The following is a 69,658-nucleotide window of genomic DNA, read 5'->3' as shown; positions in this document are numbered from 1 at the left end:
TTAGCTTCGACGCGCTGAGAAAACCAAAACCCAAATTGTCTAGTAATTTTTCACATCTAAATAGGAGGCACCATCAAAACATATTTTGCTAGCCATTTAGTGTAGTATTATTGAGGTGGATGTCACTCATTTAAGTGGAGTAACGTTCACCTTCTGAGCTGCCCACTAATGAACGCCTTGCATTTATTATAAGAGTAAAATTTAATCATTTAATTAATATTCTAAAAAATTTTAAAATTTAGAGATGCATTAGATTAGATAGTGTTACATATTGAACCTAATTTTCCTACTCAAGGATGCCAGAATCATGCACATGTATTCCGTGGAATTGTATATATATATATATATATATACAATTGATCCACCAATTTATTTTCTCTAGCTCGGATCATTTGGTCACCATATTCACAGAAAGACAAAATGTCCAAAGTTGGAGACAGAAAGAGTTTGATTTATTTGGTCAAAATAAGTGAATCTTTTGCAGAATTTGAACCGTGTTTCACGAACAAGACAGAGGGGGAAGAAGATTAGGGGATGGTTAAAAATGATGTCTTTAATTATCTTACCCACAAATATAGATATGGCCAAACTCTCATGACTTGGATCGACTGCTTATGCACGTAGCTAACCAAATATTGATCGATGCCATTGGAGAATCAAAAGGAAGACTTCAAATTGAAGATTCCAATGCCATTGGAAATATATATATATTTGTTTGTTTATGTTACAAAATCAATGAAAATTGGAGCTCAAATATAACAGTAGCATGCATAAGAAGACAAAACACGAAAATTAATGGCCTATATATTATTAAATTACTATTTACCCCAAAAGCTTAAGCTATTGGAAGAAATTAAATTTTTGAGATAAATGGTAATTTAACATGGTATCAAACCTTAACTCCGTCAATTCACCTTCCATTTAAATTAAATATTTTACGTGTTGGGCCTCACTTATTAAGAAGGGAGTTAGAGCCCATACGTGAGAATGAGTGTTAAAGTAATGATTAAGTGATTAAATGTATCTCTTCCTATAAGCTTAAGCTTTTGGAATAAATGGTAATTTAACATATATAACAGCCACATCATGCCTTTGAGAACCTCCATAACCTTTGAGAGAAAATTAATGGCACACTTAAAGGTTGTGGTTGTGCGTCATTTTTATGTTTCTCTTGCCTGTAATGTTTGAATCTCGCCTTGTTAATCAAGATTTTGAGGCGAGCAGTCAAACAAGACTATACCAACCGGTTGCCTTGGGTGCTAAGGAACTTTGACAAATAATCTCGGCATTAAAGGGTGTTAAGAATATTATGTTAGGGTTGTTTATTATTCTAGGGTTATTTTCTTTTTTATGGATTCTAGGATTTCCTTAGCCTACTAGGCTTACCTTTCCTTAGTCTACTAAGTTACTTGCCTATGACTCATAGCATCTCTATAAATAGAGGCCTATGAAATACTCTTAATCTAATCAGTCTCAATACAATGTAGTCTATTACATACTTCTGCTTAATATATTTATATATTTTATCATGGTATCAGAGCCATCGGCTTACGCCAGTTTTTGATCCAAAAAGGTCCTGTGGAGTTTCTCCGGCCAGATCTGGCCACCGCAGCTAGCAACTCCGAAGCAGCCCCAACCACTTCAGTCGTGACGATCCATATCTTGCAGAGAGAAACTAGTGGAGAGCCGATCTCCCGCTCACAGCCCAGTCGCGCCGATCTCCCACTCACAGCCCAGCCGCCACGGCCTAGCCCAGCAGCCACTATCCTCTTCGACTCATCCCTGTCAACACTGAGTAGCTTTGTCACACCTCCATCGGATGTTCTCGGACTATCTTGTGCCGACGTCCTTCCCTCCATCGGACGTTCCCAGACTACCTTGTACCGGTGTCCTTTCCTCCATCAAACGTTCTCGGAGTACCTTGTACCGGCATTCTTTCCCTGTATCGGAGACCTTCCCTCCACCAGACGTTCCCGGGCTACCTTGTGCCAGCATCCTTCCTTCAAGCCATCTCCGTTGCAGCACAAAATGTGCAAAGAGAAACTAGTCAAGTTAAAGATTTTTTTTTTTTTTTTTGCAAATATGCAGAGAGAGAATTTGAAAAAAAAGAAAAAAAAAAAAAGAAAAGAGTGCAAAAGAGTTTTTGACCTTGTGATAATATCTTCAACCCAAGGATCATTTTAACTCCTCATTGTTGCTCCAATGTCTTGGTCCTGAGGTAACAACCAAAACCCAGGTCTTTTTCAGGATTTTTGTCTTGTGGTAACAACTTAAACCCAAGCCTTATTCAAAAATAAATAAATAAAAATGGCCTAGTTGCCTATAAAAAAAAAGGCCAAGTTGCCCATCAAAAGAGGCCTAGTTGCCCCACTTAAGCCCATAGTTGGCTTTCATTTTTATTTTTTTTGGCCCGTAGTTGGCCTAATTTTATTGAAGGCGCATCTCATATCACCGTCGCTGACCGCCTCCAGCCACTACAGTCAAAGAAAATTAAACTCAAGGTTTTAGCATATTACACCTTGAGTTTGAGGGGAGATGTTAAGAATATTATGTTAGGGTCATTTATTATTCTAAAGTAATTTACTTCCTTATGGATTCTAGGGTTTCCTTAGCCTACTAGGTTTACATTTCCTTAGTCTACTAGGTTACTTGCCTATCACTGATAGCCTCTCTATAAATAGAAGCCTCTGTAATACTCTTAATTTAATCAGTCTCAATACAATGTAGTTTATTACATACTTCCGCTCTCTCTCTCTTCTCTCTCTTTGTATTATATTTAATATACTTATATATTTTATCAAAGGGAACAAAGAAGAGTACCCATTGGCCCCAACGAAGTAGTCCCAGGGGCCTGATCCAAAGCATCATTGGATGATTATAATTAGCAGAAAATCTTTTCTCGGAGAGCTTGTAGTACTTGATGATCATGATTCATGCATGAATGATATGGAATATGTGCACTTGATTTTGGAGCTTTTGAGTATAAATTTATACTTAATTACTTCTCTTTTCCATAATTGGATATGAAAAATATAATGCAAGCATAACTTTTTTATTGCTTGAAAACGCTCATTGAATGGTGCTCCATGAACATTGAATTAAGTTGGGAGTAAGGTAGAGATTTCCTTCTATCTTTTGATGGCTTCTTTATTCCTCACAATTCGCAAGATTCCTCATCAATAAATAAAGCTCAACACAATGAAGTTTAACTTCAACTGTATTGTATGTATGTAGTGGGAATAAGATGAGCGACTGTAACTATTTATCCTGAAAACTTAAATTTATGTGCATTGTGAGTTTAATCATTTAACCAAAATTATTATACTATATTTACTAATAGAGTTTTCCTCTTTAAAGTCAAAAACTCGTCCTCTTATTGAATATTATTGGGGAGAACCTAACGATTCAAAGATACTAGGAAAGAATACTTAGACTTATATATATATATGGAATTGGTAATTACTTGGTGTGATCAATGGCAGAGTTAAGATTTTTGGCAACAAGGAGCAAGATTAAAAAATACAATTGAACAAGAATTGATTAAAAATGTTAAAAAAATATAACTGACGAACTAAATACATAATTTCAACAAAATTTAATTATCATTTCAAACATATAAATGTAACTTGTAATTTTTTTTTTTTCATGCCTAGTGTTAATTTATTTAGTTGTTCTCAATGAGTTTTTATATTTTGAGATCTTGCATAATTTCTTCATTACTAATAGCATTAACTATATATATAATTCTCAATATATGTAACCAAACAGCAATTCATCCATTATCCTTCCATTCGATTTCGTAATTGATTTTTAGTAATATTCATTATTGAAAATGCTATTTTCAACAATATATATATATATACAAGTGAAACACATAAAAAAAATCTAAATATTCAAAAAATATATATATATGAAAAGAGCAATATAATTATAAAAGTTTACGTGGATATTTTTTTTTAATTTTATAGTAAATTTAAGGGATAACTTCACTTAGAATTCCTGAATTATCAAGCGTTTTAAGAAGACCCCAAAATTTTCAAAAACTCTCAATTGCATCCCTAAACTTTCAATGTGATGCAATTGACCCCCCATTGTCAATTTTTGCCGTTAAAACTTCACGGAAACTACTAAAAAGACCAAATTACCTTTCAATTTTTCCTCTTTTTTTTTTTTTTAATTTTCAATTTGAAATTAAGGGTAAACTTAGACTTGTATAAAAATTTTAGAGGTATATATATAAAGGTCATTTCATCACTTTTAACATCTAAAAACTAACAGAGATGGTAGAATATTGCATCAAATTGAAAGTTTAGGAGATGAAATTGAGAGGTTTTGAAATTTTGGGGGTTTTTTCAAATCGCGTGGTAGTTCAAGTGTCTTTTGTGAAGTTTTCCCTAAATTTAATAATGATTCAATGTAAAGATTAATTTGATTACATACCTAATTTTTTCTTTTCAAGAAAGATATAAACTATTTAGAGAAAGTTTCGCTTAACCCTCCTAAATTGTCATCATTTTTTGCAATGCCCCTAAAGTTTAATTTCTTTCAATTTAGTATATCTATCTTTCAATTGTTTGTAATTTCACCGATTCGTTAACTTTTTTCAAAATACACCAATTTATTTTAGGAAAAATTACAAAGATTAAGGTCTTGATCCGAATTTAATGGTATTTGAAAAAATATCCATGGCTCAGTCATTGCAAAAAAAATAATAATAATAATAAATAATTTTTCTAAAAAAAAGGGGGGGCATTTTGGAAATTGTTTTTAGATTTAACAGAAAATCCTAACTAATGAGGGACATTAAAAAAAAAATTAAAAGTTTGATACACTAAATTAAAAAATTAAAAAAATTAAAAAGTTCGATACACTAAATTAAAAAATTAAAAACTTTAAAAAGAACATTACAAAATATATTACAATTCAAGGGGCAAGTTAGGTTTACGAACTATATATTTATTCTAGTAAAGTGATATTGCTTTGTTAATGGAAAGTGTGCAAAACTTTGAAATTGAGAAGAAAAAAAATACTCTGGCAAGGGACAAAAGGACGAGTAGTAGTGAAGTAGGGGCATGCACTTCTTTTCGGTTCTTAGGGGCGGGGGGGGCAACGTCTAAATAATAATTAATAAACTTTTAGGTGTGTCAAGGGCTCCATTGTTGCTTGCTGTGCTGCACTATTAGCAAAGAGTAATTTAAAGGATATATAAGAAAAAATCAAAAATAAATTAAAACCTATAGATGAGAGATATGATTCAAGCAAAGGAGACACAAAGTCAAACTAATAGAAAGTAAAGAAAAAAAAAAAAAATTGGAAAAGAAAGAAAGTATCTGACAAACATAGTGCATCCTGAAAGCCTATATGATTTTAGCAATTTAATTTCACAGTATATATGCAAGTGATCAGGTGTATTTGGGCTGTGCTGATTGATGCTTAATAGGCTTCGGACACTACATATCTTTCTTCGATTAAAATTAATTAACCAAATTGAAAAGTTTAAGCATGTGAAAAGTAGATTCCCTTTTTTTTTTTTCGAAAATAAAAATAAAATAAAATTCTGCAAGTATGGAAAAAGAAGATTCGAATTAGGTCTTAACGACCCTAAGCCAATATAGGCAACCTTTGCAGAGCCGCCATGCCCTAGCCTCATTCGACCAACTACTCTTTGTCGGCCAAAAAAAATCATGCAAAGAAAAAGCATCGTCTCAGGGTGTCTCCTCATAGGGCCGAAACCAAGCTTGTGAATATATATATATATATATATATATATATATATATATATATACACGACCAAGCACACATGCAAATGTGACTTAGAAATAATACGTACGGCCCAATAATATGTCGAAAAGTTAAGAATCAAATTTTTTGAGGTGCAACAATGTCACTTTGCTCACTTGGACAGTTCTGATACCATTTGTTAGATTGGACATTTGACTATCTCATCTAAAAACTTATTGGTGTTCAGTGAGGAAAGCCAATCCTTTTATGGCAAGAATTCATTGTGCTAAGAGAGCGTTTATGGTATCAGAGCCAGGGGACGTCATGGGTTCGAGTTGTGGTCGTCATGTTGAGAGAAGAATTGTTGAGGTGCAATAATGTCACTCTACTCACTTGAACAGCTCTTACAACATGCCTTGTGGGGTACGATTTTGAATGCCATAAAGGATTTGGCTTCTCTCACTGAATACTAATTAATTTTTAGATAAAATGGTCAAATGTTCGATCCAACATTTGATTCCCCTTCCACCAAATTCTCATATTCAAAGTTGCAAAAACAATCATGCATGCATATCGTTATTCATGGGACGGTTAAAAATGATGTCTTTATCTTACCTGAAAATATAGATATGGCCAAACTCTCGTGACTGGATCTTGCATATGCACGTAGCTAACCAAATACTGAACAATGCCATTGGAGAATCAAAAGGAAGAGACTTCAAATTGTAGATTCTAATGTCATTGGAAATATATATATATATATATATATATATATATATATATATGCTACAAGATCAATGAAAATTGAAACTCAAATATGTTGTGTACGAAAATAAATACAGGATCTCAAAGAAGCAAAAAAGAACATAATAGAAAATAGATCAATCACACATGACACTAAGATTGAAGTGGTTTGGCTTAACAAGCCTATATCTACTGGCAAAGACGACCCAAAGGAAATTCACTAACAAAAGATAGAGTACAAAATATAGTAGGGAGAAAATCACTCAAAGCTCAAAGCCCCAATACACTCAAATCTCACTCTCACACAAAAGAAAAAAATATAAAAAAGAGAATATCTTCTCTAATTCTCTAAACCTTGAACCACCCAAAACATGAGAAAACAAAAAGATTTGCTTGAGGCTATTTTTCTCCAAAGGATTATGAGTCTTCTGTTTTTCCCAAGTTCACAAACTGGCCAAGTAGGTTTTATAGAAGCAACAAGTCGGCTGTGAAGCAACTCCAATATTAGCTAGGAAAACAAACTCCAAGTCAATTAAGAATTCCAAGTCTATGTTAAACAAGGACTTCATTGCCGGCTATAACTCAAGTAACAAAACAAAAACCTGTTGGGCCCCACACTTGACTTGTCAATTCAAGTTATATACCAACAATCTTCACCTTGACATGAATTTCATCAAGTCCCTAAATGCAAATCTCATAATGACATCTCTTCCAACACCCCGAATGGTAATTATAAGCTACAAAAAACAATCAAGTCCAAGCAACTCTTGAACTTGAAAACCAAAATTTGCTTAGTCAACACATCCACTGGATTTTTCTCAAAGTCAATTTTCTTCAATGTTATATCTCCTCGTGTCACAACCAGATCACCAGCATAATCTGAATCGACATACTCAATGACACTGAAACTAATACAACTATCTCTATCAAAGACTGAGCCAACAGTTGTAGCACCCCATAGATAACGAAGTATCCATTTCACTGCCGGTCAGTGAACCTTACTAGGACTAACAGCACATACTGCATGTGAAACATTTGGACGAATGCGCACCATAACATACATGATGTTCTCAATCACACTAGAGTAAGGTACATGCGACATGAAACGCCATTCCTCCTCACTCTATTGTGCTAATACTGCTAATAGTCTGAAATTGTTTGGAGAAGACACATCAGCTAAATTTGTCACCGTACTGCCTTGAAGAAAGTAGAGACCACTAATCTTGTTACCTTCCATCACAATCAACGAGCCTTTATTAACCACGATGACTCTACCTCCACCAAAATATTTGTATCCAAGGGAGTCCAAAGTGCCCCAATAAATAAGATTCTTCTTTAAATCTAGTACGTGTGGAACATTCTTCAAAGTCTTGACAGTCCCGTCATGCAACATTATTCATGGGACGGTTAAAAATGATGTCTTTATCTTACTTGAAAATATAGATATTGCCAAACTCTCGTGACTGGATCTTGCATATGCACGTAGCTAACCAAATACTGAACAATGCCATTGGAGAATCACAAGGAAGAGACTTCAAATTGTAGATTCTAATGTCATTGGAATATACATTTTTCTTTTTTTGGTTTTTTTCTTATGTTACAAGATCAATGAAAATTGAAGCTCAAATATAACAGCAGCACGCGTAAGAAGACAAAACACACAAATTATTGGCCTATATATATACCAGCCCCATCGATCGTCCCTTTGAGAATCTCCACACTACGAGCTCTTCGATAACCTTTGAGAGAATATATATGGCACAATATTTAAGGTTGTGGTTGTGCGTCATTTTAATGTTTCTCTTGCATGCAACTGCTGAATCTCGCCTGGATAATCACAACATTGTGACGAGCAATCCGACCAAATCGAACCAACCAGTTGCCTTGGGTGCAAAGGAACTTTTCCAAATGGTCTCGACATTGAGGAGAATAAACATCAAGAGCAGTACTCGTTGGCCCCAACGAAGGAGTCCTAGGGGCCCTGATCCGAAGCATCATTTATAATTAGCAGAAAATCTTTTCTCGAAGAGGTTGTACTTGATGATCATGATCGATATTATCTTTCTTCCATCAAATATACTATTTTAATACTAGGCTGAAATAAATTAATCAATAAAACATTGGCGTTGCCGAGATTATGTATTTGCAAGTGCTCATATACTAATGCGCACTTGATTTTGGAGCTTTTGGGTATAAATTTATAGTTAATTACTTCTCTTTTTCATAATTGGATATGAAAAATATAATGCAACCATAGGTTTTTTATTGCTTGAAAGCATGCACTCATTTATAAATGGTGATCCATGAACGTTGAATTGAGTTGGGAGTACGGTACAAATTTCCTTCTATCTTCTTATTCCTTCTTTATTATTAACAGATAATTAAGGTGGGCAATGTGGGAATTCACCATTGGTGTTTTGTTTTTTTTCTTCTCATTTTTAATTAAGAGTGGATAGAGCAAGCAACTCAGCATAAATATATGCGAAATGGACGTCAGAATACAAAAAAAGTATTTATCTTTTAGCACTGTTTCTTGCTTTAATTTATTTTTAGTGATGATTATAGGTGGACGCCAATAATTGACCGAAGATGTGCATGATATATTAAACTAAACCTACTTAGTTACCCCTTGGGTTGATCAAATAGGGAAAAATGTACGTGATAGACATCCGGAAGAAGAAACGAAAAATAATGTCTCTAATCAATTAGGGAATGTCTTAAAGAGGAAGCTTTTTGTGCGTGCCCACTTTGTTTTCAAACTGTAGATCGAGTTTGTGCAGATCGAAATCGAGTCAGATTCGAACTCCCTATGGTTCTTTTGTTGATAAACAAATTAAAATGACAACTCAGATATGATTATAAATAATGTAATTCTTGCTCAAACATTGGATTGAGTAATTCTATAAATGCTTCTCACGTGAAACATAAGCAAATACATTGACACAAATCCTGCCTTCTTACCTTGAAACCTCACCGGCTGTTGCAGAAATCTGAGAAGATATATGGCTAAGTACTTGAGCTTATGGTTATGCCTCATCTTAGTCTTTCACCCATTGGCATGGTCTGAAGCTCGCCCTTTCATTCCATTTATGGAGGCCAGGAGTTCAAACAAACCCTACCCACCAATGCTTCTGGATGCTAAAGCTATGGTCAACATGAGATTGGGATTCCAGGTAACAGTGAAGAGGCAGCTAAATGATGAGCCTAATCGAAGTAGTCCGGGTGGACCAGACCCTAGGCATCATTAATTAATTATTGGAAAGATTTTAAAAATTTCTCTGAATTTTTACTCGTTTTGAAATTATTTATTTAAAGTTCAAAAAATTTTAATTTAAGGTATCAAATTTTTTATTTTTTTGCAATGTCTAATTCCATTAGGATTTTTTTGTTAAATATTTCAAAATTTTCTAAGTACCCATATTTTTTTTAATAATAAAAAAATAATATAGAAATTGCAAAGACTAGGCGTTGGTTAGGATTTAATGAAATTTGCAAAAATACCTATACCTAAATCTTTGTAATTTTTTTTTTTTTTAAATGGGTATTTTGAAAATATTTAACGAAAATCCTAATGGAAATGGGACATTGCAAATAATTGAAAAGTTTGATACCCTAAATTAAGAGTTTTTGAACTTCGAGTGAGTAATTTTAAAACGTGTAAAATGGTATGAGAAAAAAAAAATAGTTCTATGTGGTTATTATGTATGGTTTTTTTTTTTTTTTTTTTTTTCAAAAGGGTAAGAGAGGGCTCAAGGCTATTCGACTTGGACGTGACCATTGTAGCACCTCTCTGTGGGAGTACTGCTCGTGAAGGGCTTAGACGATTTGCTTAAGACTACTTAACCGCCGCCACCAGTAGGTGGTATTATATGTATGGTTATTGTTATAATGTTAATCGCATTTTTATTTCTCTATTCGTTTGTCCTTCAAGCCATTCAAGCCACCTAACGTGATTCTTAATTTCCGGCCTCCTGTTATTCAATAAAATTGTATCTCTTGATATTAAAAATGGAGCTAAAATTAATAGTACCTATTTTTAGCATGAACGGGATGGGGTCACTTTCTATATGAAACTAATTACAATCATAGCATTTCCATTAATAGTCTCTATATACCTAGTGAAAAAAAGTGCAAATTTCTATTTTTGCTGTTGCTTTTTTCTATATACTTTAACAAATTCTCTATTATACTCTCTATTTTATTCAAATATTATTTTTAAAACTTTTTTAATTATTTTCTTAAAGAAAAAAATATAACATTTTATTAATGTAGTGCGCTACACTCAATATCTAGAAGTGGCTATTTACTATATCACAAAAGGTATTTTGGTTAGTCTCATAGGAGAAAAATGGCTCATATGAACTAAATATAACTAATATGAGCCATGTTGAGCAAAAGACCACAATGACAGTAAATAAGACAAGCCAATCACACACAAATAACAACAAGATTTAAGTGGTTCCCTTAATGTGAGGCACGTCAATTGGCAAAGGCAATTATTAAGAAATTCACTATCAAATATGGAGTACAAAAATAGTAGATAGAAAATTATTCAGAACCTAAGGCCCCAATTGTAACCCCCCAAAACTAGCATCGGTTAATCTGGCAGGGTTATTGGCAATTATCCCAGTTTAACCAACTTGTGGCTAAATGAAAAATCACCCTTCTAAGCATTATCAGAGTTAATGTATACGAAGATGAAATAAATTTGAGAATCTATTAACCATTACAGGGACAAGTATATTCCTCGAAATTAAAGACATAGAGCAATTAATAAAAACATAAGGCAAACCTGATAACAACATGAGAACCCTAAGCAAAGTTCGTAGTTTTGTTAAGTGCCAAAATATTCATATTTTCGCCATTAACTTATATTTGTTAATCCTGTAGTTTTGGTTAAATTATACTATTTTAGTTCCTTTTTGTATTTTCCATGCTTTTGTAGGCTTTTAGAAGAAACTGAAGTAAATCTGGAAGATCTGGGCTCAAAGAGAGAAATTGAGAAAAGTTAGAGGCCTTGACAGTGTGATCGATCGTAGGTTCCCTACGATAGAACGCACTACCAGAGAAGACAAGCAATGAATTGGCCATGCGCGATTGAGTGCACAACAGAAAAGGCTCGATCGCACACGGGTTGCGATCGAGCGCACCCGTGCGCAAGTGACAAATCAGCTGCAGCCAGAATGCTATTCTTTTCATATTTGGGTTTTCCAAGTTCCACTTGTAATAGGACTAAAACCCTCCGAATTTTCTAGGTTTACTAGGGTAACAAAGACTTCTAAAGCCCTATAAATAGACATCTAAACATTGAGAATAAAAAGGGAAAAAGACACAACTTTGGGGAGAAGAATTGGAGGCTACCTTTCGGTTCTTTCTTTCCCTTTTCTTTTTTCTTTTATTTTTATTATGTATAACTAACTCTTAAGGAGGGCTAGATTGAAGCCCTAATTATGTTTATTTAAAATTTCAATATTGGAGCTTTTGTGATAATCATATTGTGTTGCTTAACTTGATTAATTCCTCTTTTCTTGAATTCCTCATATGTATGCGATTGGCCATTATATGCATGTGGTATGGACTAGTTAATTAAATCAATTTGGATCACCAAGTCCTAAGTTTAATAAGAGTAACAAAAGATATCCACATCGGATTCTTGGGTTAATCAACATGGGGAACAGAGAGTAGACACCCATGCCATAGGCCTCATGTGTTTGTCAATTTTCATAGATTTATGATTTCTTAAAGAACAACTTAGTAGACACCCATGCTAAATCCTTTAAGAAAGAAAAGAATTATAGTAAACATCTATGCCTAATTTGTTTCTTAGGAAAATCAATAGCTTAAGGAGTAGACACACATACCCTTAGGTTGACAAACATTAAGTATTCACAATATAATTGAATCATTGGCATATTTCTATATTATTTGAGCATAATTAGTTGTGGATATCAAAGTCCTATTTTTACCTTTATCTTTATATCTTTTTATTTCTTTTTCACAATATCAATCTCGTGACAAGTTTGATATTTTAATTAATTCTAAATAAAATCAACAATCCTCGTGGCATTGATCTCGTACTTGTTGCACTATACTATCATTTGATCTTGTGCACTTACGAGTAAAACGTACCAAGTATTTGCCTATTAATTTAGGTGGGTATTTGGCACAACAAGTGGCAACCATGCCACTCTTGAGTTTTAGAAACATGTTCCCTATAAAAGTAATAACAACGTAAGTCTAACGACTTAGTAAGTAAACCTTACAATTGGGTATGACATAAGCTCATTATTATTAAGCAGAAATAAACATGCAGTTTGATAAACTTCGAAAGGAGGTATTGTCTCCGTTAATACACCTTAAAAATATGGTTTGGTTAAATAAAGGGTGGTGTACTCCTAGCAACAATCGTCCAAGTATTTTAATGTAGAAATACTAATGTTTTATAGGTCATAACTCTCATGTATGGTTTACCCGAGATATTACTCATTCTTAGTAGGGTTGGCGCAGTCCCGAGGGATCTATAATACAATGCCGATGCCCCGGCCACTGTACACTATCGTCCACCACTAGCAGCCCGACCAAGTCCGACCTCGGGTGGCCCACGCTACTAGTGATGTACGTCCTATAATGACTAACCATTTGGCAATGGCTCCATAGGTCACAAAAATCACTAGATCCAAGGCCCTCACACACACACATTGACCATAAAATGAAGTCTATATAGTAAGCCCATGGCCATTATTCTGCACGTACTGGTGTACCATATTATACGATGCCTCTTATCAAATAATTATTAAAGCAGTTACCAAGTTTTTACAAAAAGCAGACATGCTCATATCATACGCGTGGTCAGTCAACTCACATATCTCACATTTTTAAGGAAAGTGTTCGTAAGTATTTACTTATTTCGTGCGCTCGCTTGAGTCCTCCAACATCACAAAAATCCTGTTATAATGAAATACGACACATTGTTATGCGTAGTACTAGATGAATTCTATGAGTATGGTACTAAGCCTTATCTAACAAAAGGGTTATTGGAACCTAAATTGCACAAGTGAAGCTAAAGGGCAAACGCCTGACCTCCTGGTCGTACGTCCGGGCAGTGAGTTAGGTATTCCAGCCAAAAGCTCCAAACTATGTTTTGAGGCTTCAATGAAGTTTATAGGCTACTATATCTCCTTCTAGGCTACTAAATAAACATAAGAAATCAAAGATGTGCTTTAAGGTCTTTTGAAAACATTTCTTGGTTTTGTAAGAAAATGAATGCAAAAACTTAACATAGTGTCTTTAAAACGCATAACATCAGGAAAGTAGTAAGAACATCATTAAAAGTATAGAAATGAGCAAGGGATTACCTTAGAAGATGGCAAGAACACAAAACTCTCTTCCTTCTCCCTCTCCAACTCACTTCTCACACTAGGATTTAGGGTTTTCTAGGAGTGTAGGGGTGGCTGAAGGTTGAATATGGGGTATTTAAAGGAGGGGAAGGCATGCACTGGCCTGACAAAGTGGGTAATGAGTTAAAACTGCCTTCAGAGTGGCAGCGTACGTACGGTAATAGGGGTGTACATACAGTACTATTGTACATTGGGTAAAAGGGTTCAAGCGTATGTCCTAGTATATTTTCCACTAGGTCAAAGACTGGTCAGCGTCTGTACGGGTGGTCCCCCGACATACGTCCTCACTAAAGAGAGGTGCGTACGTATGAATGATCCCCCGGCGTACGTCCTCACTAAAGATAAGTGCGTACGTACGAGTGGTCTCCAAGCGTATGTCCTCACTAAAGATAGGTGCGTACGTACGGGTGATGCCCATGGTGTACGTCCTCAATAAAGACATGTGCGTACGTACTGTACTGTTGGGCGTATGTACGGTTAGAAATGGGTAGGGCCTGGGTTTTGTCTTAAAAGACTCAAGGCATTGGGTTACTTACAAGGGTTTAGGTCTTTTTATTATAAAACCATGTTTTATGAAAGCATTAACCACATTTTTAATCCTTTTTTAAAAAAAATAGATGTTTTTATGGAGTATTACACCAATACACACAAATCTCTCTATTACATAATAGAGATTATTTCTTAAAGCAAAATACAAAAGATAGAAATATAAATCATTCTTTTGTTGGGACAAGCTCCAACTTTGTTTCTCTCTTTTTCTCTCTCACAAAGCAACTCTTTTTCCCTTGTTTTTCTTTAAAGCGGCACCACTCTCTTATAATCTCTCTGTGCAGCATGGTTAGGAAAAAACCAAGATTCTTCACAATAGCCTAATCTTACTGTCATCGAACTCATCATTGGCCATGCTGACTGAATTTGCATAACATTTTTAATTCATATTATCTTCCAAGTCTTGTTTCATTAGCATGTAAAATCTTATGTAGTCCCATTTCTTGTGACAATAATAGTGCTCCACATCTTATGCATCTAACCAAGATTCTTCACCAAATGCCAATTGTGACTTATACCAAGACTGCTTACACATTTTGGTTCAAATCATGCATCAAGCTCATCAGCCTGATCATTGACAGGTATGCTTTACCTCTCATATGATAAGAGAGATATGGTCACCTCTTCAAACGCCAGAATTTCTCTACCATACAACAATCTTGTAACCATGTGATCATAAGAAAGGGGAGTGATTCCAACAGAAGTATCGTTTTATCTTATCTTCAATCTTCACTCAAAAATTAAACAACTGTGTATTCGACATATTGAATTTGTTGAGATGCTCTAGCAAATTTGTATTTTCCTCCATTTGTAAACCATATAGTTGCTTTTTCATGTTTAATTTATTCGTCAAATTCTTCACCATATACGTACTCTGTAATTTCTACCAAATTAACTCTACTTTTAATTCATCAATCACAATGTGAATGACTTCATTTGAAAAATTAAGATGGATCTCACTGGCAACCTTCACGTCCATCTCTTTCCAATCATCATCATTCATCTTCTTGTGTTTCTTCGTATTTCCCAGTAACATCTTGTAGATTCCTTGCTAAATCAAAAGATCATTCATCATTCTCTGCTAAAGAAAGAAATTGTTCTTTTCATTCAACTTCTCCACTTCATTCTTGGTACTTGTCATATTTATCATCAATTTGAATCTCAAACCTTAGCTCTGATACTACTTGTTGTGCAAAAGACCACAATTATGTTAAATAAGAGAAGACAATCATGCATAGATAACACTAGGATTTAAATGATTCCCTCAATATGAGATATGTCAATTAACGGAGACAATTATAAAGAAATTCACGATCAAATATGAAGTACAAAATAGTAGAGCATGATGTTTAATTTGTTTATCAGGATCTACGATGTTTAATTTGTTTATCAAGATATGTTTAAGAATTTAGTTTGTTATTTTTGAATGATGTTTAATTTGTTTATCAGAATTTTGGTAATTTTGAAACTTATTTTATAGGTTTTTAAAAATTTAGTTATACGGGATTTGTACTCTGTATAACCAAATTTTTAAATACATTAAATAAAATTACTGGTGTATGCCCATGCGCCACACCAGGAAGATCAAACTTCTTGGCGCTTGGTCATGCTCATTATAATTAGAATGGTCAACCTATGACGTCTCATGTCCTGGGTGTGAGAAATGAGAAAACTTTTGGGGTAAACCCAATAAACAAAAACAGTTTTAGATCTAAAATAAACAATATCATATCACTTAAAGTTAGGTGTCGACAATGGATTCTTGGCCCTTATCATGTGCCAAAAATCAAACACCTGGAAGTTGGCTATTGGTTTTTTTGTTTTTTTTGTTTTTTTTTTTTTTTCCTTGTAGTGTACGTAGGGTAGACCAACCCAAGCCTCCCAAACAACTACTGGAGACTAGAGTTTTAATTTTTTTTTTTTTAAAAAAAAAAAAAAAAAAAAAAAGCTTCTCCTTTATTCCTTGATGCAACTTGGCTCAATGGCTTACAATAATAAACCCATGATAAGTATGAACTACAACTGACGATAAAGATAAGAAATGCCAATACTAATCTGACGAGGATATATAAAGTGCTCTTATTTCTCAAGTTGTTCCACGTACGATAGGATAGCTTCGAGTCACTCCTACTCGTTAGCCAACACGCTGCTTCTGCTGATCCATCACTTTGAATGGGTTTCTAACAACCCTTCGATGATCAGACCAAGAGAAAGCACTATTATTAATACATATCTCAGCCATCTCTAGTGTACGTTCATCAACACTTGTTAATTTCACGCATCTTTTTTATATCTATATTTACAATCAGTGATGACGTACACCGCCACTAAGAAGGATGAACATTTGAAACTGATCGCTCACAACTTTTTACCCAGATTTTGTTATCCGGATCAGTGCTTATCCATCCATGTGAATTCGTCATCTGGCACAATTTTCCATTATTTAAAGGGATAATCTACGAGTAACAGAGCAAACCGTGTCAGAAGAGGCCCTCTGTGATCAATTTACCACCTCAGCATTCGTTAGCTCTTAGCACCTGTTTGGCTATCACATCAGCGCTTCATTTTATCCTCACTGGATATAGTTATATAATAACCTCGAAGATCCATCTATAAATAACAAGAAAATGTACGACTTTGAATTACCAGTAGAGATATATACAAGTAGATAGAATATTTAATGCCCAGCTTGAGGTGCTATGTGTGCATTGTCTCGGTCCTGCTTGTTTGTGCAAGGACCGAAACGCGCAGTCTCCAGCCAGCTACAGAGTGGAGGAACCCAAGCCTCTTGGCAAAAGAAGCGATAGCAATAAATCTGGCAAGGATTACGAACCAAACGCAGAACGAGCTGCCCAATAGATTGAGCCCTGGAGGACCTGACCCACATCATCACTATATCTATAGAGCCCGGATGCCATGATTTGTGTATATTTTATGCATGCATGCAATATATATTCGCGTTTTCTTTCTCTTTTTATTTTATGTTTTTTTGCTTTCCTTGATCAAAGAACGATAAAGGTTGTAACCTTTTTCATCTAAGTACGTACTCTCTCCCTTCATATGAGTTGAACACCCCCTGTTAAAGAGGAGAGGTGTTAATTACTTGAGTCTTACTCTCTTAGTGTAGTACTATATAATGCAATGGCATGACACAATTTTTTATCATTTCTAGTTGATTTTTTAAAAAAACTTCTTGTTTGAATATTTAAAAAATAAATAACTAATGGTTCACTTCACAAAGGACTCCTGAATTTCATGCGTTTTGAGAAGATTCCCTAAGTTCAAAAAATTCTCAATTTCACTCTCCAAAACTTTTAATTTAATGCAATCTACCCCCTCCATGGCTAGGATTTTGAAATTAAATCCTAATGGAGGCTATGAAAAATACCAACATAACTCAAACTTTTTTTTAATGTAAAATTAAGGATAAATTTAAAATTTTATAAAAGTTTTAGGGGTATAAAGGTCATTTAATCTATTTTAACATCTCGTTAACGCTAAAACCTAATGAATGAAGTAGATTGCATTAAATTAAAAATTTAAGAGGTGAAACTGAGAGTTTTTAAATTTCGAAAAATCTTCTAAAAACACGTAAAAGTTCATAAACCTTACTTTGTAATGTTTCCCCTTAAAAAATAAATAAATAATTTTGTTTTTCTTTAAAAAAGTTTTTTTTTTTTGAAAAAAAAAAGGTGCATGCATGGATTTGTGGATTAACTGGCTAAGAAGATCTGCAACAAATAGAAGCTAGGGCATCCACACAAGACGCTACTAAAAAACAAAACGAAATATTTTACAAAATTTAGGGTATTAAAGGTATGCAAAAAAGTGAGATTCCTAACAATATTACTTAAGAGTATTAGGATCTGGATCCCCTCCTATTATTGGGAGAATATAAGGGTCTCATATTCTTAATCCTTGCCGTCCAATTTGATCTCATGGTCTACAGCATGCCATGTATCCTACTAGCTATAATTAAATACTAAAATATTAATTAATTTTTAAAAAATAAATAATAAAAAAATCAAACCAAATAACAAAAAAAATAATAATAATAAAGCTGGGGTGGTCGAAGCCACGCCAAAAAAATTTTTTTGAAATTTTTTAAATTTGGACCTTGGGAGTGGTCGGACCAACTACAAGGGCTATGAGGGTGGCTTCGGCCACCCCCAATTGGCCCTTGGGGGTGGCCACCCCATAGCCCTTGGGGGTGGTCTGGCCACCCCAAATGTCTAAATCAAAAAAATTTCAAAATTTTTTTGGCCCTTTGGGGTGGCCGAAGCCACACCCTAAACTCAACTAGAGTGACCAGCCACCCCAGCTTTTTTTATTATTGTTTTGTTATTTGATTTTATTTTTTTATTTTATTTATTTTTTAAAAAGTTAATTAATATTTTAGTATTTTATTTATATTGGGAAACATGGCAAGCTGTAGGCCGTATGATCAAATTGGCCTGTAAGGATTAAGAATATGAGACCCTCATATTCTCCCAGTAATGGGAGGGGATCCTGATCCAAAGTATTATGAGCAGTATTGCAGTACGGATCCTGAGACCACATGATTTTGAAAAAGATAATCTCCTAGGCCAACCCAAACCGGCCAGTTTATCTAGACCACCCATGGCGGTTGGAATTAATACATATATTTTATATATATATATATATATATATATATATATATATATATATATATATAATACTACATGCACTTTTTTAATGTAAGTTGCAATGAAAATTATGAAAATAAGCACTAAAAAATACATGTAACATTTTTTATATAAAAATTATGACGTAGCGGGTCGGTGGCTGGTCGGCTGGAGTTTCGATAAACTCAACCAAATTAACCCTTATAACTATTTTTAAATAATAAATTTTATTTATACAATCTTTAACCTAACAATTGAGCCTTGCTCACCGCTCATTGCCTCGTTGCCACGCAATCTCGCCTTACCCCATCTCTTCACCTCGCCGTTTCCTCAATCATGTTGTGTTACTGCTCACCTGCCCATTCTAGCGGATTTCCGCCCTTGCCAATTTACAAATTGGGTTGGTCGGCCGATAAACGCCTGAAAACTACACCAAGAGGGTCGGTTTCGGTTTGGTCCGGCAGTCGGCCCCTTGATCAGTTGGCCCGTACGTTAATGAAACCTCCTAAGTCCTACGGATAGCAATCTGTTCAAAGTTTTGCAAGCATTATTGTACAGCTTAATTCCAACAACAACAAAAATGGTTCTAAAATACTATTTGTTTGCTTTTCCCTGCATGTCCATAACCAAGGATAAGAGGACATACAAAGAGAAACCAATTGTCGTCGAGTTGGGTTACTTCAAACAACTCGATCTCTTGCCTTTTCTACTTCCCCCCAAGAAATGTTCACTTTTCAACAAATTAACCCTCATCCCTCCAACGAATTGTTCACAAAGAGATCAGATTGAAAACCTAATCAACATCAAAAAAAAAAAAATCATTTTGAGATAGAGAAATTAAGTCTCCTGCATCTATAAAAGTCTCTCTCATGTTCTTTTTATCTTCCGGCAACGAGAGTACTCCAATAAAGGCAAAGAGTGAAAGAGAGAGATCTTTTGATGGTGGTGGCGAGGGTGGAGCTAGAAAAATAGTGAATTTTTTTTTTTTCTATGTCAAATCTGTGAGGTACGTACGTGGCGTTTTGTAGACCATTCACGACGTGGCGAATTGAAATATTGAAACGTGACTTCACTTTATAACGTGCATTGACGCTGCAGAAAAGTTCGTTAATGTGAGATAATGGGGCCGAAAGAAGAGCACGTCAACGAACTTTCTCCTTTTATTCAATCACTCCTTGAAAAAATGACACCCTTTCACGTTTGTGTAATATAATAAGGGGGTGGGAATGAGGAATCCAAGTAAGGGTCAACTACGTACTACACATTTCCGGTCTTGTTTTCCTCTTTCTTTTTCCCTTTTGGGTAATGCTGGCTTAAATTCTGCGGTCGCCCTCAGTCTTTAGGAGGAAGATTAACATATATCCTTTCCATTTCATTTCCGGATGAGTCATTGCATGATTATGCTTTTATTTTGTTCTATTTAATAAATTATGGTGTGCGATGTGCATGAGGACATGTGAGTTTTTTGGATATGAAAAGTCTAAAATGCCCATATAAAAAATTGAAAAAAATTGGCCATTTGGGGGTGGCCGACTGAAAGAAAAGATAATTCAATAGACAATTGAATATAAAGCAGAAATATTTACAATATAACATGTTTTTATTTATAGGAGAATCATGTTAGATACAAATAGACTTATACTCTAGCTAGATTAAGTTGGTGATAGTCTTTAATCATAGCTAGACTTCAACTATAACTCAATGATTGTTTTCAAGTATGACACAATGGTTTTTTTCAACCGTAAGTCAGTGATAATCTTCAATACCTATTATTCTTGAACTCCATGATATGCTCTAAAACCAGCCACCCCCTTGGCCCAAATGGGAGTGGTTTCGGCCACCCCAAAGGGATAAAAATTAGATTAGACCATCTCTCGTCTCTCTTGGCATGATGGGTTGGAGATATGGGCTACAAAACCAAGCATTCATCTCTCTTGTTCAAGTCCACAGTGAACATGATACCAATGGCTTGGTGGAGGTACGGTTTTGATGATGATGTTGATGTGGTTCTGAGAGGGTATTTAGCGCCCAGGCCTCACCATCGCCGTCGGGACTTCATGCCAGTGAAGCTAAAAAATGAAGAGAGAATGATCAACAATCGTTGAGGGAGAGAGAGAAACAGAGGAAGAGAGAAGGGAGAAAAATAAATAAAAAATAAAAATAGTAGAATGTGCTATGGTAAACTTTCACATATAAAAGTTTATTGTAGAAAATTTTTCAAAACATTTTATTTTAAAGGGTCAACACCCGATAAAATTGATCATAATAACTATATTTAACTATAATGATGCATTTGAAAGCTTTGTTGGAGATTTTCTTAGGAAATCTATCTTATTTCCCATAATTAATTAGTGAGACACTAAAATTAAGAACGCCAAAAAAGCAATCACAAATATAGAGATTTACATGGTTTACCACTAAAAGCTACATCCACAGAGTTTCAATAAGGTTTCACTATTTTTTAAAGAGACATTACAAGAGGTGTCAATAATACATTCGTACAAAACCCTAAAACCTACGTCCACAGAGTTTCAGTAAGGTTTCACTATTTTTTTAAAGAAACAATACAAGAGGCGTCAATAATACATTCGTATGAAACCCTAGTCAAAAAGCTTAAGCCTTCGCTCTATGGACTAAGCCTCAGAAAAAATCTCATTTAAATCGTAGGGCTTCCAACGTTGAATTGGGTCAGCTATAAAACCAGGCTCCAGTACGAATCCTGGGGCCACATGATTTTGAAAAAGATAATCTCCTAGGCCGGCCCAATAGGCCAGTTTATCTAGTCCACCCATGGCGGTTGGAATTAAAATATATATAAAAAAAAATACTACATGCAGTTTTTAAATGCTTATTTTTTAATGTATGTTGCAATGAAAATTATGAAAATAAGCACTAAAAAATACATGTAACATTTTTCATATAAAAATTATGACGTAGCGGGTCGGTGGCCGGTCGGCTTGGAGTTTTGATAAACTCAACCGAATTAACCCTTATAACTATTTTTAAATAATAAATTTTATTTATACAATCTTTAACCCAACAATTGAGCCTTGCTCACCGCTCATTGCCTCGTCGCCACGCAATCTCGCCTTACCCCATCTCTTCACCTCGCCGTTTCCTCAATCATGTTGTGTTGCTGCTCACCTCCCCATGCTAGCGGATCTCCACCCTTGCCAATTTACGAATTGGGTTGGTCGGCCGATAAACGCCTGAAAACTAAACCAAGGGGGTCGGTTTCAGTTTGGTTCGGTAGTCAACCCCTTGATCAGTTGGGTCATACATTAATGAAACCTCCTAAGTCCAAAATGGATATGCATTTGTTTTTTTTTTTTTTGTTCTAATAACATACATTTGCAAAACCTACACAAAAATAAAAAAAAATAATAATAATAATAATGATAATAATAATAAAAAAAAAAACTAATTTTAAACAATTTACATACGTAATTTTGCATGCATGCATGCATAGGGGTGGGTATTGGCCAAAATGGTCCGGTTTTGGCTCTTATCGGTTATTAACCGATAATTTTCGGTTAAACAGTTTCTTAACCGATACCGAACCGATAAGAATTTTAATCGAAATTATTGGTTATAACGATACACGGTTAAACGGTTCGGTTAAACCGGTTAACCGATTATAAATCTCACATTCTTCAGTATTCTCTACTTCTTTAACCCCCAAGCACCAAAAGGCAAAAACTCTTACCTGAATTAAATCTTGGATGCTAAAAGAGAGGTGTGTGAAAGCAGATGGGGGCGGATGTTGCGAGAACTAGAAAGAGAAAAAAAAAATGGGGAAGAAACCCATTCTCCTGCAATGGTGAGAAAGAAAAGAAAGAAAAACAATGAGGAAGAAAGAGTATGCTGCGTGGGAGGAGGAGAAGAAAAAAAAAAAAAAAGGAAAGAAATATGTGGCGTGGGAATTGGAAAGAGAAGGAAAATAAAGAAAAACAATGAGGAAGAAAGAGTCTGTTGCGTGGAAAAAAAAAATGAAATATGTGGCGTGGGAATTGGGAAGAGAAGGAAAATAAAGAAAACAACGAGGAAGAAAGAGTCTGTTGCGTGGGAGGAGGAGAAAAAAAAGAAAAAAAAAGAAAAAAAAAAAAAAAGAAATATGTGGCGTGGGAATTGGGAAAAGAAATGGTGAAAAGGAAAATAAAGAAAAACAAAAGAAGAAAGACTCTATAGGGGCTTGAACCCATGACCAGAAGGATTTGAGCCTTATGTTCTAGTTCACTACCAATTGAACTAGACTAATTTTGTTACTAGTCTTCCTCCATATCGGTTATTATCGATTAAAACGGTTAATCGATAACAAATGGTTAACCGGACCGAACCGAACCGATAAGAATTTCGGTAAAAAAAATTTAACCGATAAGAATATCGGTTAAATGGTTACGGTTAATATTGGTTCGGTCGAAGCCGGTAGACGGCCAGTTAAACGGTAAGGGTTAATCTGCCCACCCCTATACATGCATGTTTGTATATAACAATCTCACCATACAAATTAATTAAACAAATTTATAAATTAATACAAAGCATATATCTCAAACAAATAAATTAATTAGCTACCACGTAAAATTAATTTACTAATAACTACATCAATAATATATATCATGCATGTTCATATATAACAATCTCACCATACAAATTAATTAAACAAATTTATAAATTAATACAAAGCATATATCTCAAACAAATAAATTAATTAGCTAACACATAAAATTAATTTGCTAATAACTACATCAATAATATATATATACTTGATCAGGAGAGGCCGGAGAATCGTCGGAGGGAGACACTACAGGAAAATAGGCCTTTAGCGACGACCCTGAGTCGTCGCTAAAGACCCATATGTCGTCGCTGATGGTCATCAGCGACGACTACGGTCGTCGCTCCCAGTCGTTGCAAGTAATCCGTCGTTAAAGACTAAACAGCGACGACCTTCCATGTCGTCGCTGTTGATAATTATCAGCGACGACAAATGTCGTCGCTAATAACTATCAAAGTTTGTCGTTGAAAATGCCTTTTTAAAGTCGATGTCGTCGCTGATGACACACACATCAGCAACGACATTGCCGTCGCTGATGACTCACACATCAGCGACGACAAATGTCGTCGCTGATGACTCACACATCAGTGACGACAAGTGTCGTCGCTGATGAAGCACACATCAACGACGACAAATGTCGTCGCTGATGTGTGTCATCAGCGACGACAAATGTCGTCGCTAATGCTGATGACGCACACATTAGCGACGACAAAATGTCGTCGCTGATGACCCAAACATCAGTGTTCTGATGATCACCGTCATCAACATCAAATGCTTTTTTATTTTTTGCCGATTAATATTTTAAATTGTTTGGTATGAATGATCTAAACATAACAATATATTAGAGCTTACTTAAGAACTCATTTTCTAATTAAATATGTTGAAAGATCTGAAATAAAGTTAATTACAAGTGAAGAAGTCTAAAAAATGGGCTAAGAAAACTACATAATTGTCAAATTTTTAAGCAAGTGCCAAAGGCATACATCAACAACAATGTTCCTTGAGAAATTAAACTTCATATGTAGATAAGCAGCAAAAAAAAAGATTACAAAAAAGGCTTCCCAGATGTAAGACACTTTTCAACTTGTATGACTCATCAATACCATATGTAACTGCACGGAGAAGAAGAGCATATATTAGACAAGAAAACTCACTTAAAAACTACAAGCATGTCTAATATAATAACCACATAGTTGGACAAACTATTGCTACTTAAACATGAAAAAACGCAATAGAAAAAGAACATTGTCCGTCATGTATCAAAGCATAGAGGAATTTCATACCATAATTGATACAACAAATCATGGCAAGACAAAACAACAAGTTCCCAACCAAACAATACTTCACAAATAGCATGGAAGACACTTTTCAATTTTCATTTTATTTATCAAAAAAAAAAGGAGTAAAGAAGAACTCAACAATTTTGATTTTATAAATTGTTGATGATAAATCCTGAGTCATTGAAACATTTTAGAGCCAAGAACGCCCCATTATATTCCCAGGCTGTTATGATGACATGTTGCAACTGATTTAGCTCCAAAATTATCATCCATTCCTAAAATAGGGACAATACAGAAGTAATAATCCCCTTACACAAATGGCTATGTCTAAAACTATCATAAATATTAATTAGATCATATGGCACAAATGAGTAATGTTATATTTAGAGATAACGAAATAGTAAAAATTCAGTCAATAGATCATTATTACTAATTACTAATCACAAATATATATCAAGTTTATAAACCTCTCACTCCTGTGCATGGGACCCAATTCAATTCAAAAATGACTGACATAAGTAGCTGCTTAAAGATGTTTTTCACATTATATTGTTTTCTTTTTTGCACTTGTTTAAGTAAAAGAATGTTAAAACAATTTCAGGAATTCAAATGGGGCAGTGGAGTATGACTTTGCAGGTAAGTGGAGTATGACTTTGGAGGTAGGAATTCAAAAGAATGTTAAAACAATTTTAAAAGTATGACGGGCCAAAAATATATAGAGGGGTCAGCAGGTAAGTTACATGCAGCATAGCATCCTTCACAGCAAATCAATGACTCCAAGCTCCTATGACTTCGTAGAGAGTATTGTTGCTGCTGTAAACAGTGCTTCCTTTCCAAATGACAAAACCTCCATGTGTGTGAACAAAGCATAGATCCAAAAAAAGAACTGGCAAAGCTATTTGGCCACCTAAGTTAGTGAAAACTAGAAATAATCAATTCATCAAGCTGAGCCCACTCCATTAAAAGGGTTTTCCCATAAAATACAAGACGAATAATTCTAAAGCAAATCAGTCACTCAGCAAGCAATTTTTTCAACATACCTTCACACATGCTGCAGCCTCTATCAAAGCTTTTCACCGCTAACAGTTGGAAAAGCTTCAACTTCACTTTCTAAATCACTGTCATCATCCTGCAAGCCAATTTTAACATCAGTGTCATATGAAAAATATATGCGTATATTGAGTATAATGTTGAGCATGAGGCAAAAAGTTTATTTTTGAGGCAAATTATAAGTTATATAAAGCAATATAATGTGGGGAAGATCTATCTTGCAAGAGGTACATGTTTTAATCCCCTTACACATGATGGAGTTCTATGATAATCACGCATCTATGCAGAGTAAAAGCATTCCATTATATCATGATAAGATTAGACATGATTACTGCTTCCTTAAAGATAGAGGAGTGCAAGAATATAATACATTTCTAAGTCAAGTTACCATAACTTGGTGGCAATATTTCTAATGTATTCATGATAAAAAATCATAAAATAATATTCTAAAGAACATAGTGTTGGTGGATGTAGAAATGAGTGGTGAAAACTGCTCAGCTGGCATTTAATCACCATAATCACATAAAGACCCCAATTGCTTCCACACAATGAGAGCTAGAGGAATAAAAATGACCAAAACCGACACATTTTCCATGTTATGCTCTGTTCATGATTAGAAAACTCCATATTGTATTTCCAAAACATGCAGAATCTTCAGCGTCAAATATAGATTGGCAATCTTTCACTAGCCAGCCAAGATATTACAAAAGCTCGGTTCGTTCTACTTTTTCTTAATACCCCCGGACAGCATCAAATCTCAGAGTTTCAGTCCAAAAAGTTGCATCAGAAGTTAAATAATAGAACCAAAGGTGTTTCATTTAATACCCAAAAACATGATGCTCTTTAAGAATTTCCCAGTCCATAAAACACATTACATAAACAATACCTCCGTTATGTGCATACCTCGTGCCAATACAGCTAGTATACAATAACAATTTTGAACCAAATTTAGCTAATTACATTCAAAGAATCGAACACCAAAACATAAACTTTGTCATATCTGCATTCTCAAAATCCCTATTTATTCACAACAACCAGCTACACCCACCAATTCACTTTTAACTAAAATATCAAGCTTCAGCATTCAAAATAGTCGCATACAAGAAGGTAAAAGTTAAATAAAGAATCTGAAACTCAAGAAAGTACAAGTTGACTGACCAGAGGCTGAGCCCCGTCTTTGAACTCATCGAGCAAAGCGTGGCGATAAGCTATATGGCGCCATAGCATCAGAAATCCCAGTCGAAGTATTCCTCACCAACGCCTCCCAGTCGATTTTCGCGTCGCACAAATAATTGTTGTCTTAAAATTTATTTATATGACCTAAATAACAATGTTTGTCTATCCTTTTCATAGAGTGGCCCAGAATGAACAAGTGAGGGAGATTGGAGAGTGGAGAGAGATCGTGTACGTACCAGAGAGAGGTGCGCCGGAGAGAGACGAGCGCCAGAGTGAGGGAGAGGGAGAGGGAGAGAGATCGAGAGTGAGAGTGATGAGGGAGGTGAGTGAGAAGGAGAGAGAGAGGCAGAAATTTCAGAGATTTGAGGGATTTTGGTGTTTTTGAGGGTTTGGGGATAAAAACACGGTGTCTGAAATTTTTGGTTTGAAAAACCAAAAATTTCAGAGACCGCGCGCGCCACTTGTGGCGCAAAAATTGAGCATAATCAGCGGCAACAAAATTGGTCGCCGCTATTTAGGATTTTTTTTTTAAAAAATTATACTTACACTATTTTTAGAATAATTAAGCACCTTTTTTTAACAATACTTACAATATTTGAATAGTCCATTTCTTGCTTAAGTTTATAATAAAAGCCTAATAATTTGGCCTTCTGATCCGGAAATATATATATATAATTTGAATTGATAGTTTTGTATGAATTTTTTTTTTTTCTTTTTAATTTTTTTATAACAACTTTCTGGAAGCAAACACACCAGTACTTTGGTGCAAATTTTAAAAAAATTGATCGAACATTTGATCATATTACGATCAATCGAACTAATTCACTAGAATCGATCGGATGTTTGATTGATCATTTGATCTATCACGATCAATCGAACCAATTCACTAGTATCGATCGGAGGATCGATCGGATGTTTGATCGAGCATTTGATCCTATCATGATCAATCGAATTAATTCATTAGGATCGATCGGATGTTTGATCGATCATTTGATCCTATCACCATGATCGATCAGAAGTTTGATCTATCATGATCAATCGAACTAATCCATTAGGATCGATCGGATGTTCAATCGGATGTTTGATCCTATTACGTTCAATCGAACTAATTCATTAAGATTGATAGGATGTTTAATCGAATATTTGATCCTATTACGATCAATCGAACTAATTCACTAGGATCGATCGGATGTTTGATTGAACATTTGATCCTATCACGATCAATCAAACATTTAAATAAGAATAAGAAATAGAAAACTTCAATAATAGTATAAAAAAAAAAAAAAAAAAAAAATTATTAATTTTTCTAAGCGTTTTAATTTAATAGGAAAAATTGTTATATCTAAAAGGAAAAAAAAATATTTATTTTTTTCACGACCGATCATTTGACCTTATCACGATCGTTGGAATGAATGTACTAACTAGGACCAATCGGATGTCTGATCAAACATTCAATTTCAATTGTTTCAATCATTTGATCTTATCACGATCAATCGAACTAATTTATTATGATTGATCGGATATTCGATTAAACCTTTAATTTTAGTTGTTTCAAGTTTAATCGATCATTTGATCCTATCATGATCGATCGAACAAATGCACTAGGATCAAATGGATGTTTGAACAAACCTTTAATTTCAATTGTTTCAATTTTGATCGTTACTTGATCGTATCGCGATAATCAAACTAATTCATTAGGATCGATCGGATATTTGATCGAACCTTCAATTTGTATCAAGTTTGATCGATCATTTGATCTTATCACGATCAATCGAACTAATTCACTAGGATCGATCGGATGTTAAAATTGAATCTTTAATTTGTATCAAGTTTGTTGCGTGACAACAATAAATTGAAATTAATTTATTTTTCTCATTTTTTAAAATTAATTTTAATTTCAAATTAAGAGAAAATTTATAATTTTCTAAAAGTTTTGAGGGTATAAAGGACATTTTATCATTTTTAGATGTTCAATTGAACCTATAATCTTAAACTTTTAATTGTGATTCTCATTAGCGACGACAATGTCGTCGCTAATTATGATTTTAATAATTTTTCTTTTATTATTTAGCGACGACAATTAAAATTCTCATTGTCGTCGCTAATTATGATTTTAATAATTTTTATTTTATTATTTAGCGACGACAGTGTCGTCGCTAATTAACTTTCTCATTAGCGACGACAATGTCGTCGCTAATTATGATTTTAATAATTTTTATTTTATTATTTAGCGACGACACTGTTGTCGCTAATTAAATTTCTCATTAGTGACAGCAATGTCGTCGCTAATTATGATTTTAATAATTTTTATTTTATTATTTAGCGACGACACTGTCGTCGCTAATTAAAATTCTCATTAGCGACGACATTGTCGTCGCTAATGATCTGGACCCGTCACAATATTTTTGGCGCTCCTTTTCGCGCATGAGAAAAAAATACTATTTCGGCGTTAGCGACCACGTATCAGCGACGACATCTAGTCGTCGCTGTTTCCCAAATTTTTTTTTATGAAATTAGCGACGACAAGAAATTGTCGTCGCTGATATTGAGCAATAGCGACGACTTTTGGGTCGTCGCTAAAAATATGGTCGCTAAAGACCAATTTTCCTGTAGTGAGAGCTCGTGACGGCCTGAGAGAGGAGCGGCGGTGACGGCCGGTGAGAGAGAGAACCAGTGAGAGAGAAAGAGAGAGAGCGGGTGAGAGAGAGAACGGCCGGCCGATACTAAGCGAGCTAGCTAGTGAGAGAGGGAACACGGGTGAGAGAATGCGATCAACGGAGACAGAGACAAAGAAACAATTGCGAGTTGATGTCCAGCGGTAAAAAAAAATAGGTCGGAGGGGGGCTGTGGAGCGCGAGGGAGAAAGAAAGAAAGGAGGAAAAAAAAAAAAAAAAAAAGGAACGCAACTGGCTTCGCGGGTTCCTGAGGAATTTTATTGACGTGTTACATGTGGCACGTCAAGAAATTCTTGACGTGTCGCATGTAACACATCAAGAATTATCGACGTGTCATAAGTAGACACATCACTAATTGAAAGATAAATTTTTAAATTTTAAATTTATATCATTTTTTTCTCTTATATTTTTTATAAATACAATATACTTATAAGTATATTAAGACTAATTAGAGAACAAATAAATTAATATTCTAGATTGTTAATAATAAAATCCATTTTTTTGTGATAGCTCAATAATCCACTCACCGAGAATCAGATCGAGCTTCTAAGCATTTCCGCCGTAGGATCAATGAACAATTGAGATAAGTCAAGGACTTGCCGAATTAGAGTGGTGCACAACCAGAGGTCAAGTTCGGTGGTAGCTACGACACCCTCACACTTCTTCAAGATCATCCTCTCCTCTACTACGAAGTTCACGACAAGAAACCGATACTCCCTTCCTTATAACTGCTTGCTTGTTGTTTCTTTGTCTTTTCATTACTATAATATCTTGGCATGCAGTGTATTAAAGGTAGTGTGATATTAATACACTGCATGCCAAAATATTAAAGAAATGAAATGTTTGTTTTGGCAGTGCTTGGAAATAACAAAAAACACATATTTTGTGTTGGCCGAGTTCATATGGGGTATGCGGGTATTATAAAATAAATGTATTCTGTAATTTATTTTAAAAAAAATTAATATGGCTATTATATTAATATTACTATAATGATTTATAGATAAAATGCACCATATATATTTTCAGAAAATCATTATAATATTTTGAATCAAGTATAATTACACGTATATATATTGTATACCAATTAATTTTTACTACCTAATTTTTTTTTTCAAACATACTATTTTTTTTTTACTACATATTATAATTAATATGATTGAAATTCATTAAAATTAATTATAATTAATTATAATTATTGATGTGTCATTGTAACACGTCAAAAATTATTAACGTGGCAAAATGCTACGTTTAGAATTATTGACTTGCCTTTTCCGCACGTCAATAAATTATTGACGTGGCTTTTCTACACGTCAGTAATTGTTGACGTGTTATAATGGCATGTCAATAATTATTGAAGTATTGCTTTGACACATCAATAATTATTGACGTGTTATTGATGTGTCGCTTTGACACGTCAATAATTATTGACGCATTGCTTTGACACGTCAAAAATTATTGACGTGTCGAAATCTGCCACGTTAATAAAGTTTTTATTGACGTGTAGATTTAGCCACATCAAAAATTATTGATGTGGCAAATATGAGTTATTGTTTGGCACATCAGTAAAATCCCTTATTTTTGTAATGTACAGTTCAAAGTTTTGCAAGCATTATTGTACAGCTTACTTAAAAAAAAAAAAAAAATGGTTCTAAAATACTATTTGTTTGCTTTTCCCTTCATGTCCATAAGAGAAACCAATTGTCGTCGAGTTGGGTTAATTCAAACAACTCTCTTGCCTTTTCTACTTCCCCCCAATAAATTATCACTTTTCAATAAATTAACCCTCATCCCTCCAACGATTTGTTCACAAAGAGATCAGATTGAAAACCTAATCAACATCAAAAGAAAAACAAAAACAAAAAAAAAAAAACATTTTGAGATAGAGAAATTAAGTCTCCTGCATCTATAAAAGTCTCTCTCATGTTCTTTTTATCTTCCGGCGAAGAGAGTACTCCATTAAAGGCAAAGAGTGAAAGAGAGAGATCTTTTGATGGTGGTGGCGAGGGTGGAGCTAGAAAAATAGAGATATATTTATATTTTTTTGTTTTCTATGTTAAATCAGTGAGGTACGTACGTGGCGTTTTGTAGACCGTTCAAGACGTGGCGAATTGAAATATTGAAACGTGACTTCACTTTATAACGTGCATTGGCGCTGCAGAAAAGTTCGTTAATGTGAGATAGTCGGCCCGAAAGAAGAGCACGTCAACGAACTTTCTCCCTTTATTCAATCACTCCTTCAAAAAATGGCTCCCTTTCACGTTTGTGTAATATAATAAGGTGGTGGGAATGAGGAATCCAAGTAAGGGTCAACTACGTACTACACATTTCCGGCCTTGTTTTCCTCTTTCTTTTTCTCTTTTGGGTAATGCTGGCTTAAATTCTGCGGTCGCCCTCAGTCTTTAGGAGGAAGATTAACATATATCCTTTCCATTTCACTTCCGGATGAGTCCTTGCATGATTATGCTTTTATTTTGTTCTATTTAATAAATTACGGTGTGCGATGTGCATGATAACATGTGAGTTTTTAGGCTATGAAAAGTCTAAAATGCCCATATAAAAAATTGAAAAAAATTGGCCATTTGGGGGTGGTCGACCGAAAGAAAAGATAATTCGATAGACAATTGAATATAAAGCATAAATATTTACAATATAACATGTTTTTATTTATAGTGGAATCATGTTGAAAACAAATATACTTATACTCTAGCTAGGTTAACTAGGTGATAGCCTTTAACCATAGCTAGACATCAATTATAACTCAGTGATTATTTTCAAGTGTGACTCAATGATTTGTTTTTCAATTGTAAGTCAATGATAGTCTTCAATACCTAGTATTCTTGAACTTCATGGTATGCTCTAAAACCGGCCACCCCCTTAGCCCAAATGAGGGTGGTTTTGGCCACCCCAAAGGGATAAAAATTAGATGAGACCATCTCTCATCTCTCTTGGCATGATGGGTTGGAGATATGGGCTACAAAACCAAGCATTCATCTCTCTTGAACTCCATTTTCAAGTCCACAATGAACATCGTACCAACGGCTTGGTGGAGGTACGGTTTTGATGATGACATTGATGTGATTCCTGAGAGGGTACTCAGCGCCCAAGCCTCACCATCGCCGTCGGGACTTCATGCCAGTGAAGCTCAAAAATGGAGAGAGATTGAACAATCGTTGAGGGAGAGAGAAACAGAGGAAGAGAGAAGGGAGAAAAAAAAAAAGAGAATAAAAAAATAGTAGAATGTGCTATGGTAAACTTTCACATATAAAAGTTTATTCTAGCAATTTTTTCAAAACATTTTATTTTAAAGGGTCTACGTGTGAGATAAAATTGATCATAATATCTATATTTAACTATAATGAGGCATTTGAAAGCTCTGTTGGAGATTCTCTTAGGAAATCTATCTTATTTCCCACAATTAATTAGTGAGACACTAAAATTAAGAACGCCAAAAAAGCAGTCACAAATATAGAGATTTACATGGTTTACCACTAAGAGCTATGTCCACAGAGTTTCAGCAAGGTTTCATTATTTTTTAAAGAGACATTACAAGAGGCGTCAATAATACATTTGTATGAAACCCTAAGAGCTACGTTCACAGAGTTTCAATAAGGTTTCACTATTTTTTTAAAGAGACAATACAAGAGGCGTCAATAATACATTCGTATGAAACCCTAGTTAGAAGGCTTAAGCCTTCGCTCCATGGACTAAGCCTCAGAAAAAATCTCATTTAAATCGTAGGGCTTCCAACGTTGAATTGGGTCAAATATAAAACCAAGCTCCAGTATGGATCCTGGGGCCACATGATTTTGAAAAAGATAATCTCCTAGGCCGGCCCAAACAGGCGAGTTTATCTAGTCCACCCATGGCGTTGGAATTAATATATTTTTTTAAAAAAAATACTACATGCAGTTTTTAAATGCTTATTTTTTCATGTACGTTGCAATGAAAATTATGAAAATAAGCACTAAAAAATACATGTAACAATTTTCATATAAAAATTATGACGTAGCGGGTCGGTGGCCGGTCGGCTTGGAGTTTTCGTAAACTCAACCAAATTAACCCTTATAACTATTTTTAAATAATAAATTTTATTTATACATTCTTTAACCTGACAATTGAGCCTTGCTCACCGCTCATTGCCTCGTCGCCACGCAATCTCGCCTTACCCCATCTCTTCACCTTGCCGTTTCCTCGATCATGTTGTGTTGCTGCTCACCTGCCCATGCTAGCAAATCTCCGCCCTTGCCAATTTACAAATTGGGTTGGTCGCTCGATAAACGCCTGAAAACTAAACCAAGGGGTTCGGTTTCGGTTTGGTTCGGTAGTCGACCCCTTGATCAGTTGGCCCGTACGTTAATGAAACCTCGTAAGTCCAAAAAGGATATGCATTTGTTATTTGTTGTTTTTTTTTTTTTTTTTTTGGTTTTTTTGTTTTTTGGTTTTTTTTTTTGTTTTTGTTTTTTTTTTGTTTTTTTTTATAACGTACATTTGCAAAACCTACACAAAATTTAGGTATAAATCTAAATGCAAAAGCCTACACAAAAAAACCTAATTTCAAACAATTTACGTATGTAATTTTGCATGCATGCATGCATGTTCATATACAACAATCACACCACACAAATTAATTAAACAAATTCATAAATTAATACAAAACATATATCTCAAACAAATAAATTAGCTAACATGTAAAATTAATTTGCTAATATATATATATACACTTGATCAGGAGAGGTCGGAGAATCGCCAGAGGGAGAGCTCGTGACGGCCTAAGGGAGGAGCGGCGGTGACGGCCAGTGAGAGAGAGAGAGCGGGTGAGAGTGAGAACGGCTGACCGGTACTAAGCGAGCTAGCTAGTGAGAGAGAGAATGCGATCAACGGAGAAATGATCGCGAATTGACAGCCAGCGGTGAAAAAAAAAAAAGGGTCAGAGGGGGGCTGTGGCACGTGGGGGAGAAAGAAAGAGATGTGGTGCGTTCCCGAGGAATTTTGTTGACGTGTAATTCTTGACGTGTTACATGTGGTGCGTCAAGAAATCATATGACACGTCAATAATTGAAAGATAAATTTTTTAATTTTTAATTTATATCATTTTTTTTCTCTAATATTTTTTATAAATACAATATACTTATAAGTATATTAAGACTAATTAGAGAACAAATAAATTAATATTCTAGATAGTTAATAATAAAATCCATTTTTTCATGATAGCTCAATAATCCACTCACCAAAAATCAGATCGAGCTTCCAGGCATTTCTACCGTAGGATCAATGAACAATTGAGATAAGTCAATGACTTGCCGAATTAGAGTGGTGCACAAACGGAGGTCAAGTTCGATGGTGGCTACGACACCCTCGCACTTCTTCAAGATCATCCTCCCCTCTACTACGAAGTTCACGACAAGAAACTGATACTCCCTTCCTTATAATTGCTTGCTTGTTGTTTCTTTGTCTTTTCATTACTTTAATATTCTGGCATGCAGTGTATTAAAGGTAGTGCGATATTAATACACTGCATGCCAGAATATTAAAAAAAGGAAATGTTTGTTTTGGCAATACTTGGAAATAACAAGAAATATATATTTTGTGTTGGCCAGGTTCATGTGGGATACGCGGGTCTTATAAAATAAATGTATTCTGTAATTTATTTTTTAAAACTTAATATGGCTATTATATTAATATTACTAGAACGATTTATAGATAAAATGCACCATATATTTTTTCAGGAAATCATTATAATATTTTGAATCAAGTATAATTACACGTATACATATTGTATACTAATTAATTTTTATTACCTAATTTTTTTTTCAAACATACTATTTTTTTTACTACATATTATAATTAATATGATTGAAATTCATTAAAATTAATTATAATTATTGACGTGTGAAATAATGGCACATCAATAATTTTTAACGTGGCAAAATGCCACGTTAAGAATTATTGACGTGCATTTTCTACATATCAATAAATTATTGACGTGTTTTTTCCACACATCAGTAATTGTTGACATGCGATAATGGCACGTCAATTATTATTGACTTGTCGTAATGGCACGTCAATAATTGTTGACGTGTTGCTTTGACACGTCAATAATTATTGACATGTTATTGACGTGTCACTTTGACACGTCAATAATTATTGACGTGTCAAAATCCGCCACGTTAATAAAGTTTTTATTAACGTGTAGATTTAGCCACATCAAAAATTATTGACGTGACAAACATGAGTTACTGTTTGCTACATCAATAAAATCTCTTATTTTTGTAGTGTACGGATAGCTATCTGTTCAAAGTTTTGCAAGCATTATTGTAAAGCTTACTTCCAAAACAAAAAAAAATGGTTCTAAAATACTATTTAATTTGTTTAGTTTTCCCTGCATGTCCATAACCGAGGATAAGAGGACATGCAAAGAGAAACCAATTGTCGTCGAGTTGGGTTAATTCAAACAACTCTCTTGCCTTTTCTACATCCCCCCAATAAATGATCACTTTTCATAAATTAACCCTCATCCCTCCAACGAATTCGTTCACAATGAGATCAGATTGAAAACCTAATCAACATCAAAAGAAAAAAGTAAAAAAAAAAAAAAACATTTTGAGATAGAGAAATTAAGTATCCTGCATCTATAAAGTCTCTCTCATGTTCTTTTTATCCTCCGGCGACGAGAGTACTCCATTAAAGGCAAAGAGTGAAAGAGAGAGATCTTTTGACGGTGGTGGCGAGGGTGGAGCTAGAAAAATAGAGATATATTTTTTTTTTGTTTTCTATGTTAAATCACTTTTTTCGTAGACCGTTCACGATGTGGCGAATTGAAACATTGAAACGTGACTTCACTTTATAACGTGCATTGATGCTGCAGAAAAGTTCGTTAATGTGAGATAATCGGGCCGAAAGAAGAGCACGTCAACGAACTTTCTCCCTTTATTCAATCACTCCTTCAAAAAATGACTCCCTTTCACGTTTGTGTAATATAATAAGGTGGTGGGAATGAGGAATCCAAGTAAGGGTCAACTACGTACTACACATTTCCGGCCTTGTTTTCCTCTTCCTTTTTCCCTTTTGGGTAATGCTGGCTTAAATTCTGCGGTCGCTCTCAGTCTTTAGGAGGAAGATTAACATATATCTTTTCCATTTCACTTCCGGATGAGTCATTGCATGATTATGCTTTTATTTTGTTCTATTTAATAAACTATGGTGTGCGATGTGCATGATAACATGTGAGTTTTTAGGATATCAAAAGTCTAAAATGTCCATATAAAAAATTGAAAAAAAAAATTGGCCATTTGGGGGGTGGCCAACTGAAAGAAAAGATAATTCAATAGACAATTGAATATAAAGTAGAAATATTTACAATATAACATGTTTTTATTTATAGTGGAATCATGTGGGATACAAATAGACTTATACTCTAGCTAGGTTAATTATGTGATAGTTTTTAACCATAGCTAGACTTCAATTATAACTCAGTGATTGTTTTCAAGTGTGACTCAATGATTTTTTTTTCAACTGTAAGTCAATGATAATCTTTAATTTCTATTATTCTTAAACTCCATGATATGCTCTAAAACCGGCCACCCCCTTGGCCCAAATGGGAGTGGTTTCGGCCATCCCAAAGGGATAAAAATTAGATGAGACCATCTCTAGTCTCTCTTGGCATGATGGGTTGGAGATTTGGGCTACAAAAACAAGCATTCATCTCTCTTGAATTCCATTTTCAAGTCCACAATGAACATCGTACCAATTGCTTGGTGGAGGTACGGTGTTGATGATGACGTTGATGTGGTTCTGAGAGGGTACTCAGCACCCAGGCCTCACAATCGCCGTTGGGACTTCACGCTAGTGAAGCTCAAAAATGGAGAGAGAATGAACAAGCGTTGAGGGAGAGAGAGAAACAGAGGAAGAGAGAAGGGAGGGGAAGAAAAAAAAGAATAAAAAAATAGTAGAATGTGCTACAATAAACTTTCACATAAGAAAGTTTATTGTAGAAAATTTTTCAAAACATTTTATTTTAAAGGGTCTATGGGTGAGGTAAAATTGATATAATAGCTATATTTAACTATAATGAGGCATTTGAAAGCTTTGTTGGAGATTCTCTTAGGAAATTTATCTTATTTCCCAGAATTAGTGAGATACTAAAATTAAGAAGAATGCCAAAAAAGCAATTACAAACATAAAGATTTATATGATTTACCACTAAGAGCTGCATCAAAAGAATTTCAGCGAGGTTTCACTATTTTTTAAATAGACAATACAAGAGGCGTCAATAATACATTCGTACGAAACCCTAAGAGCTACGTCCACAAAGTTTCAACAAGGTTTCACTATTTTTTAAAGATACAATACAAGAGGCGTCAATAATACATTCGTACGAAACCCTAGTCAGAAAGCTTAAGCCTTCGCTCCCTGGACTAAGCCTCAGAAAAAATCTCATTTAAATCGTAGGGCTTCCAACGTTGAATTGGGTCAGATATAAAACCAGACTCCAAATAGCCTAACATAAGAAGATGAAAGCTGTGTTGTGTAAACTTAGTTGGAGTGCGGCTGTGTACTATGTTCGGAGGCAAAAAAATGATTTGAAACATGGTAACCACTAACCGCCTCAAAAAAAAAAAAAAAAAAGTGTATACCACATAATATTAATTGGGAGATCATTAGAGCTTGAGTTATGGCTAAAGATTGATTTAAAAAGACACAAGGAAATTTAGATCATTGCTCAAATTGGGGGCTGCCAGTAAATTTGCTTTGTTACAGAGGTGAGGCTGATGAAGAATAAATGATGTGTAGAGATATGTTTGATGCTGTGTAGAGTCTGGTTTGATGGTTGTTGTTTTGATAAGCTCTGTATAGTAGAGTTTGATTTGGTGTAAGCTACTGTAAGTGATTGTTGTTTTATACAATTCTCATTACCAAAAAAAAAAAAAAAACATTGTAATACTGGTACTACAACTTTTACTACAAATTTTTTTACTAATTGATGTAACAATTTATAATTATTAATATAATTAAGAGAAATTGATAAGCAAAATTTTGTATTTAGTATTTTTAAGTGATCATGTATCAATTTTTTATAGGAGGCTGTAAATAGAAGTTTTTACATCACATCCTATTGAAGTTATTCTCAATAATTGTAATATATATATATTACAATTATTGAGAATAACTTCAATAGGATGTGGTGTACAGCCTCCTATAAAAATTTGATACCAAATACAAATGAAAACACCAAATCTTTTAACCCAAAACAAAAATCGACCAAAACCACTTTTCCTTTTCATTCAAACCCCACCGAAACTATTGGAGGCTGAACCACCCCTGCCTACTCCTCTGGTAGCCCATATTCAGACCACCCAAAAATTCCAAACAAAATCGGACCTTCTACTCAGATTTACCCAAACACATTCCGCGAATTCTAGCGGCAGATCGAGTTCAGCAGATTCTGGTGGTAGTGTTCAGCGGTGGGTTGTTTAGGGGTGCCTTATTTTTTGCTTTTCTACGCAGGAAAGTGACTCATTTTTTTGGTTTTTTTTGGATAGGTTTGTTTCATGTATAAGATCCAGTGTTTTTATCTACACTGTATTTTGGGTTTTTTTTTCTTTCTTTCTTTCTTTTGAAGTGTCAATCTCTTATTAGATGGTGTAAAAGATGGATTTATTAATTTACACCGCATCTAGATAATAGGAGCTCTCTACTATTATATTTTTATATTGATCAGTTTATATATAGCTTTATAGTAAGAGTTTATGTATCCTTAATTAACATCGCAAATGATTTGTACTTATTATTATTTTTTAGAGAATCTTTCAAATTTTATTCATAAAAGATCTAGAGCATAACAGCAGCTCTAGATCTACAATCAAAGTTTATCTATAATAGTAATTATCGCTAACCGGTGCATAACTTTAGTTATAAAACAAATCTACTTTGACTTTCAAAAGCAGACTAGATCTAAGACATATAAGTAGTTCATATTTTTCCTTATCTTATTTTTCGGCCAGGAGAGATACCCTCCTCAACCCCAAGGCTATGACAAAACGAACAAAACAAAATGCAAAATCAAAACAAAACACGCTTATTAAACACAACAAAAATACCCCAACAGAAGTAGCAGACTTGTAAATGACTTGTGTAGAAACTAAAACATTGCAAACGATATGTGTATTTATTGTAGCTAGGCAGGTACATTATCTTCCTTGATCCGAGATAGATATACCCAGAAAACTTAGTGTAGCGTGCATGAGGCACTATATTATTTTACAGTAAACGGCCTACCACAAGACGAAGAGGATCTTTTGGCATCCGAGACATCCAATGGAATAAAAAAATCCTATTTCACTAAAACCCACATCCCCTCTAAAGATTCAAATCCCATCATTTGACTTCTTTCAATTGCTTTTTTCTTTTTCTTTTTCTATATAATTCTCTGAGCACGATCATTTTGACCTCTTGCAATTGGCAAGTTAATCTTTTCAATGACGTCCTGCATCACCTTTGGAATTAAAAGAGATCCATTAGGATTCTGCAAAAGAGCCGAAAAACACAAGCACTATATATTGGATAAGCAATTAACAAGAAAACAAACAACATGCATGATGAAGCCAATTAATTAAGAATCAAAAGGAGAAGTTTTTTTTATGAGCAACCATGTGGAAAGATATTCTCCATCATCCAAAGTACATCTGCCCGTGGGGATTTCACTATCAAACAAAAAAATAGTGACCTTTCCTTTTTTTTCTTTTTTAAATTTAATTTCACCAACTGCCCAATTAGAGTTTGTATGTAAAGAACAGTGGACGACCAAGTCAACAACACCTGGACTCCAGTCAAGAAAGAAGAGACAAAGAGGAAGTAGAGAAGATATAGAGGAGCAAAAAAATCAGAAAAATGGATGCTCATCAAGTGGGGACAAAGACGAGTCGTTCTTCATGTGATATATACCCCAAAGAGAAAAGACAAGGATCCATCGTTGGATTTGTCATCTTGCGACGGCGCCGTATCATTATTGTTTAATGAAGCCTTTGAATCTAGGAGAATTTTCCATGCTTTATATATTTGGGCCTCTGTTTCACACAATTCATCAATATTCTTGCTAGGTTTTTCTTTCTTTGTGCATCAAAAAAATGGCAATCCTCTTTAAAGTCATGAAAGTGTCAGTACTGATTTTACTCATCATTGTAGCTGTGCATGGGAGTAGCTTAGAAGAAGAGGTAAATTATGGTGGCCGTAAGGCCATGCAGAAAATAGTTAAAAGCAGTTATCTTTTACGTGAATTAGGGTTTAGTTTGGCTAAGATGAAGCAAAGCAAAAGGAGGGCATTGACCGACGCAGACAGGGTTGCACCAGGAGGACCAGATCATATACATAACACTGCACCACCAGCAATGCGGTAGAGACCATTCCAAGCGAAGTTTTTACTGCAACCATTAATATTGTGTGTCATAAGCCTAAGATCGATGCTGATCAGAGCAAAATCCTATTTCTACGTCTCTTCTTATATATATATGTACACCTTTAAGTGATCAATTGTTGACACTTAGATAAGAGGTATATATATATATATATATATAGCTTTCTGATATTGCTAAAAATATATGTCTATGTCTCATTTAGTTTATGAATTATTATCCACTTAATTTAACTTTGCAGTACTGTTGGTTCACTGTACTTTTTTGTACCCAGCAAACTTTTTTTTTTTTTTTTTTTTCCTTTAAATGTGTGTTGGATTGGCTCAATTTCTGAATTCTCTCTTGTTCATTTTTTATGAGTATTTTTATTTTTTTATTTTTTTTAAACAAAAATGCCCAAATATAAGTAATTAGATTCCGTCCAGTTCAAATCAACTTGGAGAGGAATAGAGGATCCTAATTCCAATTTCTCCCGCCTCACAGTTAATGCTAATGGTAATATGGTGGTGGAATTAGAAATATTTTAGTTTAAATGAGACAAAATAAAAAGATAAATTTGAACAAAAAATTATTAAAAATATACTAATATTGGTGCACATGATACATACGTGCATATTTTAGAATTGAAATGTCCAATCTGTCCTTCTATGATTCAACTCTCTATAAATATTTTTGGGGTTTAAAGGGGTGGCTGAACCACCCAAGAAAACAGGTGGCCAACAATAAGAAAGAGTATTTAAATCATTTTAAGATCTAAAAGCAATGCTTTTGAAAATCTTGCGTGTAAAAGAGTCACATGGTCTATTTATTAAGGGTGAAAAGGTGGTTACTGTTAGTAATTATTGGCTAAAACCGCTAACCTCCTAGTCGGTTAGTAAAATTCACTAGCTACCTCCGCTAACCGCCTAAGTAATTAACCCGCAGTTAGCAGTTAGTAGAATTATTAACTGCTAACCATTTTTTAAAAGAAAAAATAAATAAATAAAAACCAAAACAATGTCGTTTCTATGATAATACGATAATATCATATTACATACGACATCGTTTTTAGATTTATATATATATATATATATATATATATATATATATAGCGGTTTTTCTTAACCACCTTAAAAAACGGTTAATGCGGTTAATTAGCGATTAGCAAACGGTTAATAACTGCCTACATTTTCACCCCCACTATTGATTCATTTAACGCCAGAAGCTAATTAATAAAGGGATTCATTTGCACCTAAATGGTAGTTGAAGAGCTTCAAGTGTCACAAAGGATATATAGTTTGGATACATGTTCAAAATGGATATCACTATATCAGTTACGAGTCTTACGACTTCACTCTATGAATTTGTAGTTCACATTACCAATGGGTAAAATCTACATTAAATGCATATTGTATTCTATTTTAACATGACCAAGGTGTGAACTTTATTGTCTTGAGAATTGTTCCCTTTGAGGAGGCCTTAGAATCCAATGCTATCGCCAATTCCATGCATTTCGCAAAATGGGAATGGAGATGGGCTCACAAGTCACAACAACTCTACCTATAAAGTTTGTACTCAAGCTTCAATGAGCAAGCTTTCAACTTCTTGACTTTGCTCAAATTAAGAAGAAAATTTCTAGTATCGAATACAAAATGTGACAAATTGCATTTTGTAAGTACTAATTGCAAAGGCTAACTATACGATAGCTAGGTTACCTTCCCATTGAGGGCATAATCCGTTCAAACACCTAATTCTTAATGTCTGTTCACATGCATGAACAGAAGAAATTAATAATTTTTTTTTACTTAATATTGAACAAGTTACACAAAATTGAACAATTCTAGAGAAATAAAACTAGAAAATTATTGTATTTGATGTGTAAATATCCACCAAATTTGGCCCGAAGCAACCAGACATACAACAACAGTTGTAGTAGGTCCATATTACTTATCTTATGAGCCGTAAAGGGATTAATTGAGATCGATTATAATTGGGTATAATCAATCTTTAATTTTACAATATTCTATATAATAGTAGATTCATGCAAAAATACATTAGGGTTACAAAATATTTATAAAGCGCTTTGTTGATACTCCGTCAAGGCAGTACTACACTAGCGAGCGACACTTGACAATGAACAAACCTCACTAGAGGACATTAACCAAATGACATGCCCTACCATGGTTATACCCTATTATTGGATGACACCTGGCCAATGTCAGGCAAGGGGCAAAAGTACTCTGCGTATGTAAGGGAAAGTAGTCATTCCAAGTACATTCATTCTATCACTTCACCATTCTAGACTACTTGGAAGGCTATTTAGCCAATGACTTTAACGAACATCTATTAATGTTAAGTAGACCCTAGCCGACGAAAACTCCCTTCTCTCTCCTGTCTCAAGCTCAACCGAAACTGCTTGAGGAGGAGGGCAAACCTTATGGGTTCCCTCCTCCTCCCACCCCTCTGTCATGTTTTTCCTTCCTTTTCCTTTTGAGCTTCTCTCTTTGTGAGAGAACTTACTTTTATCTTGAGTTTTCTCTAAATCTATATATCGTCTATGAAGATTTATCCATGACCCTCAAAAAAAGCAGTCGCAATGGATCGCCTCCCCCCGCTTCCCCCTGCCATGGATCATCTCCTCGATCACTTCACCAGCCGGATCCGTGTAGGCTTGAAGATTGCCGTTTTCAAAGTCTGATCTATTTCTCTCCATCAACCCCAACCAAACAAGCGCCTATATATCCTCCATCATCACCGGCGTTCCAGCTTTCTGGCGAACTTCTCTGCGGCCACTTTTGACCACCATGTGCAGGGGGGTTGACCACACGCTCTTGCAAGTGGATCTAACGCATCGGCATGTGGGTCCCACACGCCATGTAGCGTTTGTCGAAGCCTCCCTCCGTCGCAACTACTGTGTTTTGAGTTTTTTCCTGTTATTTTGTGTAACTTTCTGTAATTTTATGTGGCTTTGTTGCTTAGTTTTTATCCCGATCCGGTTGGACTTCCGACTCTTTGTCTATGGAGTGGATCTTCTTAACTTTTCTTTCTGGTTTCTTTTTGGAAACCTTTTTTCCACTATTACATTTTCTCTAAATCTCCGTGGCTTTTTAAAAAGCCTGTTTAGATATTTAATTGAGGTATTCGTACTCCAAATGGATGTATCCATTTGTATGCGCTACGTCAAGAGTTTTCTAGGGCTGCATTCGCATCTCTCCTTTCTCTTTATAATCTCATTCCTGTTATTTGAGGTCTATCCAGTTGGGGTTTTAGTAAGCTTGTTTTTGTTTTTTCTTTTATGTTCTATCTATCTCTGTAACTAGGGGTGTAAACGAGCCGAGCTTGAGCGAGCTTCCCTTGTGTTGGCTTGGCTTGTTTAAATTTTACTTGAGCTCGAGCTCGAGCCGAGCTTAAGGATGAGCCAAAAAATCGAGTTGAAGCTCGAGCTCATAATAAGTCAAGCCGAGCCGAACCGAGCTAGTTCATGAGCTGGCTTTTATATTTAATTTAATTTATTAATTTATTTTTTTATTATAAATTTAAACTTCAAATACTCTTAAATGGCTCAAGAAGCCAGATTGCATACGAGCATTTGCTTAGTCTGGTTAGCGGAGTATAGAACCTGTGTCAATTCAGCAAGGCACTTAATTTCGAAGAGAGAGGATATACATCTTTTTATAATAAAAAGATACTATTAGGAAAAAAAAAATCATCAATTTTTAATATTAATATGAGGAATTATGTAAATAACTACCAATTCGAGCCTTATCCGAGTTGCTCACGAGCTTAGCCGAGTCGAGCCGAACTAACTTCGTTTAATATTCGAGCCAGAATTCGTGTTCACGAAACGCTTCATTAGCCCGAGCTCGCTCGCAAGCGGCTTGCGCCAAAGACTTTAATCAATGAAGTATGCAAAGAATTAATCTACAAATTACATCAGTTTGTTTGGAAGCCAACGACTTTAATCTACAAATTATGTAGCCAATGACTTTAATCAATGGAGTATGCAAAGAATTAATCTACTAATCTACAAGTAAATAAGTAACTTAGTAAATATAATTAACTATAGGTTATTCAATATTTCTATGTATGTTATTTATATTATTATATATACGTGTGTGTTATATATTAATATTAACATACTAACTAGTAGAGCATCTCCAATAGTTAAATAGTCAAATTTGACTATTATGAGCCATTTTTCATCTCCAACAAAATAGCCAAAACTAGCTTCTTCTTCTTTTTATCTTTTTTTCTTTCAAGTATAATTATATACTATATACTTGTACTATAGTTAATTAGTGATACATGATATACTATATTTATAACTTTCTCACATTATATATATAGGTTACTCAATATTTCTATGTATGTTATTATATTATTATATATGTGTGTGTTATATATTAATATTAACATACTAATTCGTAGAGTATTTCCAATAGTCAAATAGTCAAATTTGACTATTACGAGCCATTTTTCATCTCTAACAGAATTGTCAAACCAGCTTCTTCTTTTTTTTTCTTTTTTTTTCCAAGTATAATTATATACTATACTTGTAATATAGTTAATTAGTGATACATGATATACTATATTTATAACTTGCTCACATTATATATATATATATATATATTTCTTTTATCTAGTTATATATAATAATACATTGTTAATTTGCTACCTATAGATTATAGTTATATGCTATATTGTATAATGTATTATATAGTTGCGTATTATATATTTATACTATAGATAAATGTCTAGAGGTTGTTTTAAAATTTGGGCGTAAACCCTGCTTGAATCATACATTAAGAAATTTAATAGCCTAGTTCAAGCTCAAGTTAAACCCGATTCAGCTTGACTCAACTCAAATAACATTCTCAACGAGAGCTCGAGCTCGTCCGAGCTTCCAACGAGCCAACCTTAAAATCATAAAGCTCGAGCTCGTCCGAGCTTCTAACGAGCTAACCTTAAAACCCTAAAGTTCGTCTCAGCTTGGTTACAGCCCTACTACCCACCATTAACTTCGACCTAACTTTTCTCAAAAAAATAAAAAAAGTTCCGACCTAACTAACCATCAATAATCATGTTGGGTGGTCCTCCACACCATCCACTCTCCGTTGACATCTCCAAAGGCCTTTTGTCATCATTTGCCAACCCCAAGAGGATGGTCAGCCACCCATCGTTGACTTTTTTTTTTATCTAGAAAAAAAAAGAAAGAAAATTTATATATAAATAGTGATATCTTGAAAAATTAGTTAAAATCTAATTCCATTTCAATTAATAAATTTGGTCATTTCTCTGGTATACCAAACAATCGAATATGAATGGTCCTTCCATTTCAGCTTATTGTATTTTTAGTAATACTTATTTCTATTCCTAAGTGATCATCAACCTTAAAAGTTATTGTACTAGCTAGACATTATCTAAAGTCCGCTCAAATAGAATTCCAATAAAAAGCTCATAAATATTTTTCAGATTGTTAGGAAGGCCATAGGATATTTCCTAATATTTTTGAAAGAACAACCTGGTTTTCTAGATTTTTCCGAGTTCATGGCCACCCAACCTCCTCCTTCTGCACCTGCTGGACATGCATAGGTACTTTTCATGTAATATTTGGAGAAGCTTAGGAAATTTGATGTAGGTACCAAGCATAAAGATGAGACAACATATCCAAAATTACGAAGCAAGACCAAAAGATTGTGTTAGAAACTAATGTCAAACAAATTGCACAAGAGTACATGTATCAATTTGAAAGAAACAAAACTCAAAAAGGGTCTGGTTAGATGGACATTCAAAGCACATTCAAGTAAAAAACCAAACAAAAATTTGCATTTCAGAATCCTTCAAAGTTAAAGATGTAATAAGCTTAATTACAAAGCCTCGACCTTTACGAATTCTTCAACAAAAATCGATAGTTTATCATATTGTTCACTTTTCTCCTCACAGATTTCAAAGAAATCAAGGAAGAAGACATGTTCTTCCTCTCTTCCTCTTGCCTCCACTACATATAAATCTAAGAAACAAAAAACACAATAAGCATCTTTACTCATGACAAGATAAAAAACACAAGCATCATATTGTTTGACGTCTACCCTTGCAAGCTGAAACACGTCGTTACAAAAGAAAATGAACAATTGTTCTTAAGGATATACCTTTTTTTCTGTCATAACCCACAAAACATCTGATACCCTACTTATATATAAACAATTATGTTACTTCTGGAACGCCTTAAGGGGGTCATTAGGGTCAATCTCAGTTATCAGGGGAAGATCAACTGCCAAATTTTCTAGACTCAGCCCTTCAGTCTTCAGCTTCGTCACCACTTCATCAAACACAATCCTGTTTCCACTCGGAGTGAGGTGCAAACCATCTCTGTTTTTTCAATATCCAAAAAAAAAATCATCATACCCTTATACACTTACAACTATTGCTTGTATAGTCATAATAAGATAAAGGCAATAGAATAAAGACCCTCCAATATGTACAATTTCATCATACATGTTTGAAAAAATCATCCCACGAAAAAGAATGGCCAATGTTGCGATCGGTATTGACATGCTCATTAATACAAGTTGATCTTGAATAGGATAAATTTCATGGTATAATTTTAGATAATCACATGAATTTGGAAACAATTTTGTGAGGCAATCAATCACTTGAAAAGAGTTATCATGCAGTACCTGAGATAAACATTTTTCCAATCAGGGAGCTGCTGCATTTTGGTCCAGAGGTCTACCACTGGGACCCCACATTCTTCAGCAGCAGAGACACATGCCTTGGCATAAGCACCGGCGGCGTCATTTGTCCTCTCAGGCAGACCCATTGGATTCTCAACATAAGGATGTCTGCATCAAACAGCTTTTCAGTATGAAAATCAAGGTCTAAAGGACATCCTAGGCTGCAACGAAAACTATACATGGCATGGATGTTATGTAGAAACTAAAGATCGTGTATGCTAGAATCATACCGGAGGCGCCCTTCTTCATCAATTGGGGGAGGAGTTATGAGAAGAATTCGAGTCTTTGGCCATCGCTTCTGAACCCAAAAGAATTTAAAAGAAGTGCAACATAAATACAAAGGCTAAACTGGAAAGCAAATATTTAGAGATGCCAAAAACTACAAAGTAAGAAGAGTTATTTGGTGAGATACCTGTAGCAGATAACTTTGGTTTATTGATGTTGAACTATAAAAGCTTCAATGTACTTCTAACTAAACAGAGTTGGATTTCAGAAACATATGACTAGAAAGTTCAACCTACATCATGTCATTATTGCACCCAAGCACTGGTGAAGCTTTTACAAATTAAATTAAGCATATGTGTAACGAATACAATGTGCAGGGAGAGGCTCCTACTACTTTTGATGGTCTATCTATTTTTACCTTCGGTTGCTAAGTTGATGTACATATAATTGTGATACTTTAGATTGTGCAGGTGTTGCATGGACATCTGTTAAATCTCCCATTACATAGGTGGATTATGAAAGCATATGTAGACATGTGAAAGTAGACTATAAAAGCATTCGAACGGGATATTTCCTCGTCCGGAACGGAAATAAAACAAAACTAAAGAAAACGTGACTTTTATTCTTCGTTTTCAGGCCGTTCGAACGGACTAGCGAACGAACGCCTCTAGAATGTCTTGTTCGCTCGCACGTTCAAACAGTCTAGCGAATGGGTGCTACTGTGATTCTCCTGGGATGCTCCGTTTGCAATCCCATTCAGACAGGCCAACGAACGGAGGCCTCTGTGACTTCCCTGGAATGCTCCATTTGCAATCCCATTCGGACAGGCTATCAAACGGAGGATTCTGTGACCTTTTGTTTAACAACTAGTCCGAACGAGCTAGTGACCTTTTTCGGATGTCCCTGGCTGGCACCATTCCCTGAATACCCTCAATACTTACATTTGCTCCAATCTTCCTCATGAACTCCCATGCACTCTTAGTCTAAATCACAAAAGCTACCACAGTACTGCCCGTACATGCAAACATTTATAATTCAGTTTGATTAGGCTTGTTATATTTATAGTTCTCTAGAATTGTATTTCTCTAATAAACAATAAAGGTTAGTGTGGGAGAAAATAATATAAGTCCACAATTTATTTTTCTCAACAAAGAAAAATGGACTATTAAAGTGAATGATGCTTTCGTGGAGCAAAAGGAGAACGGAAAGGAGTCGGATGAAGATAAGGATGAATGCATGGTAAACGCTACTGAAGACATGCTTCACCACAAGAATGATCTCAAGATGAATTCCTTATCATATGGCCTGGACACTGTTCAAATTTGCGATACTTAGCAGTGTTTGATGAAATTCCACAAAGAACAATTTCATCAATAGGAGAATAATGCAATATCTCTCCATGTGGTAAAAAGATGATATCTAATTTTATTTGGGAAAAATTCATGGAGCCATATTTGATTCAACAAATTTCTAGAAATACAGAGGTTGATAACTATTTGGAAAACGATTATATGGCTCGATCTCGGGATCAAGTTAGAGCAGTACAAGCAATCTTACAATGTTTCATGGTTATATCGGATAAGTTTTCTTAAAGTGTAGGGGACTGATGTAAGACAAGAGTCCACATTTGAATGGCCTTAATTAATTACCCTTCAAATGGATGTAACGGATAGATTAAGACAAGTATTTCTTTCAATGAATTTTATTAAGTTTAATTTTAAGGGTTTTTTTTTTTTTTTCTTCCATATTTTGTTATTAAGGGCTATGGTATTTCAATTTAGCCTATAAAATTAAGGCTGTGTTTTAGACTTTTGTTATTCAGTTATCAATTATTCAATAAAAATTCTCTACAAGAATTTTCTCTCCTTTGCTTGTAGATTCCAGTTGTTTCTCTAGTGGATTCCAGATTTTTCTTCAATTAACTTATTGAACTTTGACTCTATCCCTTCCACTATATCAACTTGAAACCAAAAAATCCTTAGTACCAATACAATTTGTTACTCTCTTCTCACCAATGTGGGATTATCATCCTCACATTGGAACTATAGAAACATCCACAAAAGACAACAAGAGTAAACTGGGTTTTGCAAAACACAGAAACATCAACAAAAATGTACTGGAAGAGTTACCTTGGTTCCACTAACTCCAGGCTTAGATCCATAAATTCCATTTTCAATCAAATAGATTCCAAGCAAGACTGACTCTCGCAAACAATACTCACAAACTCACAATTCCACTCACAAACTCAAAATTCCAATAGACCTATTGACACTCACACTAGTAGATTTCTTTCAATTCCAAAATATTGCCACGCTACTCAGACACGCAAGTCTCTTTCAACCTTAAAATCTCTGAAACTATTCCCTATGCGGGACAACCCCTCGTACGCTTACAACTAGATTTTTTTTTTTTTTTTTTTGATTTGGCACCTGGTATCCGGAGCTTCACTCCGACTAATCCCGGGGTGCACAGCCCTCGGCAAGGAGTTTTCCGCAAGTGCGGCACCTCAGTTAATTCAAGGAGCAAACCCCCAATCTAATGGCCCCAATAAGCAGTTTGCACTAAGTGGGTTTCGAACCTAAGACCTTGAGTAGTTGGATGTTATGGCAGTAAAAATCAGCAATTGATTTTTTTTTTTTTTTTTACAAGTACTGATCCGGCCAATGGCTTGTTTTTATTGTCATATCATCCAATTGTATAGCAATTATACAAAAATCTACTAAATAGCTAACCAGTAGGATTCACTCGAATTTCAGACAACTTACAATCCAACTCAAACATTCTATAAGGAAACATATTAACAAATTAATAGCCCACATATATTGTATTTTTCCCACAAAATTCTATCACAGAATCAGATTACCGAATCTAAAGTTTCTCAACAGGGAGTTTTGACTCAAAAATCGTACAAAGATTCTTATAAATCGGGAAAAGCTAATCCTAGCTAGTTCATAATTATAAGAACTTTTTTCCCCACCTTCCAAAAGTTGTATTTTTTTCACTGTTTTTTATTCTTATTTTTCTCAAATTCTACAGTCAACAACCTGTGTCATTTACAAGCACTAATATCATAGTGACGTGCAATGCATACCCTACAGAGCATGGACCATCAAGCAAAAGCCTGGCCTCCTCTGTGGCGCCTTTTGAATCGAGAGGCTGCCGTCGAAGACGACAAGAGTGAAGCCAAGCACGTACATATATAATCTAATCGCACAAGGCCATTGCAGCCCAGTGGCAAACAACAACAGCGACATCTGGGCCTTCACTTCACCCACTTTTTTTGGCAACATTCCATTTTCTTTGACCTCCCAAACATAAAAATTTCTCTTCACCTCATCAATCTCTGCTATCATCTACCTAACCCCCTCACAATCGTGTCAAACGAGAATAGTGGCTTGCCTGTTTCCAACACTTAATGCAACTTTTCCCAATAGTCCGTGCATTAGAGAGAGGAATATTCAGTAAAGTTATATTGATGAGGTATTTTTGTTTCATAAAAAAAAAATATAACGGATAAAATGAACTGGAGAGAGGTTGCTGTTCCGAGAGATTACCTTGAGAGAGGAGACAATGGAATGGATATTCTGCTTGTATTCATTGAGCGGCACGTGCTGGAAGGCGGAGCATCTGTCAGGAAGGGAAGCGTCGTTTGCGCCGAAGAACACCGTCACCGCTAATGGATCACAGTCACCGCCGTCCACCGCCGGAAAAACCTTGTCCATCACCCTCAGGGCCCACCTCGTGTTGTACCCGCTGTACCCTCTCAGCACCACATCAACCTGAACAACATCAACATGTTTTCAAATCACAACAAAAGAAAAAGAGAAAAAGAAAACAAAAACAACCAAAGATTCACTTTTCTTAGGAAATACCGTGCGAGAGAAATGGTCGGCAAGAGAAGCACCCCAGCCCCCATCACCATACGACATCTCAGTGATTGAGTCACCGAAAAGATAAATCTTTGGCCTCATCTTTCACAAATCTCAACTCAACAACCTTCAAATGGCATGCAATATGAAACCTGCAAAAACTCAAACACCTAAAGACGTCTGAATTCTGATCTTTTTTCCCATCTTTATGTTAAAAAACAAAAGGCCGGTCTCCTTTAAATAAGTGCACCCCAACAAAACAAAAGGGAACAGATCAAATGAACGGATAATATCTAATTAATTAATTATCGTGTAGAAATATTTTTGTTTATTCACATTTTAAGAAAAAATTTTTTTTTTTTTACTAACCGAATATTTTTTCGTTAAAATGAATCGGAGAAAATTGATTCCAAAAGAGAAGTTGGTTTTGGTTGAGACCTTTTCCTCTGGTTTCGTTGGCTTGGAAGGAGCCAATTATGGTTTTGCATTTTTATTTATGGCCACTACGTCGCACCCCCATCGGCATGGACGAAACTAGCCTTGAAACTACTTTAGAATGACAAAACTGCCACAACTGAACACTGAAAGTTGCTGCTGACATGACCTACGTGACTTTACATTAAATTCTCTCGGCTTGTGAGGTCTCCGTCGATGAAGGAGGGGCCTACGGGAGGGTGGGGGGGTCCCAGAGTCCGAGGTCAGTCCCCTCTGCCGCAGAGAGAAGCAATTTTGCATTGATTGAATCGCAGCCCTTTTATCCGCTCGAGGGGTTGGTTTTAAATTCTTCGTTAGTAGAGGGCATTCATTACGATGGTAGGCTCCCGCAGAAAAAGTTATTGAATGTTAATTAACTTTAATTTGCGGGGACAGGTTGATATTATTTTTTTTCTAGTTAATTAAAAAAATGTTATTGAAAAAGAAAGCAACCCCATGATCCTTAAGATTATGTCATGCCCTTTTGCAAAAAAATTAATGTATTTTTAATGGACCATATAATTTTCAAATAAAAAAATGCATGGTTACTAGAATCACATATATGTTGAGAACATGTGAATTTAATAAATTAGATTGATCAAATTCGACTTAATTTAGAGAAAAATCTTATTCTTTTATATTTGGATCCTTCGGACGTTCATAAGAATATAAAATTATTATGTGTCTTTTGAGCTTGTGAGAAGTACATATTATTTTAAGATTTCTACTAAAAAACATGTGTTTCGAACATATTAATTAAAAAAAAGTTGTTTCTCATATGGAAAGAAGCACACAGCAATTTTATAGATTAAGTTGAAAAAAATTTCTTGACCTCACTTTGAAAGAAATTTTTGTCCCTACTCAATTGGTAAGCAACACAAATTTTCGCAACTAGGATTCATAAAAGTTGAAAAAACTTCATCCGATTGAACAAGATTTGGGCCAATCGGATAAAGTTGAATTTTTCACAACAATGAGAAAAACCTGTGGATTGACCCAAATGCTCTGGAAGCGATACGCACAACCCGAAATCATTTGGAATGAAAATTTACGAACTTGTGCAAAACTTTAATGCAATCCTATCGACAGGTGACATAAAGTGATTCAAGTTCGTTTGCACCCTAATGTTGACGACTGAACAACAACTTTCAAATGTGTTATAATGAATTTAGAAACACACTTTAATTTGGTGCTGGTTTTCACATCCCTAAGCCATCGTTGACAAGTGTCGAAGCCTTATGGCAAGTCGTGGCATGCCATGGCACCCACCAAGGCAAGCCATAGCATGTCTTGGTAGCCACCAAAGCAAACATTGGCATGTCATGGCACCCACCAAGCCAAGGTCCCAACTCCCAACAACAATTTATCCTAAGTTTGTTATGCAAGGTCAAATAATAGGTTGGCGATTTTCAATGTACTAAGATTAGGTTTACTTGGTGTCCCTTTGAAAAGAATATAATAAAAATAACTCAATTACATATAAAACCAAGATTTATGTCATCCAACTTGACAAACCTATATCTACGGGCGGAGATAAGCATGAGAAAATTTCATTCTTAAAAAATGAAGTACAAATAATAATGAAGGAAAAATAACTCGGAACGAAGTCTTAATACAACCAAAGGGCCAAAACTTTCACACCCTAACAAAAAGAAAATTTTCCACAAAATCTATTTAATTCTCTTGTGCATGATCGCTCTTAAAAGCAAGAAAAGAAAAAATTGTTTGCTAAATTTTTTTTCTCTTCTTTTGTGTTTAGATAGTAGTAATTGCTATGTTGTTTTCAACGTGAAAAAACCCAAATATATATCCTTTTTATGGTAGGTGATAGGCACTAAATCGTTGTGGGCTTGTTGCCATGTGCCAATAAATTGGCCAAAGAAAGAACTACGTACCTATTCGGCTGGGAGAACAAGTTTTGCTCGATTGAAGAAAAACAACACCCTGGGTTAATCTAAGATTGACAAGACGGTTATGGTTAATATTCATTTTCTAAAATTATTAACCATAATTACCTAATAAAATTTATTAACCACCTCCTCTAAACGCCTCCATATTAACAAATTAGCACATGATATTGACCATACTCTATTGTTGAACAAATTGAAAAGTCACTCACTTAATTATGTGGGTGCAGGAACAAATTAACACCAAATTACGTAAAATTATTGTGTTTTTTTTTTTCTGATTTAATTTCTAAGCACTACAGGCCACATATATATAATAATATAAAGCACTAGAGCCCTACATATTAGGTTGCAAGTCAATAATTTAATGCAAATGCAGGCTGAAATCAGCTCGCAGAATCTGTGATGGGTTCACCTGTCATGGATGGTGTTAGTCTAACAATTATAACTAAGACTATTTTTTTTTTCTTTTCTTTTATCTCTTAAAAATATAGGTATAATTGCGTATGCATGCAAACCAGTGCTTTTTGCCCTATTAAATATATTGTAATCGCACAGCTAGGATCTCTTCAATAAAGATGACCCTTTTGCGCACGCTCAGATCATATATAATATCACTTTAATTAAATATCATCATATTATGGCCCAAGCTCAGCAGGAGCCCCAGTTTGATCCCCTCATAAAACTCTTTACATTTTTTTTTCTTCTATTCAATATGGAAAAAGGGTTACGAGGGAATAAAACTCTTTACATATATTCTTGCAATGATATGTGCATGCGAAAATAAGCCAATGAAGTTCTGAAGGGGGCTCACAATTATTCCTACAAACTTTGCTACAAGTTTTCCATGCCGGCCGGGGGTAAATTTCCCTTGCAATTAACAAAGAAGCTTATGATATACAAGAGAAAATTGTCCCTTCTTTGGCTGAATCAACCATTCATTACCTGTGCCCTATAATCGTTACAAAATCCATTCACTTCAATTATAAATTGGTCTCATTATACCGACAAAAGAGGCAAGTTAGTCATTATTAATGTTGCTTAGGAATTTGTACACCTTTATTGAGATATTATTTAGATTTGGTGTTTTGGAAAATATCAATAGAATATTAATTTGTTCTTTTAAGATTCCAATTAAATCTGGAAATTACACTTATCAAAGAGAAATTGCCAAGTCCTTTCATGAAAAGACAAAAGAGAAATAAGATGATGGATCATTCTCATTGGCCCCAGAACATGAAAAACTACTAGGATCCAACAAAAGGCCAAATGAAAACAGTTAACGTTGTCTTAATTAGTTTGTGTCTATATTTGCTTTCTATGTTTGATTTAATAAAACTCAAATGGTACTATTTATTAGACTTTATAACTATATATGGACCTGTCTCCTCTTTTGTTTTTGTGTATATACCATTTTAATATATGTGTGGTTTGTAGTTTTATCAAAAAGTTACGTGGATTTTTAAAAATTATTATAATTTTATTACCTCACTTTTCAACCGTTACCAACTTACTTCTTCCATTAATTAATCTCCTGTCTAAAATGATAAGGGTCATGTTGCCACATAGACAAATAACCATGTCTTCTCCTATAAAAATTGTTCTGCGTATACAACATATTAACTCATACTTGATATGTCAACATTACTTGCAAGATCAACCTCATGAGCATACATAAATTTGACATATATTAAAAAGGAAAAAAAGAAAAGAAAAGAAGAATTCATTCTTGAGCAACAATAAATGTCATTCCCATGTCTTTCTTGTAATACTCTCGACGGGATCTCTCACGTTGCCAATAAAACGTGGGAAAGAGCCCTTAACGCCCTACGAAAAAAGAGATGGGAGCAATGGTCTATAAATGGAGAGAAGGTAGCTGCCTTAGGTACGACGCTCATTCTCCCATTTAGCCATTACCCCGCCAATTTTCTAGTCCTCTTTTTCTCTTTTCTCCTTTCATTTTCACTTTTTTATTTTATTGATTTAAGTATCGGAGGTGGTTCCTAGCTCCAACACCCCGATAAGCCTCCTTAATTATTTTTGTCTTCATTTTAGATCCTTTTCGTTGAGCATTTGAAGTGCGCAGTCATTGTATCAACCTGAATAATTTACATTTAGCTACTTTAGTAATACAACCAAATGAAATATAATTAAATTTAGAAAAATTAATAATGATGATTTAGAATGGTAATTAAATACTAAATATTGAGATAGCTAATCCATAATGAGTCATGCAATTTAGTAAACTGTTATACGACTATCAGTCATATAACTTGATGATGTGATAGTAAAATAAACTTTTAAATTAACACTCATAAAAAATAGAAAAAAAAAAAAAATCAAATGTTAATATTCACTACTATATCATCTAATTATATAACTCTATACTAATTAACGTTACTAAATCCATAATAGATCACCCATGTGTTATCTTATAGAAAGTATTAAAATACTTTCTCATGCCCAAGTAGTTTTCTTTATTTTTATTTTTTTTTTATTTTTTATTTTTTATTTTTTCCAGTTTTGCCGGCCCGTAACTCAAGCAAAAGTTCAGGCAACAAAGTTCAGACTGATTCTAATGCCCAATAATATTCGTTAACCATATTGCGACCAACTCACTTTAAACAAGATCTGTGAAAATGATGATGATATACATGATCGATCTTCATCTGTTGGTAACAAATATATTTTCACTATAATTAAAAATATTTTATTGATATCTTTGCCATGAAGGGAAAACCGATCGACCCCACTTAATTGGTTTGAAAAATAAAATAATGAAGAGATGTTGGGGGAGATTGAGTGAAGCCCCAAAGTTTTTGCAAAGGAAAGATAGCAAAATCTTACTTTTATTTGTAGTTTATACATATAACTTTTGTACCGTTGTGAGACTTTATAGATGTGGTCTGACCACTCAATGTCTCGACGAAGAAGAAAGCAAAAAGAAGGGCTTAAATGGACGTCCACTGATTCCTGTAGAAGCTAATGGAAGTTGTTTTCCGATCCCCACAAAGGAAAAAGCTTCTCAAAGTGTTGTTCACCTTTTCCGAATATTGACAGTGGAAGTGGGGTTGTTCTGGTGACGTTTGCTCCACCAGTGGCAAAACCTAGAATCCTGAAGCTAAAAGATGGATATATTTCTTTTGTATTATAATGGTTCTACTTTCTAGAACCCAAATACTATATCTATATATAATATATATATTAACCCTAATCTATATTTTCTCATCTTGGTTTTGTCCACATCCCATAGGAACGTGGCTTGTTGGCTATATATATGTTCTTCAAAAGTAAATAGCTATCACTCTTTTGCTTTCTAAAATATTTTATCAAGTCTTGTTCATGTTTGTTGGAGGGCCCAGATATCAACCGGCTCTTAAAATAATTTACTAACAAGCTCAAGGCACCTATTTCAAATTTTCATAGATCGATTGACGCACCAATTATTCAAAAAAAAATTGAGAGGTTATTAGAATACTGCTCAAATACTAACAAACCCTAAAAAGAGCTAACTAGCAAGTTCAAGACATTCATATCAAATTTTCATGATTTGATTGGCACATCAATCAATCTAAGAAAATTGAAAGGATAATGGAAGGCCTAGATACCAACCGCCCTTAGGTGGGCCCATCTATCGGAAGCCCTTGAGGGCCCACCAACCTAACGGTCCAAAGGCTCATAAGCAAAACCAACTATTTATCACAGTGGGCATCCACTAAAAGGGTCCCATTAAGCACAGTGACGAAAGAAGGGATTGGAGGGCCGGTATAGGCCAGGCCCCCCACCCCACAAAAAATTTTCTAAGGAAAAAAAATTAAAAATTAGGTAAAATAATAATAATAAAAAATAAAAAGATTAGGACCCCAACAAAGATCCTTCTTACTATAACTATTTACCTTAATGGAATTTAGTGTCACGTTTTAATCCTTGCTTTTTTATCCACATGAGTCTCGTTTTCTATGAAACTTGCGAGCAGATTTCCTCCAAGGAAAATAAAAAAAAGGTTTGATTTTGATTTTTCCAACCGCCACCTTTTTGGACAATTCAATAGGAGGACATTGACACGACAATAATGTTTCTCACCCCTCCCAAAAAAAAGCATATATAGTTTTTGTCCAAAATGAATGTGAGTTTCTGACTTTATTGGTAAAGATTTATGCATGGGGTTCAAATACCCTGGAATTCCCTAAGAAATTCAAATTTGAAATCATATTGAATTGGAGAATTTTTCATTATGTCCGAATTTGGGGGAATTTTAGTTAGAAGCTAAATTCCTAGAATTAACTTGGGGCTTCAATTTCAATATTGTTAATAGTATGGACATAAATTAGGGTTTTTAGTATGTGAACACTAAGATTGCTAATTGGATGGGTTAATTACATTCAATTCCTCATTAATTGTATTTAATTGGAGAATTTGACACAATTCTAAGCTCAATTCCTCATTGTATTTAAGTACCAGTGATTAGAAAAAGAAGAAAAAAAATAATTAAAAAAAAAGTACCAGTTCATTACATGCAAAAAAATAAAAAATAATTTCGCTTAGGCCCCGTCCCATAAAACTTCTTGGTTCCGTCCCTGATTAAGCACACCACTCCCCCTCCATTAGCTCAGCTAATTGAATTCCCATATCATGTTGCCCCTCCTACTAGATTGAGGGAATGAATCTCAGAATCTCCACATCAAGTAACAAACTCGTGATGGGAGTCCCACAAACTCTAGCGTGGGCGTCAGTATTTATATAAAAGATTAAGTGAACCTTACAAGTATGCTAAATTAACTTTATTATTATTATTATTATTATTAATTTTTTTCGTGCACTGCGCTCTCGGAAGTTTTCCTACACGGAACTAGTTAAATTGCTCGCTTTTCATCAGAGAGTGTGGCTATAAAGAATTGTAAGAATTATTGGTTAAATTGCCCGCTTTTCATCCGAGAGTGTGGCTCCAAAGAATTGTAAGAATTATTTGCGCCTATGAGGTGTTGAACCTTAAACCTTAAAAAGATGATACCTCAATACTAAGGCCTTCACCACTTGGGCAAACCCTTTGGGGTTTTAACTTTATTATTATATAACTTAACTTGAAGGTTAGAGTCGTCTCTCCAAGTCCACCTCTGACTTCTTTTCTTGGGATCAACTACCCAAAGCCCATCTACATTGGTGCCCAAAGCCCATCTCTCCTTCTACAGGTTTTTAATTGTAAGCAAAATAATCATCAAACAACAAAAACATGTAGTTTTTCTAAAAAAAAACATTTCCATATTTTACCACAAAATAAGCGGAGCTTATATAGAATTTTTCTATCATTACTTAAAAAAAAAAAAACTTTATTAACATGAATGCATGAGTGGGGACTTGTTTCTAACTAAATAATTAATTCTGAAATTTTTTGAAACTTTGGACGAAAAAAAGAAAATAAAAATACATACTCTTGTAGAGTAACAACATTAAAAGGTAGAGAGAAAACATTACTAAGGTGTCCTAGGATATATTGCAATATAAAACCCACGTACACAAGTTTTTTTTTTTTTTTTTTCAAATGATAAATATTGTAAAAATACTCTTGTTTTTTGATATTTAGATCCCTATTTTTAATTTGACGATATTAAAATTTGAGTTTTCGATCAATTTGAATATGAGGGCTCCTTCTATTTTTCTGTCAGATAATATATAAAATATGATTTTTTTGGTTCAAATTATATTTTAGAAACACCATTTCATACTGAGGGTCCGTTTGGGAGTGCGATTTTAAAAATTGTGTTTTTGAAATCGCTACTTTTTAAAATCGCATAGGTTGTTTTAAGTGAAATTGTGATTTTGGTTTAAATTCGCACTTTTTCAAATGAGCACCCCCTAGTCATTTAATAGAAATCGCAGATTTTTTCACGATTTTAAAATTTGCGTTTTTAAAATCGCAATCACAAATACTGCAAAATTGCAATTTGATTTAAAAATGCAAATTATTTTTTAAAAAATGCACTCCCAAATGGACCTTGAGTTAATAAGTGTAAGTATGATATTTATAAATTTTATTTTTTTTTGGTAAAGTCCACTTAACTCCCTCAAATTACTATCACAGTGACAATCTACCCCCTAAAATATCAATTGCGACAATGTTCTTTCAAGCTAACAAAAATTGACAATAAGCCCCCCAATACTAGCAAAATGACAAAATTACTCCTATAAAAATTTTAATAAGACAAAAATATCCCTATAATTTTTTTAAAAAAAATTAATTAATTAATTTTTTTTTTAAAAAAAAACTTTTAATTTAAAAAAAATTGAAAAATATATATTTAAAATTAAAAAATTGAAAAAAAAAAAATTTGGTGATTCCATGGGTGGAAGGGGGCGGCTCAGGCACCTAGGGTGGCCGATCCACCCTCTAGGGGAGGCACGGCCACCACTGACTCTAATAGTAAAACATTATTTAAGCCTAAAAATCAATTATTAAAGTTTACAGATATTGGTTTGTTACGTGAGTACGTAACGGAGATAAATTATAGGTTCTGAGGGAACTTAGACCTTAACTTCAAAGGGAAGCTAGATGTAGCACCCCAGATTTTTAAAGTCTTATTTTAGAGATATTAAATTTATGCTATGATTATATTAATATTCATATTAGGCAATGATATTAATTCTTGAGAAATTTATGAGAGTGGTAATTAGAGAATGGTAATTGGTGAAATAATAGGATAGTAAATGGTAAGTATAAGGATGGTAGAATAAGAAGGTAGAATAGTATAGGTAGAATGGTATAGGGTTGGTAGAATAGTATAGTGTTGGTGAAATAGTATAGGGTTGGTGAAATAGTAAAATGAGGGTATAATTGTAAATTGAAGGTAGAATAGTATAGGGTTGGTGAAATAGTATAGGGTTGGTGAAATAGTAAAATGAGGGTATAATTGTAAATTGAAGGTAGAATAGTGTTTGATTTTCTCCTATAAATAGAGCTCTTCTCCTTCAGTATTTTCACCACTCATCTCCTCTCCCATCTCTTGCATATATTCTTCCTTCTTCCGCTTTTTACTCGGTCTTTCTTCTTTCTAAGAGTGTTTACTCAGAACAGAGAGAGAAAGGGCGAGACCAAGCGCTACAAGAAAGAAAGAACACAAGAGATAGCGGACTTTAAAAATTAGTTTCAAAATATATACTAGTGGTGTTAGTCATATTGGAGCAACTAGATTCCTTCATACCACTTTTAGCTTCAGTCTAGAGGTAAGTAAATTCACTACCCCTTCTAAAATTACTTCATGTCATGCTATTTATTCATTCTTTAGTAAATTGTAAATGATTATTTTATTTATGTATTATGAAGTTATGTTGCATGCATGAAGGATTTCTAAAAGAATTATCTAGAAAGTTTCTATTTATTTAAACGCTTTCTAAATACAACAAGTTTATATTTGAAAAGGTTTTCAATTTGAGAAAAGAAAGTTGAGAAATGATGATGATTATAAGAAAGAAAAATGATGATAAACCCTCCTACATGTTGCCCTAAGATGCATCAAAAGAAGTACAAAGAAAAGTACAAGAGATGAGATAAATGTTTATGAAATAAGGGCACATGTATGGAGGAGAGTATTTTTGGCCCCAAGATAAGTAAAGATGAGAGTTCGGTACCGATACTCGGATGGAGGCGAAACCACTGAAGGAGGCTATGCCAGAAGGTGGTATTCCATCAACTAGACCGTTGAGTGCACCAAGAAAGAGTTAATTGACGGTCGGGCATGGCTGTGGCCACAGTTCAGTGCCATGGTCACAAGGACCCGCAACACTCGTGCACAGGGGTAATAGTGTACATGGGCCCTATTATGAGAAAATGATACTATATTTTCAACGATGATATGCTATGATGATTTACAAAGATTATTTATAATGATGCATTATGATGATGATTTATAAAGATGATTTACAACGATGATCTATTACTAGATGTAATAGTATGTATATGTTACGGGAGATGCAACCGTACATACAGATATTATTATGGCTAGAATTATATTTATTTGCGAAAATGATTTTCAAAACTGAGAACAAGGAGTAAAACTATTTATGGTTGTGGATTTTACTTGCTGGGCCCCTTTGGGCTCATTCAGTTTTATTTCTTGTTTTCAGGTAGAAAGGATGCTGGAATAGGAGGCCGGAATGGGGTGGGAATAATTATTAATTTTCAAAGTCTTTTCATATAAGTTATTGTAATGATATGATATTCAGCAATTAAAGTTTAATGTTTTCTAATTTCGCTTGTAATAAAATCTCTTGAATAATGTTTTATACATTTTTTTGTATCCTTTAAAATCAAGTACTCTGATAGACCTTATAGATCTTTGCAATAACTTTTGTTGTAAAAGAAGAAAAGTGGCAAACTCAGCCTTAACGGGCTGGGGATGTTACACTAGACCTTTTAAATTTTGAAAAAAACTTAAAAAACTATTTTCAAACTCAAGGTTTAGAATTAATTTTCTAATCCTTTTCATTAATGAGCTTGATGTCTTTAAATAGACAATTACAATGCATAGTAAAATAAATGACTAATTAGAATAAACTACTAATAATACGTGTCCTTAATATTTAAATTATACTAACTAATACTTATTTATAATATTTAAATTAACTAATGATATCTATATAAATAACATATTATCCTAAAGTATTTTAAATCTAAAATACCTCTATTATTATACCCTTGACATGGTTCAACGTCCTAAAAAAGTTAAGGAAAAGACGCTTTCTCGTTCTCGTTCTCCTTCTCCGATCTCGTTTTCTGCCGTAGACTAAAAAGGTCCAACCAGCTCCTTCCCTGTACCTCTCCGGAGGAACACCCCACCCCACCCATTCCCCTAGATCAAAAATTCGTTATCCCAATTCTACCCTTTAAACCCTCCACTAAGTTTACCAATCCAGCCATGTTGATGCTCATCAACTGTTCCAGCTGCCGCACGCAGTTGCAGCTCCCGCCGGGACAGCAGTCCATCTGCTGCCCTTTTTTTTTTTTTTTTTTTTTTCAAAATTGCTTTTTATTTATTTTTTATAAATTTTAGTATTTTTTTTATTTTAATAAGGATAATTTTGTCATTTTGCTAGCATTGTGGGGCTTATTGTCAATTTTTTGTAATTTGAGTGGACATTATGCACTTGATAGTTTGAGGAGAGATTGTCAATATGGTGATAATTTGATTGGGTTAAGTGGAATTCACCATTTTTTTTTAATTTAAAAAAAAAAAAGAATTAAGAGTTAAATACTAAATACTCTCTAGGGTTTTGTTGTTTTATTTTTTCTCCTTAAGGTTTGATTTTTATCACAGGAGGTTCCTGTGGTTTTGATAATAGACCAAATTAATCATTTTGTCAGTTGACTGTTAGTTGACTTAACGGAAGTCCAGGTGAACCAATCAAATGTTGAGTCGTGGCACCAACTTAATTTTTTAAAAATTAAAAAAAAAAAAAAAAATTGGGGTGGCCCGTGGCCATTTGAGCCACCCCCATCCGGCCAGATGGGGGTGGCCTTGGCCATTTGAGTCACCCCCATTTTTTTTTTTTGTTTTTTTTTTTTTTGAAAAATAAATAAATTAAAAGAAATTTAAGTAGGTGTTACGTGTCAACATTTGATTGGTCAACGTAGAATTTTGTTAAGTCAATTAAGGACTAATTTGGTCTATTATCAAAACCACATCCTGTGATAAAAATCAAACCTTAGGAGAAAAAAAAAAAAAATCAACGAAATCCCATGAGATATTTAGTATTTAACCCGAGAATTAAATGTACTAACTAGAAGAATGATATTTATGAAAATAATTGTTTTTTTAAAGACAAAATAAATTTCCATGTTTTTTAACCCGTATAAAAAAAGTGGCCTCCTTGCTATGCTTTCTCAGCTCAGGCGACCCGCAAACAGTTTGTATCAGACGAAATGGGAAGATGAAAAACGCCAGAATACCGACAATCAAACCATCAGTTTTCTCAACACCCCAGAACCACAAACTCCCGGCCACACCAAACCAGACTTTCCCGGCAACACAAGACTCTCTCTCTCACCCAACTGCCACAGCTCTCTCCTCTGCTCTGCAACACTACATCAACTCAGATAACCCTTCCCATGGCCAAAAGATACATTCCCATATTCTCAAAACTGGGTTCAGGCCTGGTACCAATATCTCAATCAAACTCATTATATTGAACTTGAAATGTCGCTGTCTGAAATATGCACGCCAAGCGTTTGATGAATTACCTAAAAAAACTCTCTCTGCTTATAATTATTTGATTGGTGGGTACCTCAAACATGGGCAGGTTCAAGAATCACTTCGTTTGGTTCGTAGGCTGGTTATGTCTGGTGAGAAGCCTGATGGGTATACGTTTTCTATGATTTTAAAGGCATCAACTTGTGGTTGTAATGTGCCTTTGCCAGTCAGTTTAGGAAGACTGGTACATGCCCAGATACTGAAATCTGATATTGAGCCGGATGATGTTCTTTATACGGCACTTGTTGACTCGTATATTAAGAATGGGAAGGTTGGTTATGCAAGGACTGTGTTTGATATGATGTTGGAAAAGAATGTGATATGCTCAACGTCCATGATTTCTGGGTACATGAATCAAGGCTCTGTTGATGATGCTGAAGATATATTCAGGAAGACAGTGGAAAAAGATGTCGTGGTATATAATGCAATGATTGAAGGTTACAGCAAATCAATTAAGTATGCTAGGAGATCACTTGGGGTTTATGTTGACATGCAACGATGGAACTTTCGGCCTAGTATCTCTACATTTGCTAGTCTGATTGGGGCTTGCTCTGTGTTGACTACATTTGAAATAGGCCAACAAGTCCAAAGTCAACTTATGAAGACTGAATATTTCACTGACATTAAGCTGGGAAGTGCTCTCTTAGACATGTACTCTAAATGCGGACGAATAGAGGACGCAAGAAGAGTTTTCGACCACATGCCTGAAAAGAATGTATTTTCATGGACTTCCATGATTGATGGATATGGGAAGAATGGATATCCGGATGAAGCACTTGAGCTCTTTGGCAAGATGAAAATGGAATACCGCATTGAACCTAATTATGTTACATTCCTTGGTGCTCTATCGGCTTGTGGACATGCTGGGCTTGTTGGGAAAGGCCAGGAGATCTTTGATAGTATGGAGAGAGATTACTCAATGAAACCGAAGATGGAGCATTATGCTTGCATGGTTGATCTCTTAGGACGTGCAGGGAGTTTAAAGCAAGCATGGGAGTTTATAATAGGGATGCCCGAGAAGCCCAATTCTGATGTTTGGGCAGCCCTGCTTAGTTCTTGTAGGCTGCATGGTGATGTGGAGGTTGCAAGCATAGCTGCCAATGAACTTTTTAAGTTGAACGCTAATGATCGGCCTGGGGCATATGTTGCACTATCCAATACTTTGGCAGCTGCTGGGAAATGGGACGGTGTAAGTGATCTTAGGGAGATAATGAAGGCAAAAGGGGTATCCAAAGATACTGCCTGCAGTTGGGTTGAGTCTAATAATGCTTTATAAGTTTTCATGTTGAGCGGAAGATAAACCTTAACTGACATTTTTTTTATGAGGGAGATAATCTGTTTCGACTCCTTTGTGCAATATAATTCAGATTCACATAAGCCATCTCTTAGAAGTCATTCTTTTTCAAGGATTGTCAAGTCTTGTTGTGTTCCTATGATCTTATTTAGATCTGAATTATATTGTGCAATTTTCTTCAAAGCAACTGGCTACACTGAATGAACATTCATTCTTCATTGTCGACATGTTTTCCATGTGTGATTTTGGAACCTTTGGCTACGAGTGGAGACAATAATTGTTCGCAAGATAAACACAGACAGATAGCAAGGTTTGGGATGTTCTCTCTGGAAAGATTCTATAGAAGGCCTAAAGGGCTCACTTCAACCATTTTCTCTGGAGGGCAGATGGCTAGATTCATCCACTTTCTCCAAGGTTGGATATAATCAGGACTTCAAGTTTATAAATGCAGTTTTGAAATCCGTGGGAGGGGCTTCAAAGACAGGCGTCTTAGGTCTTTAACCTGATGGACAAATATGAGGTCAAACAGGGGTTATTATTAATTATATTCGTTCTATTAATGCAGGGCAAATGAAGTAAGTTCTCTTACCACTTCACTCCTGATGTATGGCCAATGTCTTGAGAATTTTAGGAGAGCAAGAGGCTGAACTCAAAGGCAAAAGCATTTCAATACCAAGTTGCTCATCGTTCACGAGATGGAGATATCTGTTATGGTGGAACTATAATTTGGAATTTGTGGTATTACTTTTAAACCACTTCCAGTTTATACACTTGAGCATGATTTGGTGGTCGATAGTTAAAATATCTAGTGACATGAAGGGGTTTGAGCTTATTTGAGATTGTGTTAAGGAGCTTAAAAAATGCTTTTAGTACATAAAAAGTTTATGAAACTTTTGTCTATCTCAATGTGAGACCAACTTTCTAGAATGTTACATTCTTTTCGTGCAAGATCTTGATATCATTGTCAATCCGTGTAATGCAGTGTTGTAGTATTATATGGTGTTACTAGGTCGCTTTGATACTATTTCTAACTACTCATATGCATGTTGTATCACTTTAAAAAGACTAATCAAAATACAATTAGAATTCTCTAGAAAAAAAGGGGAAAAAAAAAAAATTGTCGCACGGAGAACGGGCAACAAGGGTAGAAAAGGAGGGAAAAGTCGAAGCTACTATATCATTCCTAAGCATTCACGTGAAGAGGATTTTGACTTAAGAGATAAAGAACTCTCACGTAAGAGAGAGGAGTGAGTTTCTCTCTCTAACAAAAAGGGAAAAAGAAAAGGCAAATGCATCTTGAGCATCTCCGGCAGCCGATAGCTATTTTAGCCACTCAAAATCAAGTTTTTTAGTTTAACTGCTACTTTTTCACAATGAACTCCATCAGACAATCTATTTTACAATCTACTTTATTTAAATATTGTTTTTTTTAATATATTTTTTATTATAGATAGAGGAGAGAGGGAGAGAGAGGAGAAAGAAAGAATAAAAAATGTTTAGAATGTGCTATAGTGAACTTTCAAATATGAAAGTTTACTGTAGCAAATTTTATGAAAATTGTTACTCTAGAAGGTTTGCTGGAGCACCAAAATTGCTAAATTTAATTTAATAGTTAGTTTAAAAGTCCTGCTAGAGATGCATAAATTGGGAACTAGCTAGGATTCCTGTTATGATGAAATGCAAATTGATATTACTTGATAAATATCATTGAGCCACGTAGGAGATCGTCTTCATACACTCAACTAAGGGGGGTTTTCGCTGAGACATACTAAACATCATTCTCTCAACCATTTTTTAACTATCTCTTTTTACAAATCTAGTAGATCCACTATTGAATTTATAGATTCATGTAGATCTCACAAAAATTTAATGATAGATTCACCCATTCGCCATATGGAGATGATTCAGATAATAATTTTTATCATTTCTCGGTTTTTGCCTGCATTGAACTCAATTATCATGAAATTAAAACATTGTTAATCTTAATTCTAATTCAATGGTTCCAACGCAAAATGCATACAATCAAGGCATCCCAATACATTTTCCCTTTCGCTTCTTCTTCAAGAAACATGTCAACGTATGATGTAATACAAATTTAATGGCATAACATGATTGGAGTTTCATAAATAATTGTTAAAAATGATACTAAAAAGAAATAAAAGAAAATCAAAGGCAGGAAGGGTCGTTAGTCATAGAAAGAGACCGAGGATGACGTGGGCATTTGGTACTGGTCGAGGTCGTTCAACCGTTCGTTTCTAAGACAGGCTTTGAGTATACGCCAGCACATGTTGAATTTCTTAATACCCAATTACTTGTTCTCTCCGTCCATAGTATTGAATTTTTCTGCTTCTTCAAATTGTGAAGAAGAAAGCAACAGAGGAGGAAGAAATTAAGCAAGAAGGAAGAAGAGAGAGAGAGCTATGTGCTGCTGCTGCTGTGAGGATTGTGAATGCAGGCCTCTGGGATTTCTGCTGGGCCTGCCCTTCGCCTTCCTCGCCCTCCTCATCTCCATCGTCGGCATCGTCATCTGGATAGTCGGGTTAGTCGGCCGGATCCTCCTCTCTTTCTCTGTGTTTGGGTTGATGATTAATTTAATTTCTTTTGGGATTTTTTTTTTTTTTTTGATGAAGAATTTGTGTGTTTGTGATGGGTGCAGATTGGCGTTGACTTGCATATGCCCATGCTGCCTCTGCGCGACGGTAATAGTGGAGTTCGCGCTGGCGTTGATTAAGGCTCCCATTCGGGTCATGAAGTGGTTCACATCCAAGATCCCTTGTTAGAATTTAAATTGAATTTAGAGCTTCTTAATCAATACAATTTTATTTAGAAAAATGTTTAGGGTCAATAAATTCTTCATATTTTGTCCATATTCTCTTACAAATTCAATAGATCAACTATTAAATTTGTGGGGTCTATCATTCACTTATGTAGAGTCCACATACGTAACTCCACAAATATAGTGGTCGATTTGTAAAATGTAAAATTTATTTAAATTTTGATTCATCTTTGAATGGTGGTCATGTACTTACACTTCTCATATTTAGTCATTGGAATTTTGATGCAGTTGACTTTAGAGAGACTTGTGACTTTTATTCATTTTCACCCATCTTGATTACTATAATTAATTTCACCCCTTCTTAATTTAACATGATGTTGAGAGAACTTATATAAGACTTATTTGTGTTTTTAAGGGATAGTTCAATCGACTGTGAACCACTAATTTGAATATCTTTTTTCTCTTCTCTTGTGTGGATATGTCAAAATATATATATATATATATATAAGAGTTATTTGCACGAGTGTTAATTGCTGGAAATCCAGTCTCTCAGGGCTCTTTTCTTGTCTTTCTAGTGTATATATATATATATATATAGTTCTTTTATTAATGCAATATATCATATATGTGGGTTTGAATATTTTGATTTGAGAAAATGGTCATTTTTTTTTTTTTTTTAAAAAAAAAAATTTTATTGGTATTGGGCCATTGCCATGCTGATCAATCCATCTTCATCCCCTCACCACCAATCAAAAATGAAGATTTTGTGGGTTTGATTGATTTTTTTTGTGTTCTATTCAATATGGCAAAGGGATGGACGCAGACACGCTGCCAAACAGTAAACTCTTTATATTTTGTTTTCTATCTCTTTTCTTTTTTTACTCTTCAATAACTCATGTAGTCTAAGATAATCCTAACAAATGGTATAAGAGTTGTTGGTTGAAACAACTGGTATTAGAAA

At 34.6% G+C, this 69,658-nt stretch overlaps 3 protein-coding genes and 1 long non-coding RNA gene across 5 annotated transcripts; 2 read left to right on the top strand and 2 right to left on the bottom strand.

Moving 5' to 3' along the window:
- Positions 1–24,457: 24,457 nt before the first annotated feature.
- On the bottom strand, positions 24,458–27,510 carry LOC148589820 (uncharacterized). Its single transcript, XR_015909788.1, has 4 exons — positions 27,098–27,510; positions 25,930–26,018; positions 25,630–25,796; positions 24,458–24,721 (listed from the first exon to the last, which is right to left on the bottom strand). It is a non-coding gene; the product is annotated as an uncharacterized LOC148589820 (long non-coding RNA).
- A 19,725-nt stretch (positions 27,511–47,235) lies between these two features.
- On the bottom strand, positions 47,236–52,460 carry LOC132171907 (SGNH hydrolase-type esterase superfamily protein). 2 transcript variants are annotated; one of them, XM_059583321.2, is made up of 6 exons: positions 52,444–52,460; positions 52,009–52,157; positions 51,691–51,915; positions 48,142–48,209; positions 47,855–48,019; positions 47,236–47,546 (listed from the first exon to the last, which is right to left on the bottom strand). In XM_059583321.2, exons 2-6 carry the CDS (start codon positions 52,105–52,107, stop codon positions 47,387–47,389), a joined length of 717 nt encoding a protein of 238 aa, XP_059439304.1. In that variant the 5' UTR covers positions 52,108–52,157; positions 52,444–52,460; the 3' UTR covers positions 47,236–47,386. The 2 variants fall into 2 exon arrangements, with proteins under 2 accessions (XP_059439304.1, XP_059439302.1); XM_059583319.2 differs by having other exon boundaries at positions 52,375–52,448.
- Positions 52,461–64,249: 11,789 nt separating this feature from the next.
- LOC132171249 (Tetratricopeptide repeat (TPR)-like superfamily protein) lies at positions 64,250–66,864 on the top strand. The gene is made up of 2 exons (XM_059582518.2): positions 64,250–66,335; positions 66,487–66,864. The coding sequence occupies exon 1, from the start codon at positions 64,308–64,310 to the stop codon at positions 65,901–65,903; it is 1,596 nt and encodes a 531-aa protein (XP_059438501.2). The 5' UTR covers positions 64,250–64,307; the 3' UTR covers positions 65,904–66,335; positions 66,487–66,864.
- A 1,345-nt stretch (positions 66,865–68,209) lies between these two features.
- On the top strand, positions 68,210–68,994 carry LOC132172369 (signaling peptide TAXIMIN 1). Its single transcript, XM_059583855.2, has 2 exons — positions 68,210–68,460; positions 68,578–68,994. Exons 1-2 carry the CDS (start codon positions 68,342–68,344, stop codon positions 68,699–68,701), a joined length of 243 nt encoding a protein of 80 aa, XP_059439838.1. The 5' UTR covers positions 68,210–68,341; the 3' UTR covers positions 68,702–68,994.
- The last annotated feature ends 664 nt before the right edge of the window (positions 68,995–69,658 follow it).

Source organism: Corylus avellana, chromosome 1, assembly GCF_965113065.1.
Source record: "Corylus avellana chromosome 1, dhCorAvel1.hap1.2, whole genome shotgun sequence".
NCBI lineage: Eukaryota > Viridiplantae > Streptophyta > Magnoliopsida > Fagales > Betulaceae > Corylus > Corylus avellana.
This window is presented reverse-complemented; position numbering and strand designations above follow the sequence as displayed.

Coding starts and splice junctions, on each gene's coding strand:
- LOC132171907 (XM_059583321.2), bottom strand. CDS start 52,107: ATGAGGCCAAAGATTTATCTTTTCGGTGACTCAATCACTGAGATGTCG. Junction 48,020..48,141: donor GATGAAGAAGGGCGCCTCCG/GTATGATTCTAG, acceptor TGTTTGATGCAG/ACATCCTTATGTTGAGAATC. Junction 47,547..47,854: donor TGGAAAAATGTTTATCTCAG/GTACTGCATGAT, acceptor TTGAAAAAACAG/AGATGGTTTGCACCTCACTC.
- LOC132171249 (XM_059582518.2), top strand. CDS start 64,308: ATGAAAAACGCCAGAATACCGACAATCAAACCATCAGTTTTCTCAACA.
- LOC132172369 (XM_059583855.2), top strand. CDS start 68,342: ATGTGCTGCTGCTGCTGTGAGGATTGTGAATGCAGGCCTCTGGGATTT. Junction 68,461..68,577: donor ATCGTCATCTGGATAGTCGG/GTTAGTCGGCCG, acceptor TGATGGGTGCAG/ATTGGCGTTGACTTGCATAT.